This window comes from Ipomoea nil, unplaced genomic scaffold (genome assembly GCF_001879475.1).
Source record: "Ipomoea nil cultivar Tokyo-kokei standard unplaced genomic scaffold, Asagao_1.1 scaffold2279, whole genome shotgun sequence".
Lineage (NCBI taxonomy): Eukaryota > Viridiplantae > Streptophyta > Magnoliopsida > Solanales > Convolvulaceae > Ipomoea > Ipomoea nil.
In genome coordinates, this window is record NW_017618707.1 from 3,120,202 (window position 1) to 3,189,537 (window position 69,336).

Consider the following 69,336-nt stretch of genomic DNA (forward strand, 5'->3'; position numbering starts at 1 on the left):
TGTACGGCGAAAATTTTGTATTCTTGCATCCAGGTCAAATTTAAGGTGCGTAGTTTTTCTTCTTAACGTGAGTGGATTTTGTGCTTAAGGTGAGTGGTTTTTGTACTGTATGGTTTAATGTGTATGCGCGGAGTGTTGAAAATTTTAGTGTGTCGATCTAAAGATTTAAGTGTGTAATTTCTTTTTTTAAAGTGAATAATTTTTTTCTTAAGATACGTGATTTGTGTGCTTAATGTGTATCACTTATTAAAACTTAAATACGTCGAACTAAAACTTTAGTGGTTAATCAACTCTCTCTCTCTATATATATAGTCTTGCAGCTAGCTAGCTGTTTTGAAATCAGGTAGCTCCATATTTCAGGGATTTGTCTTTGAAACCAGCTGACACAGCAATGCCTGGACTGTGTGGCTAATATAAGATCTGATACAAATGGCAGATAATAATGAAGCAACCTCTTACGTCTCTGTGGGCTGTAGTGGCGGGTTCAGATAGATCATACATGTCATATAAATTAAAACACTGACTGCCAATCAACATTATTTAAATTTAAATAAATAAATAAAGCTATATAAATTTAAATTTTTTTTTCATTAATGGCTGCAACAGCAGCTAAATGAGCAGACAAGAACAAGAAACTCCTGACTCCGGTGCACACACGCCATATGGATTTCTATATTTTATTTACAATTTATACGCTGAAGATAGACATACTAAAGAAATTCTACGTTTGAACATAAAAACACAGATAAGAAAAAAGAAGCTAAGATAAATATATGCTTAGACTGGGTAGACTTTGATAAAAATAACATTTTCTTCCCTTTGACTAGAATGTATAGCATTTCAATTATCTTTATTTTCCTTGAATAGGTGTCAATTATTTTTTTTTTATTAGAATATCCTCATTTGGTCCTAGTATTATTATGACATGATCATTTTTTGTCATACGTCAACAAAATCGTTGAAATGTCGTGACATTTTAATCTTTTTTATACAAATTAAAATAAGTTGATCCGCTATATTTTTATGTTTATTTTTTGAAAAAAAAAAATTCATAATTGAAGACGGAGATGCCCTTGTGTTTAACGTTATTTAAACTGTTTTGTTGATAAAGGACAAAAAATGGTCATGCGTAATAATAATAGGACCAAAAGTAGATGTTCGGATAAAAAGAAGGACTTAGAAGTGGACTGTTACCTATAAATCTAAGACCAAAAATGGAATTAACTCAACAGCACACATGTTTAATAGCTAATACTAAACAATCCATAAAATGATTTTCGAAAGTTATTTCTTTGTGTTTACACTTCTTAAGATGCACACATCATAATGTTCCATATGCATAAATCATAATGCTCTATACGCACACACACGTTTTAATAATTCTCCCAATTAATTTCATCCGATCCATAGATCTATTTTTTAAGGCACTAGATTATTAGTACTCATGGACTCATCGAGAGGTTAGTTCTCATATGATCTCATATATATATATATATATATATATATATATATATATATATATATATATATATATATATATATATATATATAGAGAGAGAGAGAGAGAGAGAGGTGCGATTGTGTGGTGAGTAAGGTGCGTGAGTTTTGTATATAAGGTGTGTGAGTCTTGTGCTTAAGGTGCGTGAGTCTTGTGTTTAAGGTGCATGAGTTTTGTGCTTAAGGAGCGTGGGGTTTGTGCTTAATGTGAGTAGTGTTGAAACTTAATGTGCGTGAGTTTTGTGCTTAAGGTGCGTGGGTTTGTGCTTAATATGAGTAGTTGCTGAAACTTAGGTGCGTGGGTTTTCTTCTTAATATGCGTTGTTTTCCTTCGTAAGGTGCGTGATTTGTATGCTTAAGGTGCGTCAATTCTGTTAAACTTAAAGTGAACCATTTTTAAAACCTTAGGTGCGTGGTTTGTGTTCTTAAGGTGCTTTGTTATGTGTTTAAGGTGTGTGGTTTGTGTTCTTAACGTGTGTGATTTGTGTTCTTAAGATGTTTTATTTATATGCGTGTGTTGTGTATTTAATATGCGTCAGTTTAATGCTTAACGTGCTTCCAACCGCATGAGAAGCCATTCTTCCATATATATAGTTTCATGTTCTCATCACTTGATTGTCCCAATTGCATATATTTTGCTTGTTTTATGATTTAAAAACACTTTAATTTTTAAGCTTAGTAACTTAATTGAATAAAAACAATAAATTTAGTATTCTGTTTGACACTTTTTTAAAAAAAAAAAGTTTTATCACAAGATTATGCCTTTATGGTCAAGTATGTAAATTTTGAATGTTATATTTTATATCTAATGAAAAAATGGTCTTCAATTTCATCAAAGCCCTATATTTTTATTATATATTCTATGCCGTTGTTTAAAATTGCAATTGTAAGAGTTTTCACCTAGTACTACGATTGCATTCATTATGATGAAATGAGGTTGGTGGTCATTCTATGTTAGATGCTATTCGGAATCTGTATATATTTTTCCTTTGAGTTAACCGCGTACAGATAAATTATATGACGAATAACTATGGTAAAATTATTTATCAATCATTAAAGTAAAAAATCAGAATAGTTGAAAACTAGGCATTAATTAACACTTTGTGTTAAAATTCCCAAACTTTTATACCACATTTATACTATGTGACTCTTAAAACTTGATTTAGTTCACCCCCACTACATTGAAATTATTAATTGACATTCAAATTTTTTTTTTTTAGGGATCTAATAAGAATGAAAATTCAAACGTCTACACATTATAATAAATTAATAATTATATTTAAATTATGTTACATTTAATAAAATCAAGTCAATTTTTTTACTGTTTTATTATATGAATTTCTTTTTTAAAAATGACTTAAAGTTTCTATTTCATACAAATAAAATTCCATATGAAACTCTCCCAAAATAAAAAAAAAATAAAAATAAAAAATACAAACAAACAAACAAGGAAACATTTGGGCGACCAAATGAGAGAATATACAGAGAAAGCATCCAATGCCCATATATAGGAAGTAACAACACCAGTTCAAAATGAAACTCACTTTAAACAAAGAAATGAGTTTTCAATGAAAACACAAGCTCTTGAAAAAAGATCAATGCAAAAAAAACTTCAACTTTGCTATGCCTCAATGAAGCATGCATGCATATATGCAGTTCCACAGATTTCTGTGTAATATATTTATGTCCAAATTTTTCATAACTTGGGAGCTGGAAGAGCACGCGGAGCATCCCACTCGGTCACAATGTGGTTTCGAGTTATCTCTTTCAGTGAACGGCAGCCACTTAAGGCCATTGTGAGCTCAAATTCATCGCGCAGCATCTGCAGCACTTTCCTTATCCCAGCTTCTCCCTCGGCTGCCAGTGAGAACACCACCGGTCGCCCAATCTGTGAAGGGAAACACTTTGTGAGATCCTATTTATGGTGCAAGAAACAAAATGTTCCTTCTTAAGCATGAAATGGAGATCAGGTTACTATCATAAGATGATAATGTAAGATTTTCCCTAATAATATATATTGTATATTATATATTAGGGCCTTAATTAAGTGGTGCAAGTTGACTAGGCTTATTAAGTGGTCTGGTTGGACTAAATAATTGGGAGTTGTTATTCAACCAGACTCTGTGCCTAATATAAACCTAGATTGATGGGATACAGGTTATTCATTATATAGCACATACAGATACGATACTCATACTGCTCAGTAGACACCAATACACCATCTAGGGTTCTGAGTCAGATGTGAGGTAAATAATTGCTAACAACAGGAACATCAACTGTGGCTGGAGATCAACACCATCTAGGTCAGATCTCTCGTATACTATTGTTCAGTATAGTTAGATTATTCTATATCTAACAGATAAGACTATAATTTTGTGGTTAGAAATGGCATTGCTTAGGTGTTGGTATATCTACTTACAAATATGCCAGAGGCTCCCAGTGCCAGAGCTTTAAAGACATCAGTTCCACGACGAACACCACCATCCAAGAACACAGGAACACGGCCTTGTGCAGCTTTCACCACCTGGAAGTATAATAGATTACAACAAAGTTTGATACAAAAAAAAAAAAAAAAAAAAAAAAAAAGAGGATGTTTTGCTCTCAAACTAATGAATATTCTTTGAATCAGTCAGTTACTTCTTCTAAAGCCATGATTGTAGAAGGGACATAGTCGAGTTGGCGAGCACCATGGTTTGACACAATAATACCAGCTGCTCCAGCTTGAATTGATAGCCTTGCTGTAGAATCCAGGACAGAAGTTTTCACTGTCAATACATGATTTCTTGGTTGTATTACCAAAGAGGAAATTATACGAGGTTTTGTGTTTTATACCATCCTCAGCAGTGAGTACACCCTTCACCAGGATTGGCAACGAAGTTATTGTCTGGAGCCACTGAACATCCTTCCAACTCAACGTACGATCAATTTGACCGGCAACATATGAAGCCAATCCGGAGTCAGCAGCCTGTGACCAGAGTGTTAAAATGACTTGTATAAAACTATAGAAAGATTAGTGGAAATAAGCAGTATATATATATACTAGTTTACACTTACTTCATCCATCTTGCCAAGGTCCAGTCCTTCAAAGTTTTTCAATGTCAAAAATGGTGGCAGAGTGAATCTGCATGGAAGCAAGAAGATTAACTTATAGAATCTTCACTTTAGAACTGTTCATCCTAGTCAAGGACAAGCAACCTAATACACTGTAAAATTTGAAGTACACACCTGTTCTTAATGTCAGATTCTCTACGGCCCAACCTTGGGGTATCAACCGTAAGGGCAATAGCCTTGAAACCTGCCCTTTCAGCTCTTCTCACAAGCTGAGCAACAACATTCCTGTCCTTGTAAACCTGAATTACAGAATATTTTTGTTAGACATACATGTCGTGAATGCTAATTTACCATGAAGTGAAAGTGGAGCATATATAGTGCTTCGTTCTTACATAAAGCTGGAAAAAACGGATGCCAGGTCCAGTTGAAGCAACCTCCTCAACACTGGAAGTTGCCCAAGATGACAACGTCTGGTACATGAAGTTGCAATGCATCAGAAAAGAGATATAAACCACATAATAATATCCTAACAGCTTCAATATTTCTTGTTGCTATGAAACTAAATCAGAACAGAACATAAAAGACTGATAAAATGCATATACATGTGAGAAACCCTGAGAATTAAGCAACAAACTAATGCACATTAGAGAGAAGTTAATATAATTACAGACAATTAGAGACTAACCATAATTGTTCCAGCAGCTGATGCAGCTCTTGCTGTAGCATATTCCCCTGCATATAATCAATTTATCTCATTAGATTGATAATCACTGAGCTTCTGCAAAATAAGAATTGGTGTCATATGGCTTGTACTTTCAGGCTTAAGCCAAAATCTTTGGTCAGAATTCTCCTCACAACTAATCTAGTAATACCCAAACCAATCAATTAACTAACCAACTCACAACATTCTAGCATACACAGGAACGGTGTTTATCAAATTAAAAGAAATCAGATATTAATATCTCAACACTTTAGAGAATGAGAGTTGTGTTTTGAAGATGTGTACTTTGATATGAGCAAAGAGCAAAAAACCTGGGGGCAGCCAGAAGTTAACAGAGCACCCTCCAGAACTGATATTCATTTAAAGATTCAAATTTCAAACAATCTTAGTGACTATACTATGAGTATCAAGATATACACCATGCTAGAATAAATACAAATTCTTGGTCCCTTGCTTATCTTTAAAATGGATTAACCAGAAATGAACCTCAGACAGACCTGTGAAAGTTAAAGCTAATTAATACCTTCAGGATGAGCCATTTTCTGCATGGCTGTTGGTGCAATCATGATAGGCATTGAAATCTTGAAGCCTAGCACTGTGGTGCTCAAGTCAATTTTGCTCACATCAATAAGAATACGGGGCCTAAACCTGTCGAGGAAAGGAGAATTTATTATAATCCAGTTGTGATGATCATGATCACTTCTACAGTTAGAACTACAGGTTCAGAAACCAGAGTAGCTTACAGTATTCTACTGAAAGCATTCCTGTTCTCAGCCAGTGTCCACTGATCCTCAGCACCTGATGCATAGTAGTCAAACACCATCTTTGGCAACTTCTTCTTGGCAATAGCCTCATACTCCATTACATTGGTTACCTCCTCCATCTCTACTGTTGCTTTTTAGACCTCTGCTCCAAAAATCATGGAGTTATTCAAGCTCAGTCTATAAACCTGGCAAACTAACAATAACCCCTAACCAAACTACCATCTCACAGCTATAATATGACAGACAAATCATTAGCTTTAGTAAAATACTATGATCCCAGATTCATGATATGCACAAAACATAAGATAGGGTAACTATAAATAGATCAAGAACAAAACAAGCTAGCAAGAATACAAGAGTACTGTGTCTTAACAGAAGAATTTATAAACAACAAAGTAAAGATTCATATACAGAAACCAGCTGCCATGAACATAGAATTGAAGCAGACAGGAAAGGGGGAGAGAGGCAGACCTTGTGTTCCAAATCCAGTGAGAAGATCAGAGTGCATGCAGAGTGGAGGTGAAGTTGATAAAAGAGAACGACAAGGGAGTGGCTTAAGGACAGTAAAGACTAGAGATGATAAAGGAAAGAAAGAGATTAAATGGGAATCAGGAAGAAGACAAAAGGTGTGGGGGTGGATGAAGAGAGAGACACAGATTAGAGGATGAGTTTTTGGAGGAGGGCATTTGAAACCACATCCGATTGGGAGGGAGGGGGCAAATGGCTACATCTCTACCACATCCACCTTTTGTGTTACACAGTCTCCCTTCACTGCCATCCAATCTTCCAAGAACCATCAAATATAAATATCTAGACTTTCTTGAATACAGGTAATCTCCATTTAGGCATTTGCGCAAAAGGATAATGTGCATCAAGATAACAAAAGCTTCTTGGAGACTATTTAGTATCAATTATCAAATAGGCGAAAAGCTTTAGCCTTTCTGTACTTGTTGCCACAACTGCCTTTTATGTGCAATGCAATTGGGTACTTCCAAGATACACTCACAGAGATGCACGTGAACTATAGAATCAAGGTTCAAAGCTCTTTATCAATGCAAACTTGCATTTGTTACAACTTGGTTAAGACATGTTAACCAACATGATTGGCCAGTCCCCTATTATTTAGTGTGCTGATCGTTGAGACGGGAAATTAGTCTTTTGACTATCAGATGGAGGGATATTCTGAGCACCCAAAAGATATACTAGTTTTTTATTAAGTCAGTTTGCGTGACTGCTTAGACAGTGTACAAAGCAATAAATTGAGTATACAGAGAAATTGAATTAGACACAAGCATTCGATAACCCTAGGCAGGGTCATTCAATAAAAATTAAGGTCCCGTATAATATTTTAAATTAAAAAATTTTTAAAGTAATTTGTATATATAAATAATAATTTAAAAACTTGCGTTAAAAATTCAAAACATAAATATTCTATAAAAAATACCTTTAAAATTTCATTTAAAAAATGACATGCACCATGCACATTTAGATGCACAAGCCGAAACACGTTTTCCTATACCCTTTTTAAAAATCTCGCAACAAAAAGAAAACACATTGTCAAGTTCTTTTGAATATACAAGCCAATCTCGATCACACTTTTCTCTATTTGGCAAATATCTGGTGTAAAATGCTGACAAAAATCTTCTAGAGAATTTATTAGGACTTTTATTTATTGATAAATCTCTTTTAGGACCATCTTTCATAAGAATATCTATTAATTTAAAATCAAGAGCATCCCAATTTACGTAATGTTGGTAATTAACTAAAGCTACGGTGCTAAGCACTTTGTGCTCAGATGGCACCTCTGTAGAACTGTAGCTCCCCTTGAAGGAAGGTCACAGGATCAAACTCCGGTGGTGGGGTATTGACTCTTTGAGCTGCAGTAATTAGAGAAAGTATAGAGCTGATAATATCTTGTAATAGATTCAAAAACTAAAAATAAAAATAAAAAAGAAGAAAAACTAAAGCTACGGTAATAACAGTACTACTAGGGTTGCGCAATTTGTGAGATAAGCTAGGAAAATAGTTGAGCTTAATGGCTAATGTTGTAGTTGCCGCTTAATTGCTTATATACTCTATACATATAATAATTTCTTTTTTAAGTATGGGGCGCTCAAAAATTTGGGGGTTCTGGGCAAACTTATCCAGGATCGGCCCAGCGTCTAGGGGCTACCAAGTTAGTGAAATCTCAATTCATTAAAGTGTTTATATTTCACATACAAATAACGTGAGAATTGATAGTACGAAGCCAATCTTTGCCTGAACCATAAAATCTTATCTGGCAAAGTTGCACCTTCTGGATTGAACGAATTGAACAACTACATTAGATTGCAACACTATTTATTGAAGTTTCACCCGCAACATCAATTCATTTTGTTCATGCTACCATGAACCAACGTGATATTATGTTTTTCTCTCATTATTACTCCATGCTCTAAATAATATATGAGTCATTAACTGAGCAGTGAGAGGACATGAAAAACATTATACAAATATCCCATTAATATTGGTAACTAAATATCATCCATTAGGTTTACCTATTATTGACGGAGCTCTTATTAATTAAGGCCTAGTCAAATGTTGTACCAAAAAAAATGACTTTATTATAACAGATGTCTTGGCACCCCTTTGTTGACATATAAAGCCAATAAATTAAAAATGTTTAATAAATATCAACATATATGCAAGTACTACACGTTTTATTCGCGCTCAGATGGGTATAAACAAGCAATTTATATGGGACATGATTTTTTGTCACTGTTTTTGTTTCTTTAAAGACAATTGATGCACAACATATCAACAAAAAAAGTAAAATATGGGACAAACTCATGCAAGTTTGTCAAGTTGCTAGCTTTTTTTAGTAATATTCGCTTATATTTTGTTAAGTGATATGATCTGTGAATCATGTCCTCCATGCTATTACTAAAGAAGCCGTTTTATGTCAGAAAGTTGTAAGGATTAATTGCATGTCAATCCTCCTAGTTTCATTATGAATTTGTTACACTCTGATTTAATGGATTAAGTTATTTCTCTTCAAAAAGTAAATTGTACCTAACTTGTTAGTTGTAACTTATTAAGTTTTACGGTAGAATATTAACCTAAAAAAAAAAAAAGATAAAAAATGTCAAATAGGTCAGTAAATTAAACTTTTACACATTGTGCAATTGAACCATTAAAAATTCAAAACTTGTGCAAATAGCACTTTTTACAGGTTACTTCACCCAAGTTTCCCTTAAATATGATGTCATGATGTCAAATTATATATAAAAAAATTATTTTAATTATCATTTTTTAAAATTAAAAGAAAAAAGTAATTTTTTTACAAAATTTCAGAAGAAGGTGGAGGCAGCCACCACCTTCTCCTACTGTGGATGAAGGGGGAGGCAACCATTGTTACCCCTACCTTTGTCCTGGACGAGGATGGAGGCCGTCATGGCTACCCCTCCATCCGAAAATGGGTATTCATATTCCTATATGGCTCTTAGTGTATGAGTTCCAACAACCAAGGCTCCCCAGTGGCAAGCATCGCGTGATTTAATGAAGTGGAATAGGGCGAATTCGCAATGCTTCAGGCTATGGTTGCCTCCAACTTCTTTTAAATTTTTTAAAAATAATAATTTTTTTTAATTTTTAAAAATAATATATATAATTTGATATTATAACATCGTATTTTTTTAAAAAAAAATTGAAAGTAATTTATAAAAAATGTTTTTAATATTTTTAATAATTTAATTACACACCTTTTTCTTCCATCAATTTACTTACCTATTTGACATTTTTTTTTTTTCAAAAAGAAATATCTCACTCACAAAGATCAGAAAACGGAGATCGAAAATCATATACAAACGACCAAAGACGTTTTTCGTTTTTAGTTTTGGACCCTGCGGTGCGCTTCTTAGCTCACGTTTGTAAGCAAAGTCGGAGTGCTCTGGGCTGAACTGCGCTCACGCAATCCGATTGCCCATCCATCTCTGCCGTTCTAAGCAACAACGCGGCGGGCGCTATATCTCTTCCACACTCAATTCGCCACACCCGTAGCTCCCATTAATGGCGGATCCACCGAAAAAAGTCGTGAAAGACGAGGTGCTCACATACACCTACATTCTTCTCTACATTGCTCTCTCCAGCGGTCAGATCTTCTTCAACAAGGTCTTCCTTCTTGCCCCTTTGTCTTTTTTTACAGTCAACGAAGTTACTCTCTCGAAGAGATGGTGTGCCTTCTCCTTTAAACGTTTGATTGATTTGAGCTTGAAAAATGATTGCTTTTTGTTCTTTGTATTTACACTATTTGGTAATCCGCCTTTTCCGTGGCCTTTATATTAATGGGTATTGTTGATTGCCTAAATATAGATTTTTGTCGATTTCTTGATGATTGCCGTGAAGTAGGAACCGCCATTGGGTTTGACCATAGTAACGATTCGGACCTGGACAAGTGGCATCTGTGTATGCAGATGTGATGTCATGTTTATGTAAAGGATTTTTATCAATTTCTTGCATTTTCTTGGCAATTTGGCTAGCCTCTTGTAGTTTGAAGGAAACAAACTGAAAAACAGGGATCTTGAAGTACCTTTGGTTAGTTTTTTTTTTCCTACTGATATTTGCTTTAGAGTGCTGTGATATTTTGAAGATAGATGGATATGCTTCAAAATTGTGACCAAAGCTCAATTTCACAGTTGGGGACACTATTAAATAAAATAGTGGCAAATAATTTTGTTTAATAGTTTTATTAAAGCCTTCTTTGCAATTAATGTGAGCTTTGAAGTAAGCACCTAATGAAATGTGTGGTTCTAGTTGAATTTTGATTGTTTGCTGCTGTATATCTATGATATCTTTTTTAGTTTAGTTCTATTTTATAGGAGTAGGATACGTTGACATAAAAGGGTTTTTTTTTTTTTTTTTTTTTTTGATTTACCACTGCATGCTTAGACCCTGGTTTCTTGTTCTTTTCTGCCTATGACGTAGCAATCACTAAGCTCTTCATCTGAAGATTAGTATCTTTCCTAGTCACTATTAAAATCTCTACATCATTATTACCATTGTTCTTATTTCATTATTTTTGATCAGTTTTTAACCATTGTGCTGTAAATATGAAGTTTCAAGAGCCTCAACCCTGTGCCCACAGTATTACATTGAACCATTTAATGCCTTTGAAAAGAGAGATTCGAAAAAAGAAAATCAAAGACAAGAAAGATAAAATGACCTGCCCATGTTTTATGGTTTGATTTCTTCATGGCTATTCATGAGAATTATTTACAAGACTACTTGAAAATGTCTATCTACTTTTAGCTGTTGTTTGAATATTGGTTTTTGTTATTGTAGTGGGTTTTGTCATCAAAAGAAATAAACTTCCCTTATCCTCTTGCCTTGACTCTACTCCACATGGTCTTCTCCTCTGTGGCATGTTTTTTGCTAACAAAGGTTTTCAAGGTAAACATTTTGCTTATACTTTACAGGTATTCCTTCAATTTCACTTATACAACCTGTAATGTTAGTTTTTGTTTTCTATCCAGATTATGAAAGTTGAGCCTGGAATGACACTGGAAATGTGGGTACCTTCAGCTTGATAAATGATGTCAAATGTTTGTTTGTGTGTGTGTGTGTATTTATTTATTGCGGTTACTTCAAACAGTTGCTTTACCCTCTTCTGGTGTATATACTATCCTAAAGGGGGGAGGGGGGATGAAGTTTATCTCTCACATATTTGCACCATGATACCTGTATGAGCCAAAGATGGTCAATCAGCTTGCGTACTCGAGCTTCATTTTGCTTTTGTCTTGTCTTTTGGAAGTTATTATCTTTTTCCTTTTAGTTGCCTTGCATTAACAGAAGGATGTCTTGGGCTCACCAGTCACCACTGCACTTTCCCTCTTGTTTTTTTTAGTAAAACCCGTTTTGCTTTCCAAGGGAGATTTTTTTTTTTTTCATCTAGCTTATATTATAAACGCAATTTTATATTGATAATCTTTCAATGGGCAGATATATTTGGTCAGTTATTCCGATTGGAGCAATGTTTGCTATGACACTCTGGCTTGGGAACACAGCTTACCTGTATATTTCTGTTTCATTTGCTCAGATGTTGAAGGCTATCAGTGAGTGTTCTTACTTTCTGGTTGATATTGTGGTCTTTTAAGCAGAACCATAGAAAGTTTTCAGTGTTATATACGTAAACTCCGATGAGGTGCTATAATGTCAATTTATCATAAAGAGGATGGACTGGTGATTATTTGAGAAAAAAGGACAGAGACATGTGGATCTAAAAATATGCGTCTATATTGGTCCTTTCATCTGTCGTCAATTGACAATTTTTCATTTCTGGGTACCCCATCTTCAGTGCCGGTAGCTGTTTTCATTCTTGGAGTAGCAGCTGGACTTGAAGTGATGAGCTGCAGGATGCTTCTCATAATGTCTGTCATCAGTTTTGGTGTACTAGTGGCTTCTTATGGAGAAATTAATATCAATTGGATCGGTGTTGTCTACCAAATGGGAGGTGTTGTTGGAGAAGCCTTGAGGCTTATATTCATGGAGATTCTGGTAAAGAAGAAGGGCCTCAAGCTAAACCCCATATCTGTTATGTACTACGTCAGCCCATGCAGGCATGCATTTTACTTTCTGAAAGCTTATTATCAGTTCTCATTTATCATGTTCTATTACAAGAGCTTTTCTCATTGATAACAGAATCTTCTTTTCAATACAGTGCTATTTGCCTTTTAGTTCCATGGATATTCTTGGAGAAACCGAAGATGGAGGCACAAGGGACGTGGAGTTTTCAACCTCTTATTCTAACCCTAAATTCTCTATGTACCTTTGCTCTCAATCTCTCAGTTTTCCTTGTGATCTCACATACGAGTGCCCTCACCATTCGTGTGGCTGGAGTCGTCAAAGATTGGGTGGTTGTGCTACTATCAGCTCTTATATTCGCAGATACAAAACTAACACTCATCAATATTTTTGGTTATGCTATTGGTAATTTTATATCCAGCTTTGGCTACTATCAGCTCTTATAGTCGTGCTTGCCCAGAGATATTCGAATAATGAACACACACACACACACAAATAGAGTAGTCCGTAATTCTCTTGAGTTTTGTTGCAGCCATTGGAGGGGTGGCTGCATACAACAATCACAAGTTGAAGAAAGAAGCTTCGCGAACAAGCACCAACGACGAGTCTGAGCCTACTCAATCTATACCATTGGTTTCTTCAAATTCTGACAAATAGATGCAAGGGGTAGTTCTGACAGTATGATTTAGCGGTAATTTCTTCACTTTTAAATGTGTTATAGACCAGATAGCTGCTCTGCAACATCCGGGGACATTGGCACGTGTATTGTTGCTGCTGCTGCTTCTGAACTGTGTACTGTGTGTAGTGTACATGACTACAGTAGATACGAAGAAGAAGAAGAAGAAGAAGAAACAGGCAACACGAGAATTACAGTGTTTTACATGATTTCATGGAAAGGATGGACAAAACCACAAAGGAGTTGTTGATAAATGGGAATGAATGATTGAATACTCATTTATGGATTTTTTTTTTTTTTTTTGGCTTTTTGTTGTATTATGTAAACAATTGGTTTTGTATAGTGTATATTACACTGCTGCAAACTTGCATTGAGAGACAAGAATGGAATGGATGTTGTCTTTTTTAATTAGTTGAAGATTTAATGGTTCAAAGATGATTTGTTTGTGATCATTTCTTTCCATTTGCATGGTAAAAAGTGTTGGTTTTTATAATGGATGAGAGAACAACTAAGAGTGAAATAAGGATTTTCAATATAATTCTACTTAGTTAACGCCATTGGTTTTCCTCATTTGCAGAACCATCTGAGAGATCTTCAAAGGGTCTGCAAAGCATTTGGAGATAGTCTCATTTTGTAGGCACCTTTTGGTCCATTCAATCAACTTTGGACACACTAGTTCCTCCATGCTGAAGTTTACTTCTTTCTCGAAAGCCAGAAGCCAGGGGAAGAATGAAATGAGTGCCAAATCCAAGAACCCAATCTTATCCCCTCCAAAATATGTGTCTTTCCCTAGCTCCCCTTCTAGCAGCTTCAGCCACTCTGCAATCTCTTCTTTAATGGCATTCTCATCTTTGGTTTTAAATACCCATTCAACCAGGCGGTCATAGATCTGCGTACATAAATACCAGTTACTGGGGTTCAAACCAGAGACTTCTTATTTGAGTGGCCACAGCTATGCCGTTTGACCACAAGGCTTTTGGCAACAATATAATAATATAGAAATTAAATTAAATTACCTTTGCATCAATGACACCAGCCCAAAACCTAGCTTGAGCTCTCTTGTATGGATCAGATGGCAGCAATGGATATTTGTCATTCCAAACCTCATCAATGTACTCAACAATAATGAGTGATTCACAAATGGGTTTGCCATTATGAATTAGAACAGGAATCTTCTTGTGAATTGGATTCATTTTGAGCAAGAGTGGGCTTTTGTTATCCAAATCTTCTTCCTTGGATTCATAGCCAATCCCTTTCAAAGCCAGTGCCATTCTTGGCCTCATCCCATACATGCTCTCATACTCATCCAACAACACAATCTCATTATTACTTTCCATTTTTGTGATAGAATTGAATTACTCAACAAAATTAAAGCTTCCAATGACTTAGGATTTTGAAGAGCACTGCACGGACGATGTATGTTTCCCAGGGAATAATATATAGAGTAATAGGTGGTGTTGAAATGTTGAATATAATGTCTCAATTCAATATTGCATTTCTGTTTCATTCTGACCGTTTCACTTTGGCCAACCAAACCATTTAACAATGGAAAAAAAATTGCTTTTTGCCGGCGGCCTTCTAAATTTTCTATCTTAACATGATTTCCATTCATTAGCATAGGTATTCACGAATTACCCGTACAAGATTAGTTCAATGGTCCAATAGGCAGTATTTAGGGAGATAAGACCAAGATTTGAAACTCAACGGCGATAATGCGGGAATTATGTGTAAAGTGGACAGATCCTTTGTACGTACCAGGCCAGCATTTGACCTGTCTGTTGAGTCATTGAGTCACCGTCCACTCAAATATTTTTTTAGTTGTCGGAGTTGGAGATTCAACCTTTTAGGAGAAAGTATTCAAATAATAATTAAATACTAAATAGTTGAATCAGATAATGTCACATCAGAAGAAAAATATTTAAGAGAAAATATATGAGAGACAACTGCTGATCATGCATGCATGCGATATTAAATATAAGATATTAGATATGCAATCTTTGAATGCTGCAATAACTATTAACTTCCTCCACTAACTCTTGTGATGCAATTCAAGCTTTTTCTTTTCATTTTGTTATCATCCACCAATAAACTTTTTAGGCTTTTGTCATGGCTTACATCATTCTAAAGGGACTCAACCCAAGTTATTAATAAGATGATAAAAGTTAAATTAATTGGTGTTTTTTAAATAAGAAGATTTGAAGCAGCCACTCTCATGATCCCGTCGTCCATGAAAATAAATAAAATGGTATAATCCTCCCGTCCAAATATTATATGTTGTGTGTGTGTGTCATTGCTTACTTGAATTGATGTTGAAAGATAATTAAGTTTCATTGAATTTTCGGTATAGGTCAAAATATTTATGTACCGTGGTCACAGGTTCGATTCCATTCTAATCAAAGAGATTGTCATAATCATGTTGAACATATACTATGTATAGGTTAGATTGTATTCTCTCTATTCCATTTTATCCATCCTACTTACTTTTCATTGGTAAACCAACTCTTTCTTCTTTTCTTGTTTTCATTAGTATTTACTTATCATTTTTAAATTTGATTTTTTTTTGTGTGTTTAATAGTACTTTTAATGTAGTTTCTAAATATATAAATTTCATATATATACTAATTTTAAACTTAATATTATGAAAAATTAAATTGTAAATAATTACAGTCAAACATCGTTAACTGTACACGACACATAAAATAGGACAAAGGGAGTGTGTGTGTGTGTGTGTATATATATGTATATATATATATATATATATATATATATATATATATATATATATATATATATATATATATATATATATATATATATAGAAGAGCGCTCATATGCGGCGGGGTCTTACCGTGCGGCGGTGCGGTCAAATTCCAGAATACACCAACAGTGTTAACATTATGCACCAACAGTGTAATAAAAACACACCACAATGAAATGCAATAAAACATCACAAAATACACAACAGACTCAAAAAAATACACCATATAACTCACCACCCCCAATGGTGTATTTCCGAACAGTGTATGGTGTTTTTACTCACACCTAATGGTGTGTGTTTGGTGATGCAGGACTCTGTTTACTCTGTTTTGTGTGGTGTATTTTCCTAACGTTGATGGTGCATATTTGTTGAACTATTGGTGTTGCCGCACCGTAAGACACTGCCGCACCTGAACCCGCCTCTATATATATATATATATATATATATATATATATATATATATATATATATATATATATATATATATATCAGCCATAAGCTTTGGATCAGGTGTAAACGAGCTCCCAAGTGAAAAATGTGAATAAATCTCAGTCACTAATTTAGTCAATATCAATTGCTCTTTAAAAAAATCTGACACTCTATGATCTTTAAAAATGTACACTAAAGGCATAAAGATGTGTAGCGATTATTGAAAAGACTAAATCCGATTTTCAACACAAATCATAACCGAGAATTACAAGATTCAACTCAAATTAGTAATTAGTGATTCAAGATAAATCATAAACGACTAATTGCTTACTATTGCTAAAATATAATACTAATTAATTACTGAACTCATGTTTGTGATTCAACGAGTAATAAAACTAATTGGAAGATGACCAGTACATGATCTTCAACACAAATCATAAACGAACTTTGCATGAGGAAAATGAAAAAGTAAAATAGAATGTGTTCGTGTTGCACTAGTCCAAAATTATGCATTGGAAGGCACAACAATATGCACTCGAAAGGAGAAACTGTGTGCTATAGAAGAGACAAAAATGTGCACTCGAACAAGGAAAATGTGCACTGATAGAAGGAAAAAATCCACAGAAAGACAAAAAAAATAACTTACACAAAATTATCATAATGCAACCACGTTAACATATCTTCATTCTGGACCATTGATTTGGGCTGGATTAATGGATAAGATTAAACCCTATTTTTTAATTTTTTTTTAAACGACAAACTTAATGCATTAAATCAGCTGAAAGACAATCAACAAGAAAATGAGGAGGATTGTCAAAGCCCTATTTTGTTATCTAAGGAAACTTTTGATTATGATCAGTTATATATATATATATATATATATATATATATATATATATATATATATATATATATATATATGATGGATTAAATGCGGACTAACATTTTCGTTCAGATCTGCACCACCACTTGTTCAAAAATGCACGAGGATGGAGTGCACAAATGCACCATACTTTGGTGCATTTTCGAATACGTGGTGGTGCATTCATGCATACATGGTGCTACAAGTCCGCATGTAAACTAGACCTTTTTTGTTATCATGTCTTGGAAAAAATTTCTCTCTACTTTAAAAATTTATTATTTGATCAATTTTATTAGTCGTATTTAAAAAAAAAAAAAAAAAATTTGCATAAGCACAGCTTAATGATTTAGTAAGTGGTATTTAATTTGAAAGGGAGGAAAAGCGTGAACAAAGGGCCTTTCCCCGGCTCCCTTACACAAGATTCGTCCGGGCTTTCACGCCTTAGGCTAAGAATAAAAAATACTAGATGTACTCTCAAAACCATACTCCCAATTTGTACTCCTACTTGTGTTTAAATTTGATTGGAGGAAGAAAAAGAGAGAATAGATAAACATCATGCCCCCCTACTAAATTAAGCAATCAAGACATGACATGTCATAGGGAGTGCAAAATGAAAGTATAATTTGAGAGTATATGTAGAAGAGTTAATTCCAGCAATGGTCCTCCAACTATTACGATTTTTCAAAATTGGTCCTTGACTTTTAATTTGGACAAAAAAGACACTTAACTTTTAGATTTGTTCCGACAACGGTCATTCCGTCAAATATAAGTTAAGGTGGTGTTAAGTAGAGGGGTAGTATAGTCATTTCCTTATTTGCTTTCTTCTTTTGACCAACACACACACCCCCACCCCCCACTTTTCTTCCATTGCTCTTCAACTCTCCTCCATATATCCTCTTTCTGTTTTCAAGATTTTCACATATACCCTCTGCATCTGCTACAATCATCTGTGTCTGTCTATCAAGAATTGAACCAGGCTGAGTGAGATTTTGGTCGTATTCTGAGAAAACAAAATGATGGTGGGAAAATAAGATTTAGGGTTGAGTTTGAGCTTGAGCTTTCCGGAGATCAGTAGAAACTCTGCTTCTGCGACGCCATTACCGCACCTCAATAATCCCTTGCCCGCTCACCCTTCACCTTTCAATCTCTTCCACAAACCTCCCTGGGGGCCTGAATCTTTCCCTTCCTCAGGTTTCAGATCTGCTCAAAATCTTACTTTTTATTTTTTTCTTGAAAATTTAAAAAGAAAACAAGGGAAAATGGTGATTTTTTCCCTGTCCTTTTCTTGCTTTAAAGAGCCTGTATATATGTATTGTTTTGCTGATCTGAAATGGCGTAAAAGATCCCAACTTTGATTGGGTATTGAAAGAGAAAAGAGAAAGTTTTGCAGTGGATAAAAAGCTTAATGTATTTATGTGTAGATCGGAACTCGGAGACATGCAGGGCGGAAACTCGGACGTTGTTGAAAGGGATAGACGTGAACAGAGCGCCGGAGGCCACCGATGCGGAGGAGGAGGCCGAAGTGTCGTCGCCGAGCAGCACGATTGAGCGTCCGCGGGAAGAGAGAATTAAATATGACGATGAACCCAGAAGAAAACTACGTGAAACGGGCGTGCTCCTGGGGCATCAGCAATGAGGAAGACGGCGAAACTTCTAGACAGAAGCTCCGCCTCACCAAAGACCAGTCCGTCGTTCTGGAAGAGAGCTTCAAAGAACACAACACTCTCAATCCCGTAAGCTCCCAAACATATACATATCCGGCAGCATTTTCGTCGTCTTCTCCAACCGGCCCGACGTGTCCTTTTCGTACAAAGCCAGGGCATTCTCCAACCGGTCCGGCGTGTGCTCTTGCTTTCTTCAAGAATTCAACTTGAGTTCAATAGGTAAGAGTAAGATGGTGACAGAATCTCCATCCCCCCACTCCACCAAAACCAAAATTGGTCTGATACGTATTTTCAAGAGGGAGAAGAAAGCAATTAAGGAAATGACTACACTACCCCTCTACTTAAAGTCACTTTAACTGATATTTGACAGAAGGACTATTATTGAAATAAATTTGAAAGTCAAGCGTCTTTTTTGTCCAAAATAAAAATTGAGTATTAATTTTAAAAAGTCACAATAGTCGGAGGACCATTGCTGGAATTAACTCATATGTAGAATTACCCGCCAAGAATTGAAAAGACAACATGATGACAATGTGTACCATCTACCAATGGGAAGTGTTTTACTAAATCTGACCAATTCCCACATGCTGACATATGTTGCATTATCATCCATGAATCGTGAAACCTACAACTAAATTAAATATTACCCAAGTTTTAGGATTTTTGGGGCAAAAATAAAGACGGAATATGACCACTTAGGCTATCCTTATCCCGGTAAGTATCTCTTACTTTTTAAAATGGGTATGACATTAACATTATCAAATTTATAAATTTTCTATTATTTATTCTACATTCTTGCAAATCTCTCACACTTTTAAAAACAAGCTCCACTTTCATATTATATTATAAATATATAATAAAATAATATTAAAATAAAAGAACAAAAACAAAAAGTGAAGGAAAATACTTGGTGTACTCCCATTTTAAACTCCCAACTTGTATTCCCTCTCACATGCTCTTGATGTAGACATTTTTCTATGGACTCACATGATGAAAATAACCAATCCTGATTTGCCACCTCAGAGAGTATAAATGAAGGAGTAGAATTTTGGGAGTCTATGTAGTAGAACTCAAAAGTGAAATGGTTGGCAAGAATGGCAGATAAAGCTGTCACAATTGCTTATCTCTCCACTTACTAAATTAACAATTTCTCTCTCCCTTTGATATCCATGTAGGTTAAAAATCAAAACAAAAAAAATTTCTCTCTCTTGCCACATTATTTAGCAAGTAGAGCCGTCAAAACGGGCTTTGCCTGCCGGACCGACACGTCCCGCCCCCTACTTAGGTAGGGGGTAGGTTTCGAAAATCGCAGCCCGCCAAGGAGCAGGCTTTTTTGACCTGTCCCGCTTAGGCATGCGGGCTTGGCGGGGCTATATATATATATATATATATATATATATATATATATATATATATATATATATATATATATATATATATATATATATATATATATATATATATATATATATATATATATATATATATATATATAGAGGGGTGATCACATGTGGTCATGTTGTTAGGTGTGGTCATATGGTCAATTATAGGCCATTAGATTAGATAGATCCAATGAATCATATTAATCAAGATTTTTTCAGTATTTTCGCGCACATTCTCCTACCCAGTGAACTCCAAGGGTAAACTCGTCATAAAACACCGGAATAAGGAAAATCACATTGTTGTGTGTTTTATTACACTATTGGTGCATGTTGTCAACACTGTTGGTGTATTCTGGAACCCGACCGCTATAAATGGCCACTGTAATTACCATAACATGGGAATACACCATTGGTGTGTTTCACTGTGGTGTGTTTTATTACACTATTGGTGTATGTTGTCAACACTGTTGGTGTATTCTGGAACCCGCCCGCTATAAAATGGCCACTGTAATGACCATAACACCCCCACTTACCAAAACGCGCGAAAATTCTCAGAATTATTACTGCCGTTAGATTAAACTGATTCAACGACACAGATACGACCACACGACCACACCTAATGACATGACCACATATGAGCGCTTTTCTATATAATATTTTACTCTCCGATAAAATTTTGTATGGTGCAGTCGGAAAAATAAATTTGCAAAACATACTTCCTTAACTCATTTTTGCTTGAATTTTTTTTAGAAAACCTACACTTATATATCTTGATATCCATCAAACGTTTGGGTTGAAAACATGTTCCAATAATCACAGAAAATTCCGTTAAGTTCTTGGCAGTGTGCTGTCCAGAAAAATTCTAGCTGACGCAGTTTAAAGAAAAAATTTGAGAAAATTACTTCTAGATCTTGGATTTATATAAAATTTTTTGTGTATGTTCTAGACTTGCTGAAGTTCATATCTGAAAAAAAAAATTGTATCAAAATTCATTACCAAATACTCTCAGAAAATTTCACAATATAAAAGTCAAAAATTTCTGAATTTTCTCAATTCCAGTTTCATATATATATATATATATATATATATATATATATATATATATATATATATATATATATTAATTTATAAAATCTAACTATAACCTAATAACTAATAAGTAATAACCATAACCCTAGTTTAAAGTTTTAAAATTTTAAAACTAAGAACTTTATAATTATTATTATGTATTATGTAATGTCGAATGTTTGATCAACTATGTCTTATGTGAGGTACGTAAGAAGTTATTTTAATTATTTTTAGAATATACAAGTGGTAAAACTTAACAAAATATCAAACTAACAACTTATGGGTTCAGAACAACAACAACAACAACAAAAAATAAAAATAAAAATAAAAATAAAAATGGCAGGGGCCCGCCTAGCCCGCGTGGTGGGTGGGCCTGTGAAGCCCAGGCCCGCCAAGGAGTGGGTTTTTGGCCCGCGGCCCGTTCCGCCCTGCCAGCCCGTATTGACAGCTCTATTAGCAAGGCACTCACTTTCAGGGATGAGGTTAGTCACGAGAAGATTGATGGGAGGAAATTTCTTCACATTTCATTTGGAAATGATTTTTTTGTATGGGACAGTCTCACCGTGCAAGACATGTTAAATATAAAAAGTTTTTTTTTTTTTTCCTTTATTTTGTATGAGACGGTCTAACCATACAAGACATGTTAAATATAAAATTTTTTATAAGTGTATAAAAAGTACTTACAAAGTTCATGTATTTAGTTCTTGTACATTTATTCTGTTCAATTTAGTTCATCTACTTTAAAAAATGGTGAAACTAAGGACAATAGTTCCTTGTTTTCAAAAAAGGACAATAGTTAACGGTGTTAATATTTTTGTTAACTTAGTTTACGTGGCGCTAACATCATTGCTGCCGCATCATGATATTTATATTCCAATTCATATATTATTTTATAAATATTTATAATTAATTATTTTTACCACTAATATATTACATTAATATGTCCAAAATAAATAATTACAAGCATGTTGACATCAAATTTCTAAATCTTCTTATGAACATGGTTGTAATTATTTATTTTAAACATAGTAAATTAGTAATTTAATATAGTGGTGATAAAAATAATTAATTTTAAATATTTATAAAGTAATATATTAGTAGAAAATAGATATAATGATGTGACAAACTGACAATGATGATGTTAGTGACACGTAACCTAAGTTAATGTTAATATTAACATCGGTAACTATTATTTTGCCTATGTGGTTGTTTACTTTGTTTCTCTATTTTCCTTTTTCGATTTTTCATTTCTTCAGTTTTTCAATTTTCAATCTTAGTTCTTCAGTTCTCTATTTCTCAGAAATCATTTTTCAGATTTCCAATCACAACCTCAGAGTGAAATTAATTATTATTCATAATAAATATTGTAATACTTATAATTGAAATTGATTCAATTGTCTATCACCTGACTCGTCTCACACAAGTTTTTGTCATAAAACAATTGATTATTCCTTATTAAGAACAATCGTTATATCCTGGACCAGGATTCACAGTGTATTGTGGACCCTGGTCCAATACACATAATTCATGTTCATAATACACATACACATAAACATGATATAATGAACATGAATTATGTGTATTATATAGATATTCATAATGTACATAATTCATATTCATTATATCGTAGTTGTGTGTATGTGTATTATAAACATGAATTTGGTATATTATGAAATTAAATTGTTCATATTCAGTTAAGTTACCATAATTTACATCCTTTCAAATATTCTGTCGGGTCGAGATGTGGGGGCTCTTAGGAATGGAGTTCAACGTTTTGAAGAATGAAATCAAATACTATGTATTGAAGCAGCCCTGGAGCATGATATAATGTGCCTATTAAGAATCCCAACAAATTAGGATTCTTTTTTTCTTTTATCTTTTTCAAAAGAGTCCTAATTTGTTGGGATTCTCACAAGTTCCAAAATCCCAATTCAAGCCACGCGACCCGATTTGAAGAAATTAGGGCTCTATCGTATGTATTTTTCGCTGTCGCATGGCCGCTTACGATCAATCGTTGAAAATGAAAGCAAAGAGAAATACTTTGTCTTCCGTTCTTTCATTCTTCAGTAACATCAGTTGGAGTAGAAGCTCTACTACGACACCGGGCAGAGTATCAGGGACAACAGGTACTTCTGCTTCTTCACTGCGATCATTTCAATCTCTCCCGGAAACTTTTCCTTCGTTTTCTTCAAATCAAAATTACTTGCTGGATTCGAATTTTCCCAAATTCAGAAACAACTATGATGATGCAACTGATGTAGACTATGCCCTTAGTTTATTCCGTCAAATGGCGACTGCGTGTCCCATGCCTTCCATTATTGAGTTCAATAAACTGCTTAGTAGAATTCTGAAAATGAGGCATTATTCGCTTGTTGTTTCCCTCTATCAAGAAATGCGCAATACGGGTATCCCCATCAGCACGTATACCCTTAGCATTCTGATAGATGCCTGCTGCCGCTCTAATCGAGTGGATTGCGGGTTTTGTGTACTTGGTTTTTATTTCAAGTGTGGAATTGAGTTTAATGTGGTTGCGTTCACCACTCTGATCAAGGGCCTCTGTCTAGAAAATAAGATTGTGGATGCTGTAGAGCTATTCAGGAAGTTGGTGAGGGAAAAGGTGTGCGAAATTAATGAAGTTACGTGTGGTACACTTATAAATGGGCTTTGCAAGAGGGGTCATACGCAAACTGCTCTTGATTTACTTGGAGTAATGCAGAAGGAGGGACCTAAGCCTAACACTATAGTCTATAGCACCATAATTGATGCTCTATGCAAAGATAGAATGGTTGATGAGGCACTAGACCTTCTCTCCGAGATGATAGGAAAAGGGATTCCCCCGAATACCATCACTTATGCTCCCTTGATTAATGGTTTGTGTCTAGATAATAGAGTTGGGGAAGCTGTAGAGCTATTCAGAAAGTTGGTGAGGGAGAATGTATGCAAAATTAATCAAGTTACATGTGGCATTCTTATAACTGGGCTTTGCAAGACGGGTTATACACAAACTGCTCTTGATTTACTTGGAGTAATGCAAAAGGAGGGACTTGAGCCTAATACTAGAGTCTATAACATTATAATTGATGCTTTGTGCAAAGATAGAATGATTGATGAGGCATTAGACCTTCTCACTCAGATGATAGGTAGAGGGATTCTCCCGGATAAATTCACTTATGGTTCCTTGATTCAAGGGCTTTGCAACTTTTGCCGATGGAAAGAGGTTACCAAATTAATGAATGAGATGGTGCTTCGTAATTTATGTCCAGATGCCCGTATCTTCACTATATTGGTGGATGCCTTTTCAAAGGAGGGTAAGCTGAATGATGCAGAGGCTATTATTCAAATCATGATCCAAAGAGACACTTATCCTGATGTGGTCACATACAACACCCTTATTGAGGGGTACTGTTTGCAAGGACAGATGGATGAAGCAAGGAAAGCTTTTAGTCGGATGGTAGACAGAGGCCTTCAGCCTGATGTTTGGAGCTATAACATTTTAATTAATGGATACTGTAGAATTAAAGAAATGGATGAGGCAATGGATCTGTTTCGTGAAATTCCTGAAAATGGGTTGTGTCCTGGTGTTGTTACATATACCACAATCTTGCAGGGACTATTTCTGGTTGGTAGATGTTCTACTGCACTAAAACTTTTTCAGGAGATGCAGATTGCTGGACATAAACCAAATTTTCATACTTCCTGCGTCTTACTTAAAGGTTTATGTGATAATGGACATGTTGAAAAAGCAATGTCAATCTATTCTAAGTTAGACAAAAATGGAAATGGTTCTCATGTTTTTGGTAACATCATGATCGATGCATTCTGCAAGACTGGGCTGCTTAATATTGCACGCGGTATATTTATTAACCTTTCTAAAGTGTCATGCACAAATGTAAATACGTATACAATAATGATAAATGGATTTTTTCGAGAAGGATTAACAGATGAGGCCTTATACTTGCTACGGAAAATGAAGGAGAATGATATATTACCAGATACTGCCACTTATAATGTTATTTTAAGTGAATTTGTTAGAAAGAAAATGTGTAATGAAGCGAATATTGTTTTGGATGAAATGGTAGGTATGGGTATTTCTCCGAATGGTTACACATTGTCTCTAGTAAATGATTTACTAGCACTTCAAACTGCCAATAGTACAGTCCTAAGGATGATGCAGAAATTTGCAGCAAATGATGTACAGTAACTAAGGTTTGGTGGCATTTTTGGTGCAATTTGGATAGCAGCTGGAGTTGAAGCGATTAGCTGGACCGTTGACTATAAAATGGGAGGTGTTGGAGAAGCCTTGAAGCTTATATTCATGGTGATTCTGGTATAGTGGAAGGGCTTCGAGCTAAGCCGCCCTATATCTGTTATATCTGTTAGCCAGTGCAGGCATGATGCATTAGTCTGAGTATGGTACGGGCTTGAAGGTGACTCCTACAGTTAGGACCTACTCAAGACACCTTTGTAGGCACCTTTTGCCCCATCCAGTCAACTCTGGACATTCTGCCGGCCCTCCGTTGTGAAGTTTGCATCTTCTTCAAAAGCCAAAATCGAGGCGTAGTATCAGAGCCAAATCCAAGAAACCAATGCTCTCCCCTCTTACCCTGGCTCGTCTTCTAACAACTTTACTCTTTTCTCAAATGTGATTTCATAGTGAAGAAAACACTACTTTGAGAATGGTGGAGTATTATTTTTCTAAATTTGTGTATCTTTTCTCTTATAACAATTTTTAGTGGATAGTGGGAGTAGTTAGGCCATTGACTATGAAAACATTTAAGACCTGAGAATTCTAATGTCCATGTTACTTTTTAAATTCCGGAATCATCCTCAAATATTGAAGAAAGTGTAATCTTTCTCAAAGTTTAAGATTTTGAGCAAATCCAACAATATTTTTGTGTTTTTTTTTTTTTTTTGAAAATGGGAGAACATTCTGATTGAACTAAGACACAATGTGATAGGCCAGGTCATAGGCCTCTATAAAGGGATTTGGCTTATTTTCACCTCTAAACACAACATTTTGCACACGCCTAATGGATCAAATGCACACGTTGTAAGCAGTAAAATCAACAAAAAAAAAAAAAAAAAAAAAAAAAAAAAAAAAGCAAAACTTACCGGTGATTTCTTCATAGGGCTGCTGTTTTTTTTTTTTTTTTTTTTTTTTTTTTTTTTCTAGAATTCATTCCTAACATGGATATAATTCCTTTAAATTAGGAAAATATTCTACTCCATTCATAATCCAATTCAAAAAACTAAATGAAATTATAATGTATTTAATATATCTTTATATAAATAAGCTTTTTAATTGAATCCTATCCATTCATTACAATTACTTTTTTTTTAATGCATTAATTACAATTACTTAGATGATTAAGATGTGATTTTATGATGGAGAGTTCTATTTGCACCACTCTAATTGCTATTTATACCACCTATTTAATAGGTGTGATAGCTTTATAGGTGGTGTAAATAGAAAATTGTTATTTGCAACACCTTCATTAATTTTAGTCAAACATTATTTTTTAACAAATATTTATTAATGACACTTTTTCCCTTTAGGTATATGCTTTTAGCACTTTTTTCCTCTTAGTTATTCATGTATCCATATTTGCCTCCTCAGTTATATTAAAAGTGACATGTTTTCCTCCTTTTATGTTTGATAGACATTTTTACCTTTAAAAACTAAATATTTCATTTATTTTTTCTTCTCCAACAAATTATTGTTTATATGTACGGATGATCACGGTTCAGGTCAAACAATTTTTATTTTATTTTATTGCCAAGTTCAAATTTTATTTATTTATTATAAATTTTATTTCTTATTTTTTTTAAAAAAAATATAAATTTAATAATTATTTTATTGTATTTTATTTGTTCGGTTCTGAATCATAAGCAAAGTCAAATGGAGTTTGTTTTAATTTGCAATCACATGTGTTATATATTACTCTTCTGAACTTCATTCCAGTTAAAAAGAGGAAAAAATATTGATTTCTTAGGCTTTCGCAGTCATATTGAAGTTGACAATCCATTACGTTCCAATGACATTTTGGAGTGTGATTTTATATCCAAGATGATATTTGATTTCTCTCTTTTTGAGGAATGCACACCTTCATTAGAGGACATATATACTAGTAATCTACAATTACTTTGATTTAACAACAATTGATTTTTATATGATTATTATATATAATATGATTAAGCCAACTATCATGTAATATGATGACGTTTCAATTACCATTTCAAATAAATGGTATAGGTTCGGACCTTGGGGGTGGAGCTTAGATTCTTAGGGTTAAAAATGTTTGAGAAAATATAGAACAAATATAACTAATTGTGAAGGCACAACACATGCAACTTTATTTTCTTAGGGGGTGTTTGGTTAGAAGTAAGGAATTATGGGGGGAAATAATTGTAATTCGGTGGGGAAAGAATAAGGTGAGAATAAAGTAGGAATTCAAATTACAGTGTTTGGTATGCAGGTGGGAATAAAGTAGCAATTCAAATTACAGTGTTTGGTATGCAGTAATAAAGCATGAAATTGAAAGGGAATAAGTGATACAATGACTGAAATGCTCTAATAATAATAATAATAATAATAATAATAATAATAATAATAATAATAATAATAACAATAACAATAACAATAACAATAACAATAATAATAATAATAATAATAATAATAATAATAAAAAGAAGAAGAAGAAGAAGAAGACAGCTAATAGGACAAAAGAAGAGTGAGGGTAAAATGGTCATTAACCTATTTTTTCTTCTCCCTTCAATTTGCCGAATTGTAATTCATAGGGGAGGGGTATGAATTACAATTCAGCATTTGGAAGGAATTGCAATTCGGTGGAATTGCAATTCCCTTCAACCAAACGGCGTAATTGTGGGTTGTGCTGAATTACAATTCAACTACGACTTAATTACGTCCAACCAAACAGCCCGTTATACTTATGATTCAGAACCGCAAAAAATGAAATAAAATAAAATAAAATAATTATTGAATTTATATTATTTTAAAAATAAGAAATAGAATTTATAATAAATAAATAAATTTTGAATTGACAATAAAAAAAAATTATTCGAACAGGACCATAATCATCCGTACATATAAACAATAATTTGTTGGAGAAAAAAATAAATGAAAAAAATAAAATATATTTATTGTTGAATTTAAACTATTTTAAAATAAAAAAATAAAATTTTAAAATAAAGACAACTCAAAATTGCGAACCTGATTTGAAACTACCGGTTTACGGTTCAAGATCCAGTTTTTTCGATTCATAATTTTAATAAATTGAAATCCAAATATTGGGTTCTGGATCTGAATCATAACCGGAAACTTTTAATTCGATTACTATAGTGTCCGGTTCAGTTAGAACCGAACCGTGGTCATCCCTACATATACGCAATAATTTGTAGAGAAGAAAAATAAATAAAATGTTTACTTTAAGGGTAGAAATGTCAATTTAATATATCAGGGGGGAAATCGTCACTTTTAGAATAATCGAGGGGGCTAATGTGCTAACATGAATAATTCAGGAGAAAAAATGCTATAAGTATATAACTTAAGGGGTAAAATGTCATTTTCCCTTAATTAAATAAAAAATTATTAATTACACCACATAAATGAAGTTTGACCAAGGTGGTGCAAATAGCAAAATGAACTCCCATTTGGCTATTTACACCACCTATGTAATTATTGAAAATTTTCACCTTTTTACAATTTCAAGATATTTTATATCCACTTTTGATCAAAGAGTGGTGCAATTAGCAACACCCCTTATGATCTCATAAAAATAGGGGATGTCATATATGTATGTATGTATGTATATATGTATGTATGTATGTATGTATGTATGTATGTATGTACGTATGTACGTACGTACGAACGTACGTACATGGAGACACTGCCGCTGTGAATCGGAGCGAAGCTACGAACGGAATATGTATGTGTGTGTGTGTGTGTGTGTGTGTGTGTACGAACGTACATACATGGAGACACTGTCGCCGTGAATCGGAGCGAAGCTACGAACGGAAGACGAACAACCGGGCGTGTCGAAGAGAGGGCGGGAATACAGACCGAGTGCAAGACCAGAGAACCAAAAGGCAAACCTAATTAATCTAAATCCACACGCAAAGTTAACGCCGGAAATAAAGCATTGAGATAATAAAAGACAAAGCCAAAATACAAAAATACCCCTCCTTACCTAAACAAATAGCACGCGTGGAGAATACAACCAGCCCCATCTGATCCGTTCATCAAAACAAATCAACGGCCAGAGAGTGTGCTCACAGACTCGGCTGACTAGGGGGCGTGCACGGATTCAAAATATATATATATATATATATATATATATATATATATATATATATATATATATGGGTTGGATCCTACAAAACCACTTTTCTACATGAGATTGCATCCTAAGCATTCATCTCCAAATATGAATAACTATGATTTAAGATTGTTTCCTATTTTAATTAATATAGAGTTAATTGATAGGGGTGATATAGCAATTGGCATGTGAATTTAATTTGGATTTAAATTGATGTGTAATTTTTACCAAATTTGTAGAAGTTGTATTCATGGTAGGAAACTAACCAAGAATCTAGTACTATTTATGAAATTCGAAAAAGACGACTTTGAACGTTGGCTGTATCAGTGTGCAACGTGTCACTATAGTGTGTATGGGGTGGGAACGAACTGTATGCTTCAAACCTGTTGGTGTGCACACGTTGATTCCTATAATTTAGTGTGTGCATTCCTATATTTTAGTGTGTGTAACATGGTGTTCGACGGGTTTTGAGTAAAAGTGTTGACTCTCAATTAAATGCACACACCTGTTTGTGATTTTGCACACACTAATGATAGGTGATATGCATACTAAATAACGTATATAATTAGGAATGTTTTACTATGTAAAAATAAAAATGTTGCTCACACTGTTATACTAAAATGCATGATAGTATACACACAGTGTAGATAGGGTCGTAGGCTTCACAACCTTTGACCGCATTATTACACACTACTATGGTTTCTATTGCACACACTCATAGACGGATATGCACAGTGCTCAATATTATTCCATAACATTAGGGATGCTCAGTAAAATGCACACACTAGTTTGCGTGTTTGCACACATTTAGGGTACTATGGTTTCTATTGCACAAACTCATGGACGGATATGAACAGTGCACACACCAAATTATGTGTTTGCACACATTTAGGATAGGTCATACGCATATTAAAAAACGTACAACATAATTTCTGCATTTAATTTTTTTTAAAGTTTTGATTCCTATCATTGATACAATTCCTCTAAATAAGGATAAGATTGTATTTCTATTATATTCTAATTCAAACAACTAAAATTACGATGTCACCCTTATGTATTAAATTAAATATATCATAATATAAATGAGTTTTTAAATTCAATCCTTACCATTAATTAAATTTATTGAGATGGAATCTCATATAAATATGGTGATCTCAGTATCTCACTAATCCAATATATATATATATATATATATATATATATATATATATATATATATATATATATATATATTTCTAATCAAGTGAGAATTAGGTGTTAGATGAGAACCGTGTGGTCTTTTGTTGGCCCTTGATTGTGGTGATCTAAAGGTTGTCATTTACTGTGCAATATGGTTGTCATTTACTGTGCAATACGTTTAGTATTTTGCATTGCATTAATGGTGGGGGCATTTTGGATATTTGGTTGGTAGTTGCTTTATTTGTGTTGATTTAATATAGGATAGTTCCGTTTTTTAAGGACTGCAACGCATGTTTTCCACTCTCCCTTCTCGTTGCTGCCGGCGTTACTACCGTAGTTCGACCATTGTCCCCTGCGTTCTCCTTCGCTATTCGTCTCCGATTCGGTATTTTGTTTGACAATTACAGAGGTGCATTAGGGTGTTGGTTTCTGGTAACTGGTGCACTTATAGTTAAAGTTTCCCATTCTGTTATGTTCTACTATTCACGTTAATTATTACGTGTCCTAAACCAATGTGTTGTTGTTCTTTGTTGTGTAATATAATGATACGAAGTAGCAATGTTAATTGTGGTGGTAGACGTTTCATGTGGTGCTGCAATATTGATGGACCAGGTTTAAATTTTTGCATTTTCTAATTAGAGTTCAAATTCCCTGTAGATGCACTGCATTAGTGTAGTGGTTGAAATGCAACCAAGCAGTGCAACCTTCCCATTTTCTTCTGCACAACTTCCTTCAATTCTACATTGTTCCCGTGTAGGTGTGAAATGGTGGTGCATAGCCATATTTGCACCGTGGTGTGCACTCGCAGTACTGCCTTTTTCACGCCCATGTACATCCACATGTTTATAGCAGTGCACAAAAATGTTACCAGTTGTGCAATCCCAAACCAAAAATCCATTACACACCCAAACGGAACAAATAAAAACACCTATTTCCCAGGAGTAAACCACACAAAGCTTACTTCGGACGATTGCACCGCTGGAGCTTTTGCTCGCCGGATTCTGCTTCCGTGTATCGCTGGACATCTCGTCATATTGCGTTCTTCCGTAACACGTTCGGTGGCTGCATTTGTGGACGACCGGAACAAGAATGGGTGGACTGTGCAACTATGGGAATCATAACGAGTATTGAATGTTTTAACGTAACTGGCGTCGCACTCCAATAGAATAGATTACAATTTTGCCCAGTGCATATTCACTTACCAAATAAAATTCAACAAATCCCACAAAATATTGAAACCCAATGAGTTGATCCTAGCCGTGCATAATCAAGTATTTAATGGCGTGGATTTGACCACACAACCACACCTAACACCTTGTTCTCACCTGAATAGGAACCTATATATATATATATATATATATATATATATATATATATATATATATATATATATATATATATATATATATAATTGATTGTAAGCAAATATTAATATTCAAATGCAGTTAACATTTTTAATGACTAAATAAACAAATAGTATAATATAGCAACAAGAGTTGCGAGAATATTGTTCAAAATCCGGTTTCAAGCAAAATGACCCGTTTTGTTGCGAGAATATTGTTCAAAATCCGATTTCAAGCAAAATGACCCGTTTTGATGAAATTAGGGCTCGACTTCTGGGAAGGGGAATGATTATCGTATTTCGGTATATTAGTATGTGTTCTACGCTTTCGCATGGTCGAACTGCACGGTAACATTTTATTGTTGAAAATGAAAGCCAAGAGAAACACTTTGTCTTCAGCTCTTTCATTTTTCAATGACGTCAGTTCTGGAAGAAGCTCTAGTCCGACGCTGGCCAGAGCACCATTGAAAACAGGTACTTCTACTTCTTCACTGCGATCATTTCAATCTCTCCCGGAAACTGTTCCTTCGTTTTCTTCAAATCAAAATTACTTGCTGGATTCGAATTTTCCCAAATTCAGAGACAACTCTGATGATGCAACTGATGTAGACTATGCCCTTAATTTATTCCGTCAAATGGCCGCTGTGTGTCCCTTGCCTTCCATTGTTGAGTTCAATAAACTGCTTAGTAGAATTCTGAAAATGAGGCATTATTCGCTTGTTGTTTCCCTCTATCAAGAAATGCGCAATACGGGTATCCCCATCAGCACGTATACCCTTAGCATTTTGATAGATGCCTGCTGCCGCTCTAATCGAGTGGATTGCGGGTTTTGTGTACTTGGTATTTATTTCAAGTATGGAATTGAGTTTAATGTGGTTGCATTCACCACTCTGATCAAGGGCCTCTGTCTAGAAAATAAGATTGTGGATGCTGTAGAGCTATTCAGGAAGTTGGTGAGAGAAAAGGTGTGCGAAATTAATGAAGTTACGTGTGGTACACTTATAAATGGGCTTTGCAAGAGGGGTCATACGCAAACTGCTCTTGATTTACTCGGAGTAATGCAGAAGGAGGGACCTAAGCCTAACACTATAGTCTATAGCACCATAATTGATGCTCTATGCAAAGATAGAATGGTTGATGAGGCACTAGACCTTCTCTACGAGATGATAGGAAGAGGGATTCCCCCAAATACCATCACTTATGCTCCCTTGATTAATGGTTTGTGTCTAGATAATAGGATTGGGGAAGCTGTAGAGCTATTCAGAAAGTTGGTGAGGGAGAATGTGTGCAAAATTGATCAAGTTACATGTGGCATTCTTATAACTGGGCTTTGCAAGACGGGTTATACACAAACTGCTCTTGATTTACTTGGAGTAATGCAAAATGAGGGACTTGAGCCTAATACTAGAGTCTATAACAATGTAATTGATGCTTTATGCAAAGATAGAATGATTGATGAGGCATTAGACCTTCTCACTCAGATGATAGGGATAGGGATTCTCCCGGATAAATTCACTTATGCTTCCTTGATTCAAGGGCTTTGCAACTTTTGCCGATGGAAAGAGGTTACCAAATTAATGAATGAGATGGTGCTTCGTAATTTATGTCCAGATGCCCGTATCTTCACTATATTGGTCGATGCCTTTTCAAAGGAGGGTAAGCTGAATGATGCGGAAGCTATTATTCAAATCATGATCCAAAGGAAAACTTATCCTGATGTGGTCACATACAACACCCTTATTGAGGGGTACTGTTTGCAAGGACAGATGGATGAAGCAAGGAAAGCTTTTAGTCGGATGGTAGACAGAGGCCTTCAGCCTGATGTTTGGAGCTATAACATTTTAATTAATGGATACTGTAGAATTAAAGAAATGGATGAGGCAATGGATCTGTTTCGGGAAATTCCTGAAAATGGGTTGTGTCCTGGTGTTGTTACATATACCACAATCTTGCAGGGACTATTTCTGGTTGGTAGATGTTCTACTGCACTTAAACTTTTTCAGGAGATGCAGGTTGCTGGACATAAACCAAATTTTCATACTTCCTGTGTCTTACTTAAAGGTTTATGTGATAATGGACATGTTGAAAAAGCAATGTCAATCTATTCCAAGTTAGACAAAAATGGAAATGGTTCTCATGTTTTTGGTAACATCATGATTGATGCATTCTGCAAGACTGGGCTGCTTAATATTGCACGTGGTATATTTATTAACCTCTCTAATGTGTCATGCACAAATGTAAATACGTATACAATAATGATAAATGGATTTTTTCGAGAAGGATTAACAGATGAGGCCTTATACTTGCTACGGAGAATGAAGGAGAATGATATATTACCAGATACTGCCACTTGTAATGTTATTTTAAGTGAATTTGTTAGGAAGAAAATGTGTAATGAAGCAAATATGGTTTTGGATGAAATGGTAGGTATGGGTATTTCTCCGAATGGTTACACATTATCTTTAGTAAATGATTTACTAGCACTTCAAACTGCCAATAGTACAGTCCTAAGGATGATGCAGAAATTTGCAGCAAATGATGTACAGTAACTACAGGTTTGGTGGCATTTTTGGTGCTATTTGGATAGCAGCTGGAGTTGAAGCGATGAGCTGCAGGATGCTTCTGATTATGGTGAAACTCCTATTAGCAGCTGGACCGTTGTTGTGTATAAAATGGGAGGTGTTGTTGGAGAAGCTTATATTCATGGTGATTCTGGTGTATAGTGGAAGGGCTTCGAGCTAAGCCCTATATATGTTATATATGTACTACATTAGCCAGTGCAGGCATGATGCATTAGTCTGAGTATAGTACGGGCTTGAAGGTGACTCCTACAGTTAGGACCTACTCAGGAGACCTCGTGGTCTTGTAGGCACCTGTTGCCCCATCCAGTCAACTCTGGACATTCTGCCGGCCCTCCATTGTGAAGTTTGCATCTTCTTCAAAAGCCAAAAGCGAGGCGTAGTATGAAATCAGAGCCAAATCCAAGAAGCTAATGCTCTCCCCTCTTACCCTGGCTCCTCCTCTTCTAACAACTTTATACACTTTTCTCAAATGTGATTTCATAGTAAAGAAAACACTGCTTTGAGAATGGTGGGGTATTATTTGTCTAAATTTGTGTATCTTTTCTCTTATAACAGTTTTTAGTGGACAGTGGGAGTAGTTAGGCCATTGACTGTGAAAACATTTCAGTGGGAGTAGTTAGGCCATTAATGTCCATGTTACTTTTTAAAATCCAGAATCATCCTCAAATATTGAAGAAAGTGTCATCTTTCTCAAAGTTTAAGATTTTGAGCAAATCCAACAATATTTTTGTGTTTTTTTTTTTTTTTTTTTTTGAAAATTGGAGAACATTCTGATTGAACTAAGACACAAGGTGATAATAAACAAAATAAAGTTCATCATTATTGTTTTAGGTACAACTCATGAATAACACTAGCACCAGACAAGTCCAAAAGACTATAATAGATTAATAGAAGTTGTACATTATTGGAGTAATGGATTTTGAAAGGAAGATTTTCTAGTGAACCCCAAGCCTTTTCCTCAACTGCAAAACAAACTCATAGAGCTTCAAAGGGTCTGCAATGGAGTTGGAGATGCTCTCATTTTGTAGGCACCTTTTGCCCCATCCAATCAGCTTTGGACATTTGGACTCAAAGGTGAATTTGCATTCCTTCTCACAAGCCAAAAACCAAGTGTAGAATGTAATGACAGCCAAATCTAAGAACCCAAAGCTTTCCCCACCAAAATAGGGCTCTTCCCCCAACACCCCTTCCAACACCTTAAGGTTATCTATCATCTCCTCATATATGGCTTCTTCATCTTTCCATTTCCTAATCCATCCTCTCACACACTGAAAGATCTGCACTTTTCCACAAAGGAGGTGTTTGGTAAATAGTTGTTAGCAGTTGACATTAACTAATTGTAGAAAAATGTTTAGTAAATTAGCTAATAGCTGATTACATGAAATTGACTTTCTCAAAAAGCTGATCGAAAAAGCTGCTTTGAACAGCTTTCTGAATTTTAACATTTTAGAGCAATAAGTTGTACAAAAAGATAATTAATCAAACACTCATATTGAATGTTTAACCAAGTCAAACAACTAATAGTGGTCAAATAAGTCAAAAATTGGCTGATAAGCTAACTATGTTACCAAACAGTGACAAAGTATACAGTTTCAGAAACCACTTTTCTGGAACATTTTGATGATATTGAAGTCACTGTCTAGCCATATTTAAAAACAGTGTTTAAAGAACATACCTTTTTGTCAACAAAATCAGCCCAAAACCTAGCTTGAGCTCTCTTGTAAGGGTCAGTAGGCAACAATGGATGCTGCTCCTTCCAGACCTCATCAATGTACTCTACAATGATGAGTGATTCACAGATTGGTTTTCCATTGTGAATGAGCACAGGGATTTTCTTGTGAACCGGGTTCATCTCCAGCAAGAGTGGACTTTTGTTCTGCAAGTCTTCCTCTGTGGATTCATGGCGAATCCCTTTCAGAGCAAGTGCCACTCTTGGCCTCATCCCAAACATGCTCACATATTCATCCAATAGAACAACCTCATCATCACTGCCCATTGTCTTTTGTTTTGTGTTTTGAACAATATAATATTCTTCAACTTTTGATTGAGGAAAGAGGAGATGTTTTAGCGAGATTTAAATACAAAATTGTTGGGATTGTTGGTGTAAGTGATGATGAAAGACCCAACTTCAAAATGCATTTCTCTTCAACATTTTCTAAGAAATGGGTCAAATATCAATAACTTTATTATTAGACTGGCTGGTGATCTTTGATCGTAAAGATTCTGCAGCTTTTGGTGGATTACCAATATCTTTTTATTATTTACTAGTATGGCATCTGTGTAACATATATTAAATAATTATATTATTTATCAAATTTAAATAGTGTAAATAAATAAGTACTCAAAATATTATATAATATTCTAACAATATATTATTATTATAATAAAATATGTATAGTACATAATATCAAATTTTGTTTTATAACGACTTAGTGTTGGAATTATATATATATATATATATATATATATATATATATATATATATATATATATATATAAAAGATCATAGATCTATCACTTGTCAAACTACAAAAATGTCATGGGCATACAAAAAGAACTATACTAAAAAAAAATCACAAAGACTAAACTTAATTTGTGGGTATTTATAAGCAAGATAAGGAACATCTAAAAGTTAGAGTGCAAAGTAATTAGGTGGATGACTATGTAATTTGTATCACGAGTTTTTTGCAGTTTTGGTCCCACGACTATAGTTGTACTATTAGAATTGATCCACGACTTTCAAACCTTGCAATTTTAGTCCACGACTATTATTTTTTTTGGCAAAAATGGTCCTTCCGGCCACTTTTCCGTCAAAATTTTACCGAAAGAAAATTTCTTCATATTTAAGAGGGCTAAATTTGACATTTCGCTTAATAAGCTTGCAAGACCTACCGCTCCTCTGATTCGCACTAGGGAATTGGGGATTTTATTTTGTTTGTTGTTTTTAAGAGGGCTAAATTTGACATTTGGTCTTGTCGTTCAATTTTTTAGCCAACTATTATCGGAAGTGCTGCATTTGCTTCTTCCGGAATGAACACTTCTAGAAAAAGCACTCCATGCATTTACTTATTTTGAAAGGAGCACTTCCGACAATGGTTGATCCAAAACTTTGTTAAAGTACCACCATAAGGGACATAAGATGACTATGTTGCATGCGTTTCTCAGAAAGTGCTGATATTTTTTTCAAACTTAATTCATTCCATATAAATATCCAACAATCATATTAGTCTTGCATTGATTATTTTAATTCGATTACAATGTCAAAATAGTGACAGTAACACTAAATTAACTATTAACTATTCTTATTTTATTAAATTATAATACTCCGTATAATCTAGTCATCTAAAGAACTTTTTTAGGCTTTTGTCATGGCTTACATCACTGCACTAGGAGCCAACCCCGACAAAAGATGATAAAAATTCAATTATTTGGTATTTTTTAAACAAGAAGATTCGAAGCAACCATTCATGATTCCATCAGTCTAGTTTGGTCATCAGTAATCCTTAAACTTTGTAATACATTTGTGTACTTTACGTAATAAAGTATATATAAAATGTGAATCGTTGCGAAAGCAAAATTATACATGCTATGATTGTGGAATATGAATCTAATTCAACTTTTTATAGTGGTAAAGATAAAATATAATATTCTTGCATCCAATTTTCAATTCAGTAATAATATCACACCAAATGAGGAAATGTGTAAAATAAGTACAACCAATACTAAGTTTTTTTTTTTTTTTTTTTTTTTTTTTTTTTTTTTTTTGAAAGAACAAGTAATACTAAGTTAACTATTTTTTTTTCCTCTATACAAAGGAAGATAACAAATCAAATTATTGACATTTAGACTATTGAGACCCAACAAGCTTTGTAAAAACAAAATGAGTTAATTCCACAGGAGCTCCCTTGTCTTGAGTGACAATTTTAAATTTAGTCCCAACTATCGTTTTTGTCATTTAACATCCCAGACTATTATTTTTTAGACACTTTTAGTCACTCTTATGACTTTTCTTATTTTTAGTAAGGATATTTTTGTCTCTTCATATTTTTCTTTTGTTATTTTTTCCGGTTTCAACCGGTTTAATTGGTAAGGACTTTACTAAAAATCGGTTAAAAAATATGATTACTAAAAATCAAAGGTTACCTAAATTTCTATACCAATTAAACTTATTGAAACTAGAAAAATAACAATTGAAAAATATGAAAAGACAAAAATGCATTTACTAAAAATAGAAAAAGTCATTAGAAGGACTAAAAGTATCCAAAAAATAATAATAATGGATGTTAAATGACAAAAACGATAGTCTGAGACTAAATTTGAAATTGTCACCAAAGACAATGAACATGTGGAATTAACTAAAAGAAAAAAAGAAGTTGTTAATTGGAGGGACGTCAAACATGTGAAGCCCAAAATGGAGAAATGAAGAAGCAAGGCTTACTCCTCTAATAAAGAAGCAAGGCTAGGGCTTCATTACTATTAGTGAAGCCATTTTTAAGTTATCGCTAAAAATTATGATTACATTGTAACAAAGTACGTGGTTGAATGCGTACAATAATATCTGCAAAACAAAAGCATTTCCTATAAAATATTTTGTACAATATCTACATAATCAAGTCCTTTTTAGACCTTTTCGTATATTGATTTGTTAGTTAAGCAATGTCGTATTATTGCGGCTGACATTGGAAACGTGTATGTTCACCATGTCAAGAAGTCAGTAAATCATGTAGTTCATGTGTTAGTCAATAGTTATGTTGTGCATTCGTATGCACCATGCATGGTGCATACGGATGCCAAAACGACGTCGTTTTATTAAAAAACGCGCGTCTCCCATTTAAAAAAAAATCAGGTTCGATTCCCAGCAATAACATTATATTGTTCATTCATTCTGGAATTTTAGTTCATAGATTATGGAATTATAGTTCATCGATTATGGAATTATAGTTCATCGATTATGAAATTGTAGTTCATCGATTCTGAAATTTTAGTTTATAGATTATGGAATTTTAGTTCATTCATTCTGGAATTTTTAGTTCATAGATTAGATTATGGAATTATAGTTCATCGATTATGGAATTTTAGTTCATATGTTGTTGCTGGGAATCGAACCTGATTTTTTTTTAAAGGGGAGACGCGCGTTTTATTAAAACGACGTCGTTTTTGCATCCGTATGCACCATGCATGGTGCATACGGATGCACAGCATAATTTGCCTATGTTAGTACAGACAACTGATTCTCCGTCTGTCCAAGAGTCGTGATTATCTATTCCACCGGCCCAAATCTTCCACTTGGTTGATTATTAATGCAATTATGTCTTTCCTTCAAAAGTCCTCTACAAGACAAAATATGTATGTTTCTTCAACATTTAGGTCCACTCAATTTATTATAATATATATCTATATATATCTTGTTGCCGGCACTCCAGTCTCTATCTGATCTGACATTGGTGACATATTACCAACCTTTAGCAATAATTTTAGTTATGTTCCACATAGACGACTGAGGATGCATGTCCCACAAATTCAACCAAACTCAAATTCTTAATAATTCTAAACTTAATTAATGTATGTATACACTAGTCATGGATATTATATTGCAAAATTAAAACAACATTAATTATATTATATTGCAGCTATCTATGATTTCCATTCCTAATTAATATAATCAACGTACGCCAGCGATTTTCCTCTTATGCAGAACAAAGTCATAGAGCTTCAAAGGGTCTACAAGGGAGCTGGAGATACTCTCATTTTGCAGGCACCTTTTAACCCATTCAATCAACTTTGGGCATTCTGCTTCAATGCTCAAATTCACTTCTTTCTCAAAAGCAAGAAACCATGTATAGTATGTAACCAAAACCAAATCCAAGAACCCAATGCTTTCCCCTCCAAAATACAGCTTTTCCCCTAGCTCCCTCTCCAACACCTTTAGGTTATCTACCTGCTCTTCTTTAATGGCCTTTTCATCTCTTGTTTTAAACACCCATGCTTTCAAACACTCATAGATCTACATACATATATATATAAGAGATCAAGAAAAAAAAAACAGTGATTAGAGAGTTTGAAGGATAATATATATGTACCTTTTTGTCAATGAAATCAGCCCAGAACCTAGCTTGAGCTCTCTTGTAAGGATCTGAAGGCAACAATAATGGAGACTTGTGGTTCCAGACCTCATCAATGTACTCAAGAATAATGAGGGATTCGCAGATGGGTTTTCCATTGTGGATGAGAACAGGGATCTTCTTGTGAACCGGGTTCATTTCCTGCAGGAGTAGTGAGCTTTGGTTCTCCATGTCTTCCTCTTTGAATTCATAGTGAACCCCTTTGAGAGAAAGTGCCATTCTTGGCCTCATTGTAAACACATTCACGTAAGAACTCAATACAACAACCTCATCATCATCATCACTACCCATCTTTGTTTTGTACGTGTTTCAATTCAGTGATTTAGAGGAGATATCAGATCGAGTAATATATATAATTAAGCTAAGATAAGATCAGAAATATAGAGATCAGATGATGATGATGAGTAATGTTTCAATTATTGAGAAGTGCAGTAATCGGATTTGTAGGGATAATATATGCGGGCCCCCACTACACCACTTTAAGCCGGCCTTAGGATTAAAAGGAGGTAATGGAAACATCTGTGGGGACTGATTACTTTTTGGCAGAGCTTATTTAGAAGCTTATAGCTTATTTTAAGCTACTAATAAGCTATAAGCTCTGTTTGGTAATGTTCCCAAATAAGCTCCTAACTTAAAATAAGAGCTTATTTTGGAACGCGTTTCAAAATAAGTTCCTAGGTTCCTAACTTTTTTTCCATCTTTATCTTTATTATTTTAAAGAAATGACATAATTTACTCTTCTCAATTAAAACCCTTTTCTCTTCTCCTTTATCCGTAACTTTCACCGCAAATATTATTATTATTATTATTATTATTATTATTATTATTGTTATTATTATTATTATTATGAGATTTGCGACAATATTGCAACTTCATTATGAGATGCTAGATCATGATTATGCTAATACTTTTATTTCAAAATGTTAATTTTTTTAAAGACAAAATGTTAAATTTTAATATGTAAACAAACTAATTTAAATTTTATGAAGATGTCCTTTTTAGTTTTTTTACATTTATCAGCTTATCAAAAAGCTAATTTTACCAAACACTTTCAATCATAACAGCTAGCTTAACAACTCTTCAGTTTTCAGCTCTGAGCTTATAGCTTTTCAACTTTTAGCTCTTTTTCAGCTTTCAGCTCCTAGCTTATAGCTTTTCAGCTAAGTTTGCCAAACAGAGCCTAAAAGGAGGTAATGGAAACATCTGTGGGGACTGATTACTTTTTTTTTTGGCTTAATTAATAATAGAGTTTTATAATTCAATAATTAATTTTATCAAATATTTTAATTTCAATTAATTTAATTTATTAGCTACTAACTTATTAATTTTTAACTTTCAGTTAGACGTACCAAACCGAGCTTAGAAAAAGAGAGTGGATGCCAAAGAAAGATTCCAAAAATATGTTGTGAGTAAATATTTTTCATCTTTTTTTATCATACTAGATTTTCTTGTTAATTTCATTTTTCTTTAAATAGCTAACACTAAAAAAAATGACTTTTTTTTCCATGTTTTCAAATCATACTAACTTTTTTTTTTTAATTCTACTGACCCTGTTATGATGTAGTATCTGTTCATAGTTACTTTCTCAACCGAATACAAAGAATCAATATTGTTCAAACTCATGACCTCCCATTTGAGAGAATCACTCCATATCACTGGACCACAAGATCATTGGCAATCAAACTGATCTTAAATTCAAAGAAAACTGATAATATCAATTTAAAAATCCATGGCTATTGCAGAAGGATTCATATCCTGCTGGGAAACACGAAACAAGATACTACATCATAACAGGGTCAGTTAGACGTGCCAAACAGAGCTTAGAAAAAGAGAGTGAGTGGATGCAAAAGAAAGATTCCAAAAATATGTTGTGAGTAAATATTTTTCATCTTTTTTATCATAATAGATTTTCTTGTTAATTTCATTTTTCTTTAAATAGCTAAACACTATAAAAAAAAAAAAAATGACTTCGTTTTTTCCATGTTTTCAAATCATACTAACCTTTTTTTAGTATTACTGACCCTGTTAGGATGTAATATCTAATCATAACTACTTTCTCAACCTACTGAAGCACAAAGAATCAATATTGTTCAAACTTATGACCTCCCATTTGAAAGAGTCACTACATATATCACTTCACTAGACCACAAGATCATAGGCAATCAAACTGATCTTAAATTCAAAGAAAACTGATAATATGAATTTAAAAATCCATGGCTATATTGCAGAAGGATTCATATCCTGCTGGGAAACACGAAACAATATCACACGATTGTACATTATTGGACCAATGGATTTTGCATACAACATTAAATTTTCAATTATTGCCAACCCTTTCCCACAGCTGCAGAGTGAACTCATAGAGCTTCAAAGGGTCTGCAAGAGAGGTGGAAACACTCTCATTTTGCAGGCATCTTTTCCCCCATTCACTCAACTTTGGAATTTCTGCCTCCAACCTAAACTCTGCATCTTTCTCAAAAGCCAGCAGCCAGGTATAGTATGAAACCAGAGCCAAATCCAAGAACCCAATCCTCTCCCCTCCATAATATGCCTCTTCCCCTAACTCCCCTTCCAACACCTTCAGATTCTCCACCAGTTCTTCTTTAATGTCCTTTGCATCTTTCCTTTTAAACAGCCATGCTCCTAAACACTCATAGATCTGAATACATAAATACCCAAAACAATTTATTCATCAAAATGGTGAAGAAATGAAATGTTAGGATCAAACATGAAATTTGGAAGCTAAGCATGTTAATGTTAAATAGTTGGATTGCATATTAATGATTATATGATCAACACTAAAAGCCTAAGCTGATAGTTTGATTGCACATTACACCTGCAACACGTACGTGGGCGCGACAACCCATGACTTTTGGTCTGGCTCTATACCAAATTGAAGCATGTGTTCAAGCCTAAACTGATAGTTGGATTGCACATTAATGGTTATATGGTCAACAGCTAACAGTAATTACATATACATACCTTTTTGTCAATGAAATCGGCCCAGAACCTAGCTTGAGCTCTCTTGTAAGGATCGGAAGGCAACAATGGAAACTTGTCCTTCCAGACCTCATCGATGTACTCGAGAATTATGAGAGACTCGCAAATGGGTTTTCCGTTGTGAATGAGAACAGGGACCTTCTTGTGAACTGGGTTCATCTCCAGCAAGAGTGGGCTTTTGTTCCTCAAATCTTCCACTTTGGATTGGTAGTGAATCCCTTTGAGAGCGAGAGCCATTTTTGGCCTCATCGCGAACATACTCACGTATGTATTCAATAGAACAACCTCATCATCGCCATCACTAGCCATCTTTGTGTTTCAATTTAGAGATTGAGGAGAGAGTAAGATAAAAGGAGATTTGATAATATATAGATATAGATGATATTTCTTGGGTAAAGTCGACTGGTTGGCTGCTAGTGGGTAGTTGGTAGATAGGCACAAGGTCTACTTCGTCCTCCTCACCTTATTTCCAAATTCCAATAGATAAAACAGAAATACTCTGTTGGACAAATGTGCCCCCCTCTTGTTTTTAATTAATTTTATTATCTCTATTTATTTGTTGAGTTAATATCCAATTTAATCATTGATTATAATGATTTTTTTGATTTAGTTCTAAACGACTTGTTGTGCTTAATTAAATCATCAATTTCGATGATTTTACCCAATTGAGTTTTCGACTGTTAGAATCAATAACTAAATAAAAAAAAAATTATTATAGTCAATGACTAAATTAAGTAAAATTACTATAGTCGAATATTAATTTAGGTCAAACTAATATAGTTAAAGACTAAATTGAGTGTTAATAAATGTGAAATTACCAAACTATCTTATCCGTCTTATCTTTATCTCCTCCTAAGATGGATTCACCACCTAAGAATTGAAGAGTGATTCTAGGATACATATTTGCTCCAATTTCGGATTCCACCTCGACTTCAGCTCCGATGTCCTCTCCTCAACCCCTGTCACAAAACAACCAATAGTCACACTAATTACTCAACATCTAAAGCAAGAGAGCTTAATTATAACTTTCAATTAACCCATGGATGGTGAGGGAGGAGTTGAAGTCATGTTGGCATTGATTAGAATTGGAAGACTTCAAAAACATACCAATGGTGGGTGCGGTTAATTAGAACTTATAATTAAGTTGTTTTAGTTTAGATTTTGTATAATTAGTATAATTATTGGTTGTTTTGCAACATGGGTTGATGAGAGGACACTGAAGTCGAAGTCAAGAAGGAATTTGGAATCGGAATAGATACGTATTGTGGAATCTCTCTTCAATTCTGAGGTAGTGAATCCGTTCCAAAAGGCGATAAGGTGAATAATGATCAGGCTTGAATAGGACAGAGCAGTGGGTGACAAATTTTCTCTTATCATTTTAGCCATTAAAATTTTTTGGCTTCTTTCTCATCGATAATTTGACCTGAGAGCTTCTTCCCAAACGTGTCTCAATCATTCAATGCATGCGGTCTAGGGGAGGACTATAATTATATTACTACATTTCCCAATATTAAAATTGCACTTTACTTCTTTAATATAGAAAGATAGTTTGGGAACAATATTACTACCTTTGCCCCACACCCCCCCCCCCCCCCCCCCCCAAAAAAAAAAAAAAAAAAAAAAGTTGTCCTCTTTGACTGAAGAGCATTACTCCGCAATATAATGTATTGACTATTGGGAAGTTAAAATTGCACTTTACTTCTTTAATTATTGTGCATTTGATCTTTTATTTATAAAATCAACACATTTGTTTCATTAATTATCTCATCACTTAATTAGTTAATTATAAAGTTTGGTTACTTAATTATCTATTTGTAGATATAATCTTTCAACTTATAATGCAATTAAATTTCATTTTTAACCCAAGAACATGAAAAATTGCTGTTCTACTATTGGTTAAATGATAACAAAGGAAAACAGAAGAAAAAATATTATGCAAAATTACAAGAACATCTAGCATTAATGTTCGCTTAAACGAATAGTTATTTGCTCTACAAGTTTTTTTTTAAAAAAAAAGAATTCATATCAACAACTCATGAAATAATTAAGGACCACTTTTCAACACCCAAAGTAATTAAAGAACTAAAAGTGTGATTTTTTTTTCTAATGTGTTTAATTAGAAAAAAAAATTCACTTTTAGTCTCACGACTATTGTAACAATACTGCATTTAGTCACTTTTAGGGTGTGTTTGGTTGGTGGGTTTTGTCCATGAGAATGGATATGAAAGTGATTGTTGTTGTTTGGTTGATAAGTTTTTAGAACACTACTATGAGTCTCGAATACCGCATCAATTGAAAAACCCATATCCAAATACAATAAGGGTTTCATTTCATTATTCATTCTCAAGCACTACTACTATTAGTAACCATTTCCATTCCACTATACTACCAAACATGTTAAATACTTTCACCAAAACCCATTACTATTACCAAGTATTTGATACTCATTCTGATTCCGATTTCTATATACGAACCAAACACACCCTTAATTTGACCATATTTTGTCCTATTACTTTGTTGGCATTACACATTTGGTTCTCCTCCTCAAGAATAATTGGACAGTTTTAATCTTTTATTCCTACACACAAAAAAAAAAATCTCATAAATGACATAATAGAGGATACAATATAGAAAAAAATAAATTTTTAAAAAAGCCTATCATATTATTGTTTATTGTATCATTTATGAGCATTTTTTCAACAAGAAAAGAAAATTAAGATGGTAAAAGATCAAATTACCACAGAAATTAACGTTAACTTAATAAAAATTATAATAGGGGACCAAAAAAAAAAAAAAAAAAAATGAGGGTGTTTGGTAATTAGCCTTTTCTCATAACTAAATGGTCCTAATTAGGTGAAATGTAAAACATGTTTCCCTACTAGCTTATTGAATTGATAAATTTGTCACTGAAAAGCCTTAACATCTCTACACTCTCACATATGCTTCTCTCATTGTCGTTGTGATAGAAGCCATCTAGGACAAAATCCATTTTTGTAATGAGATCTTTTGCAACAAACCAAAAATCATTTTCTTCTTTTCTCAAATTTATTGTTCTTTATGCTACATCTCTTTCTTTGGATTTCTTCTTCTTTCCATTCCCCTAAGTATATAAATTCGTGCACAAATAGCATATTTTCACTCAAATAATTTATTTTTTTCATAAATTATGACGATGTATTATAACTTTAAATATTTTAATATAAAATATAATTATAAATATTATTTTATTACACAATAATATCCATTATATTTAATTTTGAGAATTATCATATTCTTCTTACATATGCTTAATTAATGCATCACAAAGTACATAATATGCTTATTTATGTATCTTTATCTTTGATTTGCCTTGTTCCTTGGAGATGCTCTAAGCAACGCCAATCCTTTCCCACATCTGCAGAGTAAAGTCATAGACCTTCAAAGGGTCTGCAAGAGAGGTGGACACACTCTCATTTTGCATGCATCTTTTGCCCCATTCACTCAACTTTGGAATTTCTGCATCCATGATCAACTCTACATCTTTCTCAAAAGTCAGCAGCCAAGTGTAGTATGAAACCAGAACCAAATCCAAGAACCCAATCCTCTCCCCTCCATAATATGCCTCTTCCCCTAACTCCCTTTCCAACACCTTCAGGTTCTCCACCAGTTCTTCTTTAATGTCCTTTGTATCTTTGGTTTTAAACAGCCATGCCCTTATACAGTCATAGATCTGAATACATAAATACCCAAAACAATTTATTGATCAAAATGGGAAAGAAATGAAATGTTAGGATCAAACGCTTACAGCTACGCTAGCTAGTAGTGAAAATGTAACTTTATTTCCCTGTCATCGTATTTTCTATAGGCAGGATGCTAGACTTGGTCCTTTTACCGGTCTCTACCCAACAATTCCCTTATACTTATCCGATATCACTTTTCTTTTTAGGTTCAAGCGCGTACCATTATGCCAATATTTAGCTATAGTTAATAGTGAAAGCGCAACTTTATAAACTGCCATCATATTTTCAAGAGGCAGGTGCTGGACTTATTTCTTTATAAACTGCCATCATATTTTCAAGAGGCTCAAGAGGCAGGGTGCTGGACTTATTTCTTTATAAACTGTCATCATATTTTCAAGAGGCTAGGTGTTGGACTTACCCTTATCCGGCCGGTTCTACTACATGTACTTCCAAATTAAATTCCCTCACTTTTACTCTATGACATGGATCCTAGAAACTAACCTCCAGCGATCCGGGCTGCTGCAGAGATTACACCAGTATTTTGCCTCTCACTTTGCTCAGCTCGATCTCTCTAGATGGTGTATGAGGTATAGTGTGAGCAGGACTAGTGACCTTATATAACAATTGGCCATCATTATGGTTGTATGTCTTTAGATCTCCTAAACCCTAACTAGACTCCTAATTATAATGGTAGTTTAGCTATTAGGTTATTAGTGTTGCACCACATATCAAATACTTAATATTATCTAACTTATCCTAATGTTATAATAATGATATAACAGGAAAACGTTACAGTAATTACATATACCTTTTTGTCAATGAAATCAGCCCAGAACCTAGCTTGAGCTCTCTTGTAAGGATCCGAAGGCAACAATGGAAACTTGTCCTTCCAGACCTCATCGATGTACTCCAGAATGATGAGAGACTCGCAGACGGGTTTTCCGTTGTGAATGAGAACAGGGACCTTCTTGTGAACCGGGTTCATCTCCAGCAAGAGTGAGCTTTTGTTCCTCAAGTCTTCCTCTTTGGATTCGTAGTGAACCCCTTTGAGAGCGAGCGCCATTTTTGGCCTCATCGCGAACATGCTCACGTGTAAATCCAATATAACAACCTTATCATCACCATCACTAGCCATCTTTGTGTTTCAATTTAGAGATTGAGGAGAGACTAAGATAACATATATAGATGATATTTCTTGGGTTATGTCGACTGGATGGCTGCTAGTAGGTACTGGTGGATACTCGATAGCCACAAGTTGCAAACATTATTGTTTAGACCATGGTCCACGCAAGCCCTGTGGATCATGGTTCACATAAGTTGTGTGAATCATATTTTGTATAGTATAAAATAATAATATACATTCAATACAAAATAATGTACTTTTAGTATATTAAAAATGTATATATTGTATTCAGGGGATGTATATTATTTGTGTACTGAGTGTACATTATATTGTATAATGTATATTCAATACACAGATAATTATATTTAGTACATTAAAAATAATTTTTTGTTATGATCCATAAAGCACTGTGTACACCATAGTCCACACAATAATTTGCACACAAGTTGTGCTCTGTCCTCACCCAATCATTATTGCATGGACCATGGTCCACACAATTGTGTGGACCATAAATAAAAAATACATTTTTAATATACTAAGGATACATTATATATGTACATAAGGTACATCTTTTGAAAGTACATTTTTAATATATTAAGTGTTGGTGGATTCACCTTTCAAATGAAGCTACTAAAATAGAAGAAGTATGACTCAACGATTTTTACGTGGAAACCGAAAGGTGAAAACCGCGAGCCTTTTTGGGCGGTGTCAAGCCTAAAGACTTCACTATTTTATTGTGTATTATACATGAGGTATGGCTATTTTTTATACATAGACGGAGTATGCTACTATGCTTCTTTCTAGTCTTGAGTGGAGTATTCTTCATGTGGAAGAAGGGTGGAGTCTTCTCTTGTGTATGTTGGAGTCTTCTTAGGAGAGTGGTGTAGGAAGAATTTTCTAGTAAGGGGAAGAGTGGTTGTGGAAGATTGATATGACTTCCTAAGAGAGAATAGTAGGTGGTCTTCTTGGGAGAGTCCTCCCATGTGAAGATGAATGAGCTTCCTTTTTATAGCTAGTCAAGTTCAAGATTATGGCCCTGTTTGGTAAAAATTGACTTATAGGCCAATTTTGACTTATTTGACCATCATTAATTGTTTGATTTAGTTAAAATATCAATATAAATGTTTGGTTAATTAGCTTTTTGCAACTCTAAAAGGCTAAAATTCAAAAAGCTACTCCAAGCAACTTTTTCAATTAGTTTTTTGAAAAAAAAAATTATACCAAACAGCTATCAGCTAACAACTAATTTACCAAACACTTTTCTACAAATTACAATCAGCTAATGTTATCAACTATTTATACCCTCTAATTAACACGATTAGCTAACAACTAACAGCTATCAGCTAACAGTCATTTTACCAAATAGGACCTATAGCCGTTGGAGCATTTAGTAGGGAATTTACTGGTGGCTTTAGTTGGGTAGTAAATAGGAGTTTATGTGGGGGGTTATGGAAATTAGAAATAAGGAGGGTATTTAGTGGGTTTTGAATAGGGAAGTAAATGGGTGTTTTAATAGGTCTCTTTAATGCTAACGGCTACTTTAAGGCCGACCTACTACTCGTGTCGACCTCGCGCTCGCCCCGACCTTCGACTCGAGCCGACTACTTGTGTTGGCCTGGATCTATCTTTGGGCCTCTTTTTCTCTGCGCTTTGACCGTTTTCCCTTCTTGGGCCCTAAGCCTGTTGGGTCCACACCCCATCACTAAGGATACATTATTTTATATAATGTACCTTCAGTACAAAAATAATATACTTTTAATATATTAAAAATGTACCTGATATTCATGGTCCACACAATAATTTGCCGTCCGTCCTCACCACCTTATATCTCTCTTTCAAATATTTGAATATTATCTCTTTTTTTTTTTTCTAATTTATCATTTATTCCTTTTTTATTTTGCAATTAATTTTTCTAGAAATGAATTTGGAGCTTTTGGTCAAATTGGCATTTCCATTAACATTTCAAATGGGTGGTTATAGATTTTGAACTCATGTGGTAAGAGTTTAGATTTTGAGAAAGTATAGAATAGGTATACTTTATACAAAATCATGAATATTTTTTATTTTTTATTTATTTTTTATTTTTTATTTTTTTTTGGATTACTGCACCATCTTATCAAATGGCAAGGGGAAAGCTGCATAAGTCTAAGCAAGTGTCATTTTTTAGCCTAGTTTTATCATGTATATTTTCAAATTCTACTTCCTCACTTTTATTCTCTGAAGTGATAAATAACAATATGTTATTTTTATAATGTGAGACCTCAAAAAGTGTTTACATAACGAATTTAAGAGTAAAAAAATAAAAGTCTACATAATATTTACCATTTTAGCATCATCCCAAACATACTCCCCTATGTATTCAACACAACAACCTCATCATCACTTGGCACTCCATCTTTGTGTTCCAAATCAGAGATTTATAATGGAGGACTTATAAAGAAGACGAGAAAATTTCACTTTTGGTCTTATAACTATTGTGATATTGTTAATTGGAGTTCATGAGTTTTAAAACTATTAATTTGAATCCATAACTATGCTCATAATAGTGGAAGAATTTTGCCAATGACGTTGTGATCTAGTGGCATGACTACAAGAAGATCATGGGTTTGAATGTTGGTAAAGGCGATATTAACTCTTTGTGCTTCAACCTTCAGTAGGTTGAGAAAGTAGCTATGAACATATATTATATTGTAACCGTATGTAGTACTCAAAAAAAAAAAAAAAAAAAAAAAAAAAAAAAAAAAGGAATAAGGGGATGTTTGGTTCATGGAAAATGTTTTCCAAAAGGAAAACATTTTTCTTAAAGTGAAGGAAGATGTTGTTTTCTAGTGTTTGGTTCATGAAATTCATTTTCCATTGGAAAATGAATTCCTCAAATTTGAGGAAAACAAAATCCTTGGTTAGACCAAGGATTTTGTTTTCCATGGAAGATGAGAAGAAAAAGTGAATAAATTGCCTATTTTACCCTTGCTTTCTTTTTAAATTATATTACTTTTATTAATTTGTAGGGGCATATAGGTCTTTATACTCATTATTCCTTACAATTCAAAATCTAACCAAACAATAGAATTAGTATTCTCAATAATTCTTTTTCCACCAACCAAACAATGAAATTCAAATTCCTAGTAATTGTTTTTCCATGGAATTCCAATTCCACTTCCCTTAAAATATTTTTCGCGAACCAAACGAGCCCTAAGGCTCAAGTTAGCCATTTAATGAAAATACAATTGGGCCACTCAACAAAAAAAAAATGCAATTAGACTATTCAACATTGTAAAACCATGCAATTTGTTCTAAGTGACATCCAATGGCAGGTTACCAACAAGTAATTAATTAAAAAATTTAAAAAGAAATTAAAAATTATTTTAAAACAAAAGAAAAAAAAAAACGGCAACGACTTGCAAATCAGATCCGTGAGCGAAGACCACCGAATTAGATCCATGGAGATTGTCTTGTCTCCATGGATTGGAAGCGAGGCAAGGCTTCCCGACTACCCTTCTGACAACGGACGACGTTACGACCACGAGTAGCGACGGCGACCAAACTCGGAGAAACACGACGACGAAACTTTGAGTGTTCTGAAAATCATCGATTGGATGGCATTGCGACGGCGGACGATGGGCGACGACTGCGAGGCAAATGGAGACAGCGTCAGCAATAAGATGTTCGTCAGATCTTTAGCTTAGCTCAGGGTGGTAGCGTTGATATTGCAGTGTTTTGGGTGGGAGAGAAGAATAAGAGTTCGATGGTGGCGAAGCAAGAGTTCGATGGTGGCGAAGCAATAATGCTATCTTTTTTTAGTGGCGGAGCAGCCGCCAATGCTATCTCTCGTCTCCAAATCTATGACGATCGGAGAGTCGAAGAGTAAGAAACCTTTTTTTTTTAAACTAATTACCTATTGGTAACCTCACTTGAGACTCCAAATCTATGACAATCGGAGAGTCGAAGAGTAAGAAACCTTTTTTTAAAAAAACTAATTACCTATTGGTAACCTCACTCGAGACAAATTGCATGAAGGGTCTAAATGCACTTTCTTTAGATGAGTGGCTCAATGCATTTTCATGGTTAATAATCAAAGTCACAATTCACAAAGTATTAATATTAGAGCATCTGATTTCAATTTCTAATTTGAACAATTTCAATTTCAATTTCTAATTTGAATAATTTAAGGTTATTTTGCTAAAAACAACGTCTACTGAACAAAATAACCCATTTATAAAAAATAAAAAATAAAAAATAAAAAAATAAAAAATCAACAGCCTAAATATCTACCTAGGCCGCCTAGTCTGTCATGACCTAGTCAGTGCCTAAACTGCCTAGAACCGTGATTCTATCAAAATTCTAGGCAGCCGGTCACCACTGCCTAGTCGTGATTTTTGCAATATTGGTTACAACATCACCGTGTTCTGCAACTTTATACCTCAATTATTCTATAGAGAATTTATTAATTTAATAGGAATATTGCCACTTTTCCTTCCTGATTCTATTTTCTAATGTTTCCAGAGGATGTGTACCTAATCATCATCAAACACATATTTCAACTTTTCACAATATATAGATAACCAAAATGCAGAGGGAAATGTGACAGAAAATTTTTATTTAAAAGGAATTTCAAACTGCATGATAATTAAAACCCATTCTAAACAATTTCCAGTTTAAAATCAGTTCTTCAAATACCAACAAGCACCAGGAGTAATGAATTTCTGAGCACAAGATTTGAAAGCCCTCTCTGACCTTTATAAACTTAGAATATAGAGTTCCCAGAACCCCAACCCCATTAAAAGGCAAGATAAGAAGATATATAAACAGATATGCAGAACTCAAATAAATAAATAACTAAATAAATGACAAGATACTATCAAAAGCAAGGTTAGCTAGTAGGGTAATTGATATTTACCCAGGTAAAAAAGATTTGGAAAACTAAACACCAAAGAATGGGAATATATCTTTATCATTCTTCCAGAGTACCAACATGTCCTGTCCTCAGCTATATTATCGTACATACCTGGATCACTCAAGAACAAGAAGAACAAGAACATCTTCAAAAGTTCTGGGTTCATCAATCTTCCCACTTTAAATAATTCAAGTCAGTCATAAGACAGTAATAACAATCTGGATACACAAGATCAACATATGGTATGCTAATTGTATGGAGGCTAAGGCATTCATGTGGAATTTCCAGCAACGCAGTATAGTACATTCAGACAAAACGAAACAAAAGGAGAACTAAGAAAAAAAAGTGATAAAATCTTAATAATTTTGCAAAGGTACTGAATTCTACAGGTTCTTCAACAGTTAATATAGAAAACCCCAAGCTGTTTAGACAACGCAGAAATTCCACATATAAATAGCTATAAAGATTGAAAATCAAAATCAGACCGACATCCTGCAATTAGAGAAGCCAAAACTGCTATAAAACAACAATGAGCAATAATTGATTTAAAGTTCACATCACAACAAAATTTCTCAAATCAGGGCAAAGTGAGTCTACTCACTGGCTCTTCTTAGTTCTCTTGCTCTTCAGTTTGGTTGGCACTTCTTTCAACTTCATCCCAACCACATTCTTTCTTTTTCCTGATTCATCATCAGACTTTATAGATGACTTAATTTTCTTCTGTTTCTTGTCCTCTTTGTTCTCCCCCTTTCTCACTTTCTTACTCCCTTTTTCACCACTCAAATCACTCCCTTTCTGAGTTTTCCCCTTCTTCCCTTTCTTAGCAGGAACCAAATCATCACCTTTGCTCATCTCATTCTCTTTTTCATCACTTTCTTCTTCCACATTTCCCTTAACAATGGCAAAATCCCTATTCTTTTCAGTCTCATTCTCACCATCTTCATTGTCACTAGACAATTCACTTCCACCCGTTTCAACATCCATATATCGAACTTCATGAAGCCTCCCTTTCCTCTTTTTCCTGCCCACCTCCTCAGTTTTCCCACTATCCTTAGCCTCAGGAAAATCATCACTTGATTCCTTGCTGCCAATCCCTCTCTCCACATCCTTAGCCCCCATAATTTTCAGCTTCATATCCGGCAATCCTTGATACAAAGGCAAGGCCACAGAACCGGATAATCTCAAGTGCAAGCTCCTCACACCACCCCATTTTTTGGGAACATACTCCACAACTCCATTGATGGCCTCCACCACATTGTCAACAATCTCTCCACTCTCCATTGCCCGCTTCCCAACCTTCATCACACTACAAGTCCCAGTCCGCAGGAAAAACAAGCCGGACCCGCACGCCCTCTCTATCTGCTCCTTCCAGTTCTTCTTTGTCAAGTCCACGGGCAAAGGCAACTTCCTCTTCTTGAAGAAGTGCTTCCCCAGAAGCTTAGGGAGGAAGTGGACAATCCTCTTGTCCACCAAGAACACATCGTACGAATCGCAGAGCTTCCTCTTTGCCTCAAAAGGCTTATAATCTGTCTTCAACTTGGAGAGTTTCAGGACTTTGCTAACGGATATATCCTGCGATTTTATTACCTTCTTCGCGTCCTTGGAGGTGAGATTGGAGTTGGACCTATCGTCGATGATAAGACAACACTCGGAGGAGGCTTGGTCGTGTAAGGCGTGTGGGAGGGCGATTCGGAAGGGGTTGACGCGGGCCTTGGGAGGGATTTTCTTGAGAGTGATGTTGAGGTAGACGAATTCGTCATCTGGGAGTAGCTGGGGCGCCTGCTCCTTCGATTGTGCGTCTTTCCATTTCAGTAGGGCGTTGACGGCTCTTTCTACGATGTCTCTGCTAACTTTAGCGTCGGCGGCGCCGGCGGAGGCAGGTATTGCTGGAGTTTCTATAGCCATTGAGGGTCGGCGACGGTGAGCGGTAATTCGGAGGTTTTGAGAGAAGAGTGAGAAGGGTTTTAGCCTTTAGGTCAGAGATGAAGAAGGGAATAAGTAGACTTTGGGCTTTGGAGAAAATGGGCCGTATTGGGCCACGGCAAATTAGTTCGTGTACATCAAAATATTTGCAATTTATACCAAGTGGCTTGTGGTCACTGATATCCAGGGCAAATTATTCCGTATGCACCATGCATGGTGCATACGGATGCAAAAACGACGTCGTTTTAATAAAACGCGCGTCTCCCCTTAAAAAAAAAAATCAAGTTCGATTCCCAGCAACAACATATGAACTAAAATTCCATAATCGATGAACTATAATTCCATAATCTAATCTATGAACTAAAAATTCTAGAATGAATGAACTAAAATTCCATAATCTATAAACTAAAATTTCAGAATCGATGAACTACAATTTCATAATCGATGAACTATAATTCCATAATCAATGAACTATAATTCCATAATCTATGAACTAAAATTTCAGAATGAATGAACAATATAATGTTGTTGCTGGGAATCGAACCTGAATTTTTTTTAAAGGGAAGACGCGCGTTTTTTAATAAAACGACGTCGTTTTGAGATCCGTATGCACCATGCATGGTGCATGCGGATGCACAGCATAACGATTGGATATCCGGGAGGTCTAAGGTTTGAATAGGCGTAGTTATGTATGTGGGTATCTCCTTTCTTCTGTTAAAAAAAATATATATTTGCAATTTATACCATGTATCATGCTTCTTATTGCATGCAATTGTTATACCATTACCGTAGATCTAGGAATGACAATTTCAATTCGCTCCGTGAATATTCACTAAAATTTATCTTGTATGAATTGAATTTTTTGGGTAATAATTAATGGTGGGTTGGGTAAGTTTAAAAAAAATTAAACTCGCAGTGAATCGAGTTGAATTTTAATTTTATGTACAAAATCCATCTAGTACTCACATGCGACTCACCATGTGTATGTATTTGTGTGTATGTATAGTAAAATAAATACTAAGAGTAGTATGTAATTAATTATAAATTTTTGAAAACTTTTTAACATTAAATTTTTACTATTCTTAATTCTAAACTAATAAGTTTATTTTCAAAAATTTAATAATTTAGTTATTATATTTGAATATTTTTATTATTTTATGTTTTAATATAACTAGTGAATTTTATTACGGAGTATTTTATTATGTGTAAGTAATTTAAATATTATTGTAAAATTTTTAATAAGATAATAAGTTATGGGTACTTGTAGTGGGCATCCGCATCGGTGGAGAAGGGGTGAATTTTAAAAAAGTTCACCCGATGCAGGTTGGGGCTTGGGGGCGAATTATATTGTGTGTGCCCTGGCACAAATCCCGTTTTTGCTGTTAACTTCAAAAAGAAAATGTCATGTTTTGTATGTACAGAATTGTATAGTAGAATACACATAAACTCTTATGTTCAGATTTTATATGTGTATTATGTTAAAAGTTTATGTGTATTCTGTTAAGAGTTTACGTGTATTATGTTATGAGTTTACGTGTATTATGTCAAGAGTTTATGTGTATTATGTATTATGTTAGATTATGTGTATTCTGTTATGAGTTTATGTACATTCAAAATATAAGTTTTATCGTTTTTGAAGTTAACGGTAAAAATGAAAATCGAAATTTAAAAAAAATAAAATAAAATAAAATAAAAAACGAAACACAACCAAAACGATATTTTTATCAAGATGTACAATGCATTATGCGTCCTCGTGCACAATATAATTTGCCAGTTAATTGAAGTGATAAAGATTATGGAACGGTGATCCGGGAGTATATTCCAATGCATGGTCAAGAAGTCCTAGAAAATACGAGAATTGAAGTATGCAGGGCGGTATTAGAAGTTGCCACGCCTCTTCACCAGAACTATCCACAACCATCTCGATTATACCTTACCCAACCTACCAACAATATAATCCTCTTCTCTACGCTATTTATACCCTCCAACCATCTTAATTTCCCACTCATCTTCAATTCTCTGATACTCATATATATATATAAACCTACTTAATTAATTATATATACTTGTAGACGGAAATGGCAGGTGGTGAGGAGGTTGTGCTGTTGGATTCATACGTAAGCATGTTTGGGATGAGGGTAAAGGTAGCTTTAGCAGAGAAGGGGATCCAATACGTGCACAAGGAAGAGGACTTGAGGAATAAGAGTCCTCTTCTCCTGGAGATGAACCCGGTTCACAAGAAAATTCCAGTTCTGATTCATAATGGCAAACCGGTTTGCGAGTCACTCATCATTGTCCAGTATATTGATGAAATCTGGAAGGACAAGTCTCCCCTCTTGCCCTCTCACCCTTACAGCAGAGCTCAAGCTAGGTTCTGGGCTGATTTTATTGACAAAAAGGTATATATGTTAATACAAATTTTAATTTGTTCTCTTCCCAAGTGTTGCATGCTTCTCTCAAAAAAGTCGAATCCCCGTTCTGGCTGGACAGGGAGGATGTAAATCACAGTGATTCAATGTCACAATAGACAGAGTTAAATATTGGTCCCCACAAGTTAAGGGATCTGTCCATTTTGACCATAATCTCCAGTCCCCATATTACTGTCACCTCTTTCAAATATTATTTACTAAACTATTGAGTTAAGTCGGTGCAGACACCAAGTTTTCCATGCTGATGGGATTGTATGTATGTATATGTGTATGCAGATTTATGATTGTGGGAGGAGAATATGGGCAACAAAAGGGGAAGAGCAAGAAGCAGCCAAGAAAGAGTTGATAGATTGCCTAAAGCTATTGGAAGGGGAATTGGGAGATAAGTCCTTTTTTGGAGGGGAAAGCTTTGGGTTTGTGGATGTGGCTCTCATCCCATTCTACACTTGGTTCTATACTTATGAGAAACATGGGAATTTCAGCATAGAGGCACACTGCCCTAAGCTTGTAGGATGGGCCAAAAGGTGCATGCAGAAAGAGAGTGTCTCCAAATCCCTTGCTGATCCTCACAAAATTCATGACTTTGTCATCCAGATGAAGAAGAGGCTTGGCATTGACTAGCCACCCAGAACGTACAACTATAGACATACAATAAATAATATAATGAATCAATAAAATATATAATAAATTGATCAGTTATATATAGCAGATCAGAATGTTGTGCCATGTCTTTTGGCACATTGTTGTAGGTTTAATATGTAGCATGCATGTATGCTTCTCCACATTCAGGAAAATAAGCAAATGTTATAGTAGTGTTCTTCCCTCCACTAAAATATAAAGGGAAGTATACATATTCTGTTTTACTACTTAGCTTGCACTATAATGAGAATAAAGTTTGGTCCATAGAATGTTACATCTTTTAATTTGGAATGTAATACCCTGCTACTTTTTTCACTTTTTCATATATATCGGATCAAATGCCACCGTCTCCTTGTGCACACAACGGGTTTTTTGGCAATTAGCGGTTAGCGGATTGTATTAGCGGTTTGGCAATTAGCGATTAGCGGATTGTATCCGCGGTTAACGAATAGCGGATTGTGTTAGAGTGTAAATGAGCCGAGCAGTTCGGTCAAAGTTCGGCTCAAGCTCGGTCAAAATAGAACTCGAGCTGAGCTCGAGCGACTCGTTTAGTAATCGAGCCGAGCCTAGATATTCTAGGCTCGTGGCTCATCGAGCCGCTCGCGAGCCATATACTATATAATATATAATACATAATATGATATAATATATAAAATGACAATTAGAAATTAAAATTTTAATCTCAAAATCCTTAAAAAATTTCTATTATTTATGTATGGATAAAACAAAGTAGTTTGAATTTTAAATCAAACCTATTAAATAGGTCAAATGCAATGTCAAAATCGAGCTCGAGTTCAAACTCGAACAATCGAGCTGCTCGAGCAGCCCGAAAATTACCGAGCTCGAACTCGAGCCGAGCCTACATTAACGAGCTCGAGCTCGGCTCGGCTCGTTTACACCCCTAGATTGTGTTAGCAGGTTTTGACCACTTGTTTGGCAATTAGCAGTTAGCAGATTGTATTAGCCGTTAACGAATAGTGGATTGTGTTAGCGTGTTTGACTAGCGCTTGTAAAAAGATTTTTGGTAAAATAATTAGCTGTTTAGATTAGCAGTTAACATGTAAAATGACCAAAAGGGTAAACATAATAATAATAATAATAATAATAATAATAATAATATAGTAATAATAATATAATAATAAATACAGCATCAAACTAGGGTTTTTTTTTTTTTAGGAACACTAAGGGGGTTTTGGTTGGATGAAAAACAAATTTCATGGAAAAAGATTTTTTAAGAGGCCGTTTGGTACACTTTTCTGATCCCAAAATAAAACTACACAAAATGAAAAGTACAAAATCTTATAATGCCGGTCAAACACTTTGTGCTCAGATAGCATGTAGTGACATTTCTCATATGGAAGGTCATGAAATCGAGCCTCAGTAGAGGCGTGGCGTTGTTGGGTGTGGATGGCAAGTTGCCATAACTAATAAAAAAATAACGCGGGTGTGGGTTGCCATAACTATCTCTCTATCTTATTTTATGTGTCGAATTCGGTTAACAAGGTTTGATTGAAGTTATTTATAATTTAATTTTTTATAAGATTCAGTTTAGAATTAGTATTAAATTTTATATATTTTAAAACTACATTAAAATACTATTAAACATAAAAATCAAATTTAAAAATTATAAGACAATAATAATAAAAATAAAAATAAAAATATTATTTTTGACTAATGAGTAATAAATAGAAAAGACAAAATAATAAGACAAAGAAATATATATTTATTTACCACATAAGTTTATTACATTTGCAAGCCTTGCAAATATATTATCAGTCAACTGCACTTTACTACTTTAGTCGAGCTTTACCTTGCCAATAAAGGCAATAATACTTAAATGGGCCTATTTTATAATACTAAAATATTACGGAGTATTATTATTATTATTATTATTATTATTATTATTATTATATTATAAAATAAGTTTCAATTATAGCTAGGGCTGTTAACGAACCGAACATAAACGAACGGAGGTTGTTCGTGTTCGTTTGTTAAGAATTTTGGAGTGTTCGTGTTCGTGTTCGTTTGTTAAGGTTTTTGAAAATCTTGTTCGTGTTCGTTTGTTAAGCGTTCATTAGTGTTTGTTAATGTTCACGAACACGTTCACGAACGTGTTCATTTATGTTAACGAACATGTTCGCGAACGTGTTTGTTAACGTTCGTGAACACGTTCACGAACGTGTTCGTTAACGTTACCAAACACGTTCACAAACATGTTCGTTAACAAGCACGTTCACGAACATGTTGGTTTACGTTCATAAACACGTTCGTGAACCTTTAATAACCAAACACCTGCACATGTTCATGATCACAATTTGTTCGTGAACAACAAATAATCTACGTTCAAGAAATAATCAACGTCCATGATCACAATATAATCTATGTATATATATGTTCGTGAACATTATTAAACGAACACTAAACGAGCTTGTTCATGAAAATTATTAAACGAACACAAACGAGCTTGTTCACGAACATTATTAAACGAACACAAACGAGCTTGTTCACGATCTCTTAACAATCGAGCATACAACTGTTCAAGCTCTGTTCGTTTATCAACCGAGTTCTAAATTTTGTTTGATAATGGTTCGTTTACCTTAACAAACGAACATAAACGAATGCTTACCGAACACGAACACGAGTAGTTTGCCGAAAGCTCTGTTCGCTAACACCCCTAATTATAGCAGAGAAAGTAGTGGTGAATTTAATTTTGATGATATGAGGTCCATTTTTAAAGTAATAGAGTATTCAAGAGAGTGATGTTATACTCTCTTATCGATTCTAAATTTTAATATTTAATTCTTTATGTCAATAATCTTGTAGTCTAGTGATATGAAGTGACTTTCTCAAATGAGAGGTCGTCGGTTTTAGCCTCAAGTCTCAGTGGGTATGAATAGATATTACGTAGAGTCAGTAATACTATAAAAAAAATGACAATTGAGTGGTTATTTTGTGGTACAAATATATGTGAGGTCGGCTTTTGATTTAGGTCAAGTCAGAATAGATTCGAATTCTTCGTAATCAAATGAAGGTTCTTCGTAATTAAATGAAGGAATTGATATATTGTATGCTCAAAATTAGTAAGCAGACATATTTGAGATAAGTCAAAATAATAAGCACAACATTAGGAAGCTAAGAGTGCATTTTCATGCACTTACTTCTTAATTCGAGGAGTGCAATTCATCAGCACTTACGAAAAGTTAAGCGCTAATGAAACATGTGCTAATCCTCAATTACAAAGAGGACCATTTTTTATTTTATTTTATTTTTTTGGTCGCCCAAAGGTATCCTTCCACCCGATAATTAGAAGATTAATCTCCCGTTTTTACTGTCAGACTAAAATAAATTGGACAAAAATAAGAAAAACTCATTTCTCAAATGTGTATGTTTTCAGAATATTTGTTTTGTTTTTATTTTTTTTTCGTGGTCAAACAGACACACAAGAGGGACTTACGTGTCTCGTATTGTATACGAGATACGCAAGTCCCACCTGCGTATCTCGTATTTTTATTATTATTTAAACAAAAAAAAATTGGTCGCGGGCTTCTCTAACGAATGATAAGGCGACCAAACTAGTTGCCTTCTCCTTCATGAAGAAGCCAGTGACCAGTTTGGTCGCCGGAGACCAAGTTTTTTTTTTTTAAAAATAAAAATATACGAGATACGCAAGTGAGACTTGCACCTTGCACTTACATATCTCATATACAATACGAGACACGCAATTGACTGCGAAAAAAAAAAACAATAAAAACAAAATAAATATTCTGACAACATATGCATTTGGGAAATGAGTTTTTCCTATTTTCGTCCAACTTTTAAAAGTGTCCTATTTTTGTCCACTCTTGTTGTGTTTGTCCTATTAGATTCTTTGACCTCGGACTTCTCAGTCATTCAAATTTTTTTAAATAAGTTATTATGGTCGATATAAATTAATGGTACTTAATTTCGTAACTGCATATATTATTTCAATCATAAGTATGACCGTTTCCAACGTTATAATCGAATTATTAATTCAGATTTATTGTGACATACTTAATGCTATGATTTAATCATCCCCTATATAATCCTTGTTGTTTAGGCAGAATTTTCACCTAGGGAAAATCATTTTCCCTTACTCCTACATTGTCTTTCCAAAACTCTGTTCATTCATTCTGAAAAAAGTTTGTGTCCAAGTCTGTTATTCTAGTTCATCCAAAATTAAAATAATAGAACTAAATGCATTTTATGCATCAATATTACAATAATCGATATTAAAAGTGAAATTTCCTAAAGAAAACTAAAACATTATAAATATTTAATCATAATATGATAAGATAAGATAGTATTCATAAAAAATTGTTTAGTTATAATAATACAATAATTATAAATATATTTGAATATTGATCGAAAATTACACTAGTTAAAATTTAAAATAAGCTCTTGTTTAACACTGCATCAACATTAGGGGTGTTAGCGAACAGAACTTTCGGTAAACTACTCGTATTTGTGTTTGGTAAGCGTTCCTTTATGTTTGTTTATTAAGGTAAACGAACATTAACAAATAAAATTCAGTGCTCGGTTTATAAACGAACAGAATCTGAACAGTTGTAAGCTCGTTTGCTAAGAGATCGTGAACAAGCTCGTTTGTGTTTGTTTAATAATGTTCATGAAAAAGCTCATTTAGTATTCGTTTAGTAATGTTCGTGAATAAGTTCGTTTGTGTTCGTTTAATATTTGTTTGTATTCTCTTTGTAGTTGTGTTACTTGTTTTGTTATTTTTCATGAACATATATTATTTCTTGTTCACGAACGAATTGGGATATGATCATGAACATGTTCATATGTTTGGTTATTAAGCATTCACGAACGTGTTTATGAACGTGAACGAACACGTTCGTGAACGTGTTCGCGAACGTTAACAAACACTAATGAACGCTTAGTCTTAACAAACGAACATGAACAGAATTTTTAAAAACCTTAACAAACGAACACGAACACGAACACTCCAAAAACCTTAACAAACGAACACGAACAACCTCTATTCGTTTATGTTCGGTTCGTTAACAACCCTAATCAACCTCACTAACCAAAGATGGGGAAATGTGATGCTGACAAATAAAATACATTTAGAGAGGAAGAGTTAAATAAGTTTTTTTAAATAAGCCTTTGAACTTTATAAAAAAGAATAAAAAAGAATCTTGAACTTAAAAAGTTGAAATTAAACACATTAGCTTGTCATTTTATGTGCATGATCCTAACAACCGATTATGTACCAGTAATTGAAGTTCCAGTTTCGATTGCCCATCGTTTTATTCAATGACGAAGGCCGTTCGACGGTACTAATCTCTGATTTCAATTATTGCTAGAATTCTAATTACTGATGAATAACTGAATACTGAGTTTAAATGTACAAAAATATATAACTGACTATTTACTTGTTTTATTTTTTTTATTTTTTTTTTGAAGGGAGATATGTAATTTTTAAAACTTTTCCATACATTTATTATGCTATGATGATTGCTATATCTCATGGTTCTCGCCATACAGTGAAGAAATCAGAAATTTGTGCCATTTAACATTAATATATAGTATTATTTTGGAGTGTATTGAACAATTAGACCTCAATTATTGTACTGGGGATCGTGCATCACTAGTCATGACTCATGAGATAAGATTATTTACCAAAAAAAAAAAAAATAGTATAAACACCAACCAAAAACAAAAGCCAAAATCACGTTTTATCACTAGCTAACAACTACAGTAACTTCAGTGGTCCAATACGCCAAATGATCTGCTTATTTTAGACATAATCTTTACAGTGTTACTATTCAATTTTAAATCTTGATCTCTTTCTCTAAATACTGTATGCCAAACTAAGCCGGGGCAATTAATTAATAACTAATTGTCAAACAAGACATATAATTCAATAACAAAAAAGTACAAATAAAACTTAGCATTCTGCTCTATTTATACCACCTCCTACTGATCTGAAACTCCACAACATAACTAAGCTTCAATTCTTCCAAGCAATAAGAGACTACATACTCTACTTGAAAGAATTATTGTTAAGGTTGTGAGATAAAAGATGGGGGATGGTGAGGTGATTCTATTGGACTTCTGGTGCAGTATGTTTGGGATGAGGGCCAGGGTAGCACTAGCAGAGAAAGGGATCAAGTACCAGTACAGAGAAGAGGACTTGGGTAACAAGAGCCCAGTATTGACACAAATGAACCCGGTTCACAAGAAAATACCGGTCTTGATTCACAATGGGAGACCAGTGTGTGAGTCTCTCATTATTCTCCACTACATTGATGAGGTTTGGAGTGACAGATCTCCACTGCTCTCCTCTCATCCTTATCACAGATCCCAAGCTAGCTTCTGGGCTTCTTACATTGATGACAAGGTAGTCATTCATTCATGTAATTAATTGCTTTTTGTATATCTAAAATAAAAATAATTAGAAGTGTCAAATATGTCCATCTACTACTGCAAAGTGTTCAATTCCCACCGCGAACTAAATTAAGTATCAAATAGGTCCATCTACCAGCCGGACAGCCATGGCTGTCAAACATGAGGTCCAGATTTGGACCTCTGGACCTCATGTATGACAGCCACGGCTTTCTGTGAAATATGCAGCCTCTAAAAATAATTGAATAGGCAACATGTTAGCAACCTACAAAAAAAGTAATTGAACAAATTTAAGATGTGCCTATTTGACACTTAATTTAGTTCGTGGTGGGAATTGAGCATTTTGAAGTAGTAGATGGGCCTATTTAACATTTAATTTAGTTCGGGGTGGGAATTGAGCACTTTGCAGTAGTAGATGGACCTATTTGACACTTATGCCATAACAATATAATGTTGCAGGTATGTGAGTATGGGCACAAATTAAACACAAGCAAAGGGGAAGAACAGGAGGCAGCCAAGAAAGATTTGATAGATTGCATGAAGGTGTTGGAGGGAGAACTTGGGGAGAAACCCTATTATGGAGGGGAAAGCTTTGGGTTTTTGGATGTGGCACTCATCACATTCTACCCATGGTTTCTGGCTTATGAGAAAAGTGGGAAGTTCAGCATGGAATGTGAGTGTCCCAAGTTGATTGCATGGGCCAAAAGGTGCATGCAAAGGGAGAGTGTTTCCAACTCCCTTGCTGATCCCTACAAGATCTATGAGTTTGTGCAGCAGATTAGGAAGAACAAATTTGGAACTGATGATCAATAATTCAATTCCATTCCTGAATGTTCTGCAGCTTCAATGCACTGCACAAACCTTGATAAATTCAAGGCTCCTATCTGTATCCCATTTCATATTAATAAAGGCTCCTATTTTTGTTTTTGTAAGGATTGCAAGCATTATCATCCCTACTCAACTTGAAAAAAAAAAAAACAAAAAAAAAAAAAAAATAGCAAGGATTGCAAGCATTATATATCATCATACTCAACTTGATCAAGCCCTTCTTCAAGCTCTTCCAACATCTCAAGTGCCATTCTTAGAGCGCCTCTTGCTTTCTTCTGATTATTACAATACTTTGTCAATTTTGCCTCAGCCGCTTCAAGTTTCCCCATCTTATCGTTCAGACTAGTCTTCAACCTCTCCATCTCCACCATCGAACAGCTCAACTTATGCTCCATCTCAACCCCATCCGACTTCAATTTCTCGATCATCTTCGCCTTCTCTCCCAATTCCAACCTCAATTCCTCCACCGTCTTCACCTTCTCTGCCAACTCCAACCTCAATTCTTCTTCCACCATTTTCGCCCAGAATTTAGAGCTTTAGCACCACCCCGATTATTTTACGTGAACTGAGAATTCGGGATTTGAAATGGGATTAGCTGTGAGTGGCGATTTTATAGGCCGTTCGTTATGGATGTTTCTGGAAGAACGCAAATGATTCTTTGGACCTTCTAAAATTTACATACTAAGTTCCTTTCAAATATTCCTATCACACAATATTAACAAATTAGAATTTGATAAATTCCTTTCCACAACTCTTATGTATTTTGACTTAAAAATAGGTCCTTCAACTATGAATTGTTATATCGTGCACTAAGGCGCACAATGCATTGTGCGCCCTGACCCAAAACGACGATGTTTCTCTAAGTTGGTGGGGAGTTGACGCGACAATTTTTTTTCAACACTTGTATTATATTAAGAGTTTATGCGTTATTATGTATTATGTCAGATTATGTGTATTATGTTAAGAGTTTATGTGTATGCTACTATACAATTCTATACATACGAAATAGGAAACGGAATTTTCAAAACAAAAAATTGTTAATTAAAAAATACAAAATGACGTCGTTTTAAGCCAGGGCACACGATATGTGAAATTTGCCTTCAACTATAAGCTAAAGTGTAATTAGTCACATAAACTAAGAAAAACTCCAATTAGGCCCTTCATCTCTTCACTTGTATGCAATTAAATCCATAACTTTTTAAATTTGTACAATTAGCTCAATTTGCAAGTAAACACAAGGTAATAACAAGTAAAATTATTTTTTTTAAAAAAAGAATTTACAAAAAAAAAAAAAAAAAAAAGTTGGACGAAGAAGCCAAGTCGACTTTTTCGTCCAACTAAACGAAGAAGCCGGTCGGTCGCCGGATTTTTTTTTTAATTTATTAATTTATTTGAATTAAAAATATATTTTTTATTTTAATTAATTTTTAAAATTAAAAAAGAAAAGAAAAGGAATTTACATGTGACTTAAATGTAACCTGTTAATTAACTTAATTGCATAAAAGTGAAAAGATGAAGGGTGTAATTGAAATTTTTGTTAGTTTAGGGGACTAATTTGACTTTGACATATAGTTAAATAATTTATTTCACCCTTATCTTAAAATAATAAAATTTATATTCTAAAAATTCCCAACTTTAATACTAAAAATATACAATTTATACGTTGTTTAGAACCAGGATATCACAAAATACGTGAACCTAGTCCATGGTATAAGTGTATAACAACTCCTGAAAGAACCAGTGGACTCATTTTCCCTTCCAAGATTCCTGAGCTGGACCCGGCCCGTTGTAGTCCAAGAACGAAGTCATCCTTTGTTTCCGTCTGCAAATCCTGCAATGAAACATTGCACACACAATTTACAAACACAAGTTTTACAATGGGAGAATCTTTAACACGTAGTAATAATTTATGATAAAAATAAATTCCAATACTAGCACAATTGGTAAAATGAAACCAAAACTTTGAATGGAACTTTCTCATTAATTCACCTCTCCCCAATATTTGACGCACATTACAGAATGATAAGATGTTAGGGATGTTAATCTTAGTTCGAATAAAATTTTTAAGTACTAATTCATCACTCCCAGACAAATTGACACACTTTACAAAATGATGGTTCTTAGCTCTGAGTTTGATGAATTGTCTCGATAAATTGAAAAATTTGAGGGTTAGATGTGAAATATTTTAGCTCAATAAAAAAAAAATCAATACAATAAATCCAAAACCGATATGCTCGGTATCCCAAACGGACTGACCCAAAATGTAGTGGGTTAGCTCAATAGCTCGAACCACTTAAAGTTATTCTTTATTGTTGAAGTAATATGGACATAATATAAATGGAGTTTTTTTTTTATTACAAAGGAAGGGGATACCCACATATACGATTTAGGCAAATTATTGTGTAGATCATGCTCCACACAATGTTATGTGGACCATAACAAAAAGTATATTTTTAATATATTAAATGTACATTATTTTTATACTGTATGTACATTATACAATATAATGTACACTCAATACAAAAATAATGTACATCCCATGAATACAATGTACATTATTTTACAGTATACAAAATATGGTCCATACAACTTGTGTGGACCATGGTCCACACAATAATGATTGTACAATCTACGCCTACACCGAGGCTCGAACCTTAGACCTCCCACATAATAGTTTTATAGGTTAGCTCATCTTTAGTATGGAGTATTATTTTATAAAATGTTTAAATAAAATTTTAATAAATATATTACAAAATAATTTTTTTTTAATGAAAATAAATAATGAAAAATTAAAACTTTCTATAATATTATATTATAGTGTAAGTATATTAAATTATTAATTATTTTTAGTTGGAATTTTGAATTAGATTGATTGAATGATAAGTTTATATTTATTAGTGTAAATGCGTTAGTTTATTAAAGTTGAAAGTTTAGAATGTTAATTTGAAAATGTCAAAAATTTTAGTTGAATCCGCCCATTCATAACAAGAGAAATCAAAATGTTCAATGAGGTCAGTGATAAAATTATTAACTAGAATTAAAAATAATATTTTTAATATGGTGACGAGAGATATAACTAGTTGAATATGTCAATTTTAGTCAAATTACATAATTTTAGAGTTCAATGACCCATTACAAATTTGTTGGATTTGATTTAATTAAATTTTTGCATGTTGTTCAGTGACTAATTTGAACATTTTTATGATAAAAATACTACTCATACTCTTAGAACATACCACAAAACTTTTTATAATTTACTCCCAAAAAGGTATAGATTCACGAACATTTGATTATTAAAAAAGAGTGATGACACCACTATTATCATTCTAAATAAAAAGTCACGAGTTTGAGCTGTAAATATGTTAAATTGTAGTCATTAAAAAATAGGTATATTACATGTAAC

At 34.1% G+C, this 69,336-nt stretch overlaps 12 protein-coding genes and 1 pseudogene across 16 annotated transcripts; 6 read left to right on the plus strand and 7 right to left on the minus strand.

The window, feature by feature from the left end:
- Positions 1–2,975: 2,975 nt before the first annotated feature.
- On the minus strand, positions 2,976–6,786 carry LOC109150640 (peroxisomal (S)-2-hydroxy-acid oxidase GLO1). 2 transcript variants are annotated; one of them, XM_019298621.1, is made up of 11 exons: positions 6,505–6,782; positions 6,013–6,175; positions 5,793–5,917; positions 5,234–5,280; positions 4,941–5,018; positions 4,723–4,847; positions 4,552–4,618; positions 4,330–4,462; positions 4,135–4,235; positions 3,917–4,021; positions 2,976–3,385 (listed from the first exon to the last, which is right to left on the minus strand). In XM_019298621.1, exons 2-11 carry the CDS (start codon positions 6,150–6,152, stop codon positions 3,194–3,196), a joined length of 1,113 nt encoding a protein of 370 aa, XP_019154166.1. In that variant the 5' UTR covers positions 6,153–6,175; positions 6,505–6,782; the 3' UTR covers positions 2,976–3,193. The 2 variants fall into 2 exon arrangements, with proteins under 2 accessions (XP_019154166.1, XP_019154167.1); XM_019298622.1 differs by having other exon boundaries at positions 3,194–3,385; positions 6,013–6,187; positions 6,505–6,786.
- A 3,063-nt stretch (positions 6,787–9,849) lies between these two features.
- LOC109150609 (probable sugar phosphate/phosphate translocator At3g14410) lies at positions 9,850–13,675 on the plus strand. 2 transcript variants are annotated; one of them, XM_019298564.1, is made up of 8 exons: positions 9,850–10,182; positions 11,353–11,460; positions 11,544–11,578; positions 12,010–12,122; positions 12,365–12,626; positions 12,728–12,996; positions 13,124–13,282; positions 13,397–13,675. In XM_019298564.1, exons 1-7 carry the CDS (start codon positions 10,081–10,083, stop codon positions 13,246–13,248), a joined length of 1,014 nt encoding a protein of 337 aa, XP_019154109.1. In that variant the 5' UTR covers positions 9,850–10,080; the 3' UTR covers positions 13,249–13,282; positions 13,397–13,675. The 2 variants fall into 2 exon arrangements, with proteins under 2 accessions (XP_019154109.1, XP_019154108.1); XM_019298563.1 differs by having other exon boundaries at positions 13,124–13,675.
- LOC109150610 (probable glutathione S-transferase parA) lies at positions 13,554–14,682 on the minus strand. Its single transcript, XM_019298565.1, has 2 exons — positions 14,284–14,682; positions 13,554–14,156 (listed from the first exon to the last, which is right to left on the minus strand). The coding sequence occupies exons 1-2, from the start codon at positions 14,602–14,604 to the stop codon at positions 13,812–13,814; spliced, it is 666 nt and encodes a 221-aa protein (XP_019154110.1). The 5' UTR covers positions 14,605–14,682; the 3' UTR covers positions 13,554–13,811.
- A 3,647-nt stretch (positions 14,683–18,329) lies between these two features.
- Positions 18,330–19,190, plus strand: LOC109150439 (annotated as a pseudogene).
- A 4,157-nt stretch (positions 19,191–23,347) lies between these two features.
- Positions 23,348–25,711, plus strand: LOC109150608 (pentatricopeptide repeat-containing protein At1g63330-like). 2 transcript variants are annotated; one of them, XM_019298562.1, is made up of 2 exons: positions 23,349–24,286; positions 24,605–25,709. In XM_019298562.1, exons 1-2 carry the CDS (start codon positions 23,424–23,426, stop codon positions 25,629–25,631), a joined length of 1,890 nt encoding a protein of 629 aa, XP_019154107.1. In that variant the 5' UTR covers positions 23,349–23,423; the 3' UTR covers positions 25,632–25,709. The 2 variants fall into 2 exon arrangements, with proteins under 2 accessions (XP_019154105.1, XP_019154107.1); XM_019298560.1 differs by having other exon boundaries at positions 23,348–25,711.
- A 6,944-nt stretch (positions 25,712–32,655) lies between these two features.
- On the plus strand, positions 32,656–34,836 carry LOC109150440 (pentatricopeptide repeat-containing protein At1g63330-like). The gene has a single exon (XM_019298350.1). The coding sequence runs from the start codon at positions 32,656–32,658 to the stop codon at positions 34,834–34,836; it is 2,181 nt and encodes a 726-aa protein (XP_019153895.1).
- Positions 34,837–35,661: 825 nt separating this feature from the next.
- On the minus strand, positions 35,662–37,028 carry LOC109150662 (probable glutathione S-transferase parC). The gene is made up of 2 exons (XM_019298650.1): positions 36,545–37,028; positions 35,662–36,146 (listed from the first exon to the last, which is right to left on the minus strand). The coding sequence occupies exons 1-2, from the start codon at positions 36,863–36,865 to the stop codon at positions 35,805–35,807; spliced, it is 663 nt and encodes a 220-aa protein (XP_019154195.1). The 5' UTR covers positions 36,866–37,028; the 3' UTR covers positions 35,662–35,804.
- Positions 37,029–40,220: 3,192 nt separating this feature from the next.
- On the minus strand, positions 40,221–41,379 carry LOC109150548 (glutathione S-transferase U19-like). Its single transcript, XM_019298481.1, has 2 exons — positions 40,950–41,379; positions 40,221–40,873 (listed from the first exon to the last, which is right to left on the minus strand). Exons 1-2 carry the CDS (start codon positions 41,280–41,282, stop codon positions 40,532–40,534), a joined length of 675 nt encoding a protein of 224 aa, XP_019154026.1. The 5' UTR covers positions 41,283–41,379; the 3' UTR covers positions 40,221–40,531.
- Positions 41,380–43,169: 1,790 nt separating this feature from the next.
- On the minus strand, positions 43,170–48,905 carry LOC109150549 (probable glutathione S-transferase parA). Of its 2 annotated transcripts, XM_019298482.1 has the most exons (4): positions 48,519–48,905; positions 47,358–47,700; positions 45,795–45,799; positions 43,170–43,290 (listed from the first exon to the last, which is right to left on the minus strand). In XM_019298482.1, exons 1-2 carry the CDS (start codon positions 48,843–48,845, stop codon positions 47,359–47,361), a joined length of 669 nt encoding a protein of 222 aa, XP_019154027.1. In that variant the 5' UTR covers positions 48,846–48,905; the 3' UTR covers positions 43,170–43,290; positions 45,795–45,799; position 47,358. The 2 variants fall into 2 exon arrangements, with proteins under 2 accessions (XP_019154027.1, XP_019154028.1); XM_019298483.1 differs by lacking the exon at positions 45,795–45,799 and having other exon boundaries at positions 43,190–43,314; positions 47,359–47,700.
- Positions 43,190–44,414, minus strand: LOC109150550 (probable glutathione S-transferase parA). The gene is made up of 2 exons (XM_019298484.1): positions 43,974–44,414; positions 43,190–43,650 (listed from the first exon to the last, which is right to left on the minus strand). The coding sequence occupies exons 1-2, from the start codon at positions 44,298–44,300 to the stop codon at positions 43,309–43,311; spliced, it is 669 nt and encodes a 222-aa protein (XP_019154029.1). The 5' UTR covers positions 44,301–44,414; the 3' UTR covers positions 43,190–43,308.
- A 5,148-nt stretch (positions 48,906–54,053) lies between the features above and the next one.
- On the minus strand, positions 54,054–55,712 carry LOC109150547 (ribosomal L1 domain-containing protein 1-like). Its single transcript, XM_019298480.1, has one exon. The coding sequence runs from the start codon at positions 55,630–55,632 to the stop codon at positions 54,325–54,327; it is 1,308 nt and encodes a 435-aa protein (XP_019154025.1). The 5' UTR covers positions 55,633–55,712; the 3' UTR covers positions 54,054–54,324.
- Positions 55,713–57,651: 1,939 nt separating this feature from the next.
- LOC109150551 (probable glutathione S-transferase parC) lies at positions 57,652–58,984 on the plus strand. The gene is made up of 2 exons (XM_019298485.1): positions 57,652–58,049; positions 58,356–58,984. The coding sequence occupies exons 1-2, from the start codon at positions 57,729–57,731 to the stop codon at positions 58,698–58,700; spliced, it is 666 nt and encodes a 221-aa protein (XP_019154030.1). The 5' UTR covers positions 57,652–57,728; the 3' UTR covers positions 58,701–58,984.
- A 5,658-nt stretch (positions 58,985–64,642) lies between these two features.
- On the plus strand, positions 64,643–66,032 carry LOC109150452 (probable glutathione S-transferase). The gene is made up of 2 exons (XM_019298363.1): positions 64,643–65,100; positions 65,565–66,032. Exons 1-2 carry the CDS (start codon positions 64,783–64,785, stop codon positions 65,916–65,918), a joined length of 672 nt encoding a protein of 223 aa, XP_019153908.1. The 5' UTR covers positions 64,643–64,782; the 3' UTR covers positions 65,919–66,032.
- Positions 66,033–69,336: the final 3,304 nt, after the last annotated feature.

What these genes read in the sequence shown, in the direction of transcription:
- LOC109150640 (XM_019298621.1), bottom strand. Translation starts at nt 6,152, where the DNA reads ATGGAGGAGGTAACCAATGTAATGGAGTATGAGGCTATTGCCAAGAAG. An exon ending in TCCGTTTTTTCCAGCTTTAT is followed by an intron (nt 4,848 to 4,940) that starts GTAAGAACGAAG and finishes TCTGTAATTCAG; the next exon opens with GTTTACAAGGACAGGAATGT. An exon ending in GAATCTGACATTAAGAACAG is followed by an intron (nt 4,619 to 4,722) that starts GTGTGTACTTCA and finishes GCTTCCATGCAG; the next exon opens with ATTCACTCTGCCACCATTTT.
- LOC109150609 (XM_019298563.1), top strand. Translation starts at nt 10,081, where the DNA reads ATGGCGGATCCACCGAAAAAAGTCGTGAAAGACGAGGTGCTCACATAC. An exon ending in CCTGGAATGACACTGGAAAT is followed by an intron (nt 11,579 to 12,009) that starts GTGGGTACCTTC and finishes TTCAATGGGCAG; the next exon opens with ATATATTTGGTCAGTTATTC. An exon ending in TACTACGTCAGCCCATGCAG is followed by an intron (nt 12,627 to 12,727) that starts GCATGCATTTTA and finishes TTTTCAATACAG; the next exon opens with TGCTATTTGCCTTTTAGTTC.
- LOC109150610 (XM_019298565.1), bottom strand. Translation starts at nt 14,604, where the DNA reads ATGGAAAGTAATAATGAGATTGTGTTGTTGGATGAGTATGAGAGCATG. An exon ending in CTGGTGTCATTGATGCAAAG is followed by an intron (nt 14,157 to 14,283) that starts GTAATTTAATTT and finishes TTATGTACGCAG; the next exon opens with ATCTATGACCGCCTGGTTGA.
- LOC109150608 (XM_019298560.1), top strand. Translation starts at nt 23,424, where the DNA reads ATGGCCGCTTACGATCAATCGTTGAAAATGAAAGCAAAGAGAAATACT.
- LOC109150440 (XM_019298350.1), top strand. Translation starts at nt 32,656, where the DNA reads ATGAAAGCCAAGAGAAACACTTTGTCTTCAGCTCTTTCATTTTTCAAT.
- LOC109150662 (XM_019298650.1), bottom strand. Translation starts at nt 36,865, where the DNA reads ATGGGCAGTGATGATGAGGTTGTTCTATTGGATGAATATGTGAGCATG. An exon ending in CTGATTTTGTTGACAAAAAG is followed by an intron (nt 36,147 to 36,544) that starts GTATGTTCTTTA and finishes GGAAAAGTGCAG; the next exon opens with ATCTTTCAGTGTGTGAGAGG.
- LOC109150548 (XM_019298481.1), bottom strand. Translation starts at nt 41,282, where the DNA reads ATGGGTAGTGATGATGATGATGAGGTTGTTGTATTGAGTTCTTACGTG. An exon ending in CTGATTTCATTGACAAAAAG is followed by an intron (nt 40,874 to 40,949) that starts GTACATATATAT and finishes ATATGTATGTAG; the next exon opens with ATCTATGAGTGTTTGAAAGC.
- LOC109150550 (XM_019298484.1), bottom strand. Translation starts at nt 44,300, where the DNA reads ATGGCTAGTGATGGCGATGATGAGGTTGTTCTATTGAATACATACGTG. An exon ending in CCGATTTCATTGACAAAAAG is followed by an intron (nt 43,651 to 43,973) that starts GTATGTATATGT and finishes TTATGTATTCAG; the next exon opens with ATCTATGAGTGTTTAGGAGC.
- LOC109150549 (XM_019298482.1), bottom strand. Translation starts at nt 48,845, where the DNA reads ATGGCTAGTGATGGTGATGATAAGGTTGTTATATTGGATTTACACGTG. An exon ending in CTGATTTCATTGACAAAAAG is followed by an intron (nt 47,701 to 48,518) that starts GTATATGTAATT and finishes TTATGTATTCAG; the next exon opens with ATCTATGACTGTATAAGGGC.
- LOC109150547 (XM_019298480.1), bottom strand. Translation starts at nt 55,632, where the DNA reads ATGGCTATAGAAACTCCAGCAATACCTGCCTCCGCCGGCGCCGCCGAC.
- LOC109150551 (XM_019298485.1), top strand. Translation starts at nt 57,729, where the DNA reads ATGGCAGGTGGTGAGGAGGTTGTGCTGTTGGATTCATACGTAAGCATG. An exon ending in CTGATTTTATTGACAAAAAG is followed by an intron (nt 58,050 to 58,355) that starts GTATATATGTTA and finishes ATGTGTATGCAG; the next exon opens with ATTTATGATTGTGGGAGGAG.
- LOC109150452 (XM_019298363.1), top strand. Translation starts at nt 64,783, where the DNA reads ATGGGGGATGGTGAGGTGATTCTATTGGACTTCTGGTGCAGTATGTTT. An exon ending in CTTCTTACATTGATGACAAG is followed by an intron (nt 65,101 to 65,564) that starts GTAGTCATTCAT and finishes ATAATGTTGCAG; the next exon opens with GTATGTGAGTATGGGCACAA.